We start from the raw sequence: 69,156 nt of genomic DNA on the forward strand, positions 1-69,156 counted from the left end.
GTCAGTTTTACCTATCCTAATCATGATTGCATAGGAGTATATCCGATTCAACCCAATAATCATACAAATGATCAGACCTGCCTTTTCCCTCCTTCCCCTTTCCTCTCCCTTTGTCCTCCCCTCTTCCTTCTTCCGCCTTCCCTGCCCACTCCAGCCCTCCGTCCCTCCCCCCCCCCGGTCAGTTTTATCTATCCTAAGCATGATTGCACGGGAGTAAATTTAATAAACATGCAAATGATCAATCCATTCTCAGCAAACTTGCACAGGATCCCATTTCTTACCTCCCGGATTTAAAAGCAGGGAAATTCACTAATAGGCAAAAAACCTTGCGGTTTAAGAATGTACCTATAGCCCACAGATATTTCTACCAAACTTTAAAAAGCAGGGAAATTGGGCAGCTATAGTGAATGCACCAGGGGAGCAGGAGACCTGAACTCCTCTCTGAGATATTGTACTGCCCTACAAAGTTGTCAAAATGCAAACACAATTTGGGTTGGTCTTTCACAGTCCAATCCACTTGCTGTGTAGCTTGGAAGAATTTGGTAACGTGCCTCTGAGTATATGGTGATTAAATATTAAAAACAAAGCTTGCTTCATAATTACAGCTTCCTATCTGCCACAGCAAGCTCAGATACCTTGGAATTTGTATTATCCGGAATCTCAATAAATTATATCAAACAAACTATGGTAGCATGTGGCAACAAATTAATAGTAATGTTGCCAGGTGGAGGAAAATTAACCTCAACATTATGGACTGGTTAATAGCCATTAAAATGCAGGCGTTACCAAAACGTTTATACTTATTCCAATCCCTACTATTTTAGATTCCTATAAAGCAACTCCACCTCTGGTAAAAAGAATTAACCAAATCATTTTTGGCACTAACATGCCTAGAATTAAAGTCATTACTCTATACTATGCAAGACAAAGGGTGGATAGTCCCAAATCTTGAATTGTACTTCGATGCAAATCAGATCAGAAATATTCCCTGCATTTTGAATGACTCCACAAAGCAATGGGTCCAACTGTGTACCTTTCTGTACAAGCGGCTCTGATTACAGCTCTTCCATTTTGGAAGCATAAATTCTGATCCTTGACATGAGTCAAGAATAGATTACGGTCAAGTATTGGGCTTGGAAAAAAATATTTTGGTATTTACCTTCTGGCATAGCTAAGATGCCACAGGGATTCTATCCCTTTTTCTAAACAGGTTTATGCAAACAAAGGTGGAGGCTTCATGAGCCAAAGGGCTTTATTGCCCTGGTGACTTTTATAAAAACAAAACTGTTGTCAGAAGAAGCCTTGAGGGGAATGCTAGATGGAATAGCATTTTCACAGCTCCTTTGGGCCCAGATCCGATAGTTCCTTTCATCCCCTGCAATGTGGGATAGTGCCGCTCGCCCACTCACCCCTTTGGAAATGGAGTTGACAGGGGGTCCAGTCGCAATTAAAGGTATTATTTCTTATATATATATAACTGGATATTAGAACCAACAATGTGAAGTGCTTTTCTCAAAACTTTGTGGGAACAGGACCTTAATATATCTGTTGAAGGTGAAGCATGGAACACAATTTGTACCAAACCCTCTTTTAAGTCCATTTCTGCTAGTGTCAGAGAGGCCACTCTGAAACCACTGCATGGATGGTACTCGCCCCTGAGAAGGCTTTCTTATATTTCCCCCAGGATCATCTCCAATATGTTGGAGGGGGTGCCTGGTACTTGGTACATATTTGTGCATGAGGTTGAATTGCAGTAAGGTAAAGCAGTTCAGGAAATTAGCTCCATAACTAGACAATGGATTCATCCCACCCCGCGCTTTGCATTAGTGAACCATTGGGTCTTACCTAGTCCTGCAACAGGAAGACTTAATTAACCACTTGGTGGGGGATGCAAGATATATTATTGCTAAACACTGGAAGGATTGTCCTGAATTTACCATTTCAAATGTGCTGTCAGAAAGTGTAGCAATTGGCCCTCCTGGAAAAGCCTACCCAAAAGGTTAAAATAGTCTGATGCCAAAAATAAAGACACCTTTACAATGGTCTGGTTTGATTTTATTAGTTTTGCTAACATTGTTGACCATTGTTGCACCCCACCAGTGGCATATGCCCAACTCTGGGCCTCATAATTTAGGTGGGGCCCATCCGTGGTGGTCTTGTGTGCATACTGTAGACACCACCTCATCTTACCTGCAACAGAACAATGGAAAATTATTCAAATTCTCAGAGCATTATGACTACAGCATTGCTAATCTGCCACACTCATCTTATTTTACTCTCATTTTACATCACTACCCCCCCCCAAAAAAAAGTCTGGAGGGGGCCCTTGTCGTGTGGGTAGGCTATTGCAGTTCTGCTTCTAATTTTCAGCAGAAGAACAATGATTTGCTAGTGCATGGAGCGTTCTGTCCAGAAGCACCCAAATACCCCATGATGTGTCATGATACCTGCTCTGACTGAATGACTAGGGGTCTACTCTGTGAAGCTTGCTGTGGAGATTGGAGTCTTGAGAGCTTCCTCACTTTTGACACAGACATTACTCTCCCCCCACCCTCAAGCATACAAAATGCCTTCCCCTTGTAATGAGGTTCAAATTCCCACCTCCTGCTTCCCAGCTGAAGCCCTATGCAGTGTGTCACTCGTGGTTATCATGTCTGCTTTGCATGCAAAAGGCCCCAGCTTCAGTCCTTGACATCTCTAGGGTGAGCTGGGGGACAATCCTGCTGGAAACCCCGGACAGCCGCTCTCGGTTAATGTAGACAATACACAGCTAGATCGACTAATGATCTGACTCTCCAAACTGAGTGAATGGGCGGAAAAATGGCAAATGCAATTCAATATAAACAAGTGTAAAATTATGCATATTGGAGCAAAAAATCTTAATTTCACATATACGCTCATGGGGTCTGAACTGGCGGTGACCGACCAGGAGAGAGACCTCGGGGTTGTAGTGGACAGCACGATGAAAATGTCGACCCAGTGTGCGGCAGCTGTGAAAAAGGCAAATTCCATGCTAGCAATAATTAGGAAAGGTATTGAAAATAAAACAGCCGATATCATAATGCCGTTGTATAAATCTATGGTGCGGCCGCATTTGGAATACTGTGTACAGTTCTGGTCACCTCATCTCAAAAGGATATTATAGAGTTGGAAAAGGTTCAGAAGAGGGCAACCAGAATGATCAAGGGGATGGAGCGACTCCCTTACGAGGAAAGGTTGCAGCATTTGGGGCTTTTTAGTTTAGAGAAAAGGCGGGTCAGAGGAGACATGATAGAAGTGTATAAAATTATGCATGGCATTGAGAAAGTGGATAGAGAAAAGTTCTTCTCCCTCTCTCATAATACTAGAACTCGTGGACATTCAAAGAAGCTGAATGTTGGAAGATTCAGGACAGACAAAAGGAAGTACTTCTTTACTCAGCGCATAGTTAAACTATGGAATTTACTCCCACAAGATGCAGTAATGGCCACCAGCTTGGATGGCTTTAAAAGAAGATTAGACAAATTCATGGAGGACAGGGCTATCAATGGCTACTAGCCATGATGGCTGTGCTGTGCCACCCTAGTCAGAGGCAGCATGCTTCTGAAAACCAGTTGCCGGAAGCCTCAGGAGGGGAGAGTGTTCTTGCACTCGGGTCCTGCTCGCGGGCTTCCCCCAGGCACCTGGTTGGCCACTGTGAGAACAGGATGCTGGACTAGATGGGCCACTGGCCTGATCCAGCAGGCTCTTCTTATGTTCTTATGACTCAGTATAAGGCAGTGTCCTATATTTCAGGCCCTTTCTTTCCGCTCCTTTTCCTTTTCCTTCCGAGGGCAGGTCTCGAACCCTTGTCTTAGGACGACTGCGGGTTTTCTCTGCATCGTCCTGCCCAAGGGGCTATGTGGGTGCCACATTGTGTGGGTGCTTTTCCCCCTCCACTTTGTGGGTGGTGCTCATTAAGCAGCGGTGTGAGGAGCATAAGAGTGGTTTGAACTCATTGCCTAGGAGGATGCTTAGGGCCATGCTATAGCAAAGTCATTGCTAGGTGAGCTACGTTGTGCTCCCACCTGCTGTCACTCTGCCTTTAGCAGGGGGAGATGCATTTTATCAGCCACACACTCTACAGCAATGCTGCTGTTAGGGACTTTGCCTTATTCCCCCCAGCCTTTGCTAACAAACGTCCAGGTATACAAGCCTCAATGGCCCCGTGTATCTCTGTGTCTCGAAAAGATCACAGCCCTGGGTTGATCCCCTGCAACCTGGTACAGTTACTCTCTAGGGCAGTGGTTCCCAACCTGGGGGCCGGGACCCCCAGGGGGGCCGCGAAGTAATCCAGAGGGTACCGTGAACAGTAAAGAAATGAATTATTTATTAATGTTTTTAAAAAGTCTTCACTCCCTCTACACTGTCTGCTTTCCACTGCCGCTGCAGATGACACCTCTCCCTTGCTCCAACAAGAGGGGAGACCTTTTCTGAAGCTCCAGAGCGTCTTTCAGGCGCACTAAGGGCAGGCATCTGCCTGTAAAATACATGGCGGATGCCAAAGGAGGCTGAGGTGGAGCAACCAGGAAGAAGAGGGGATTACTATCACTGATTCCCGTCTCGCAACGCCCTTGCTTAGAATGAGAGGAGAGGGCTTCTTGTGAAGCAAAAAGAAGCAAGGCTGCAAAGAAGGGCTGCTTTCCCCCTTCCTTCCTGGCAGCCAGCCTGCCTCCCTGGGGGGAGGGGGTCGCAATTCCCCCCCCCCCAGCTTATAAAGGAGGTCCTGTGCTCATAAAGGTTGGGAACCACTGCTCTAGGGTAAACTCCACTGCCACCATTTGATACTGTTTCCACCTTTGTTTATGTTTTGCCAGCACTTGTATTCTTTGTGCTAGCTGGCCAAGAACCAGGCGTGTTTTAAACCCCAAACAGATTTTACTTGACAAAAGATATAAATAAAAGAATAATACTTTTAGTTCAGTTTTTCAAGTGTGTGGTTACATTTTTTTTTATCATTAATTTTATTCAAATTTTCAAACACAAAACAAAACAAAACAAAAAAAACAAATTGAACAATAAAATAAAATGTTGACTTCCGATTTGTCGCAGATCAGTTATAGGTCTATGATATATAACAAACCTGTCTCTTAATATATTACAAAATCACTTTCCTCCAGTAGTTATCTTAATTAATCATCAAATCTCATTAACATCACTTTATTCTTTCTGCAAAAAGTCAAAGAGAGGTTTCCACTCCTTGAGAAATATATCCCTCGATTTTTCTTCAAATAAACACGTCAATTAATCCATCTCATCAAGTCTACTAGGACCAATAATTTCAATAGCCATTTTTCCATTATCAGTGTTAATTCCATCTTCCAACTTCCATCCTTGCACCCATAATAATCTTGCTGTCATAGTCATATAGTAAGAGTCTAATGGGAATTTCGTTCATCACAAATATTTCATTGCCATCAATTCTGAATGTGTTGCTGAAATATTGTTGTAAAGTCATATCTCTGTTCCTCTTTTTTACGAAATGCACTAGCACATCTCTTGAGAGTTTTTCCATTGTCACATATCTGGAATTAATTCTATAAATTTTCTCTATTTCAAGTTCCATCAAATCATTCCAGTCCAGAAATTCCATCGAAACATTGATAGCTTTATCTCTGATATCTTCATCAATTTCTCCAGGGACAACGCCGAATTCCAAACAGTAATCTTTATCTCCAGGATCCACAAACTCCAAATATTTTTCCAGTTCCACACTTGATAAATCTGTTCCAATCTCCAGGACTTGCTCCTTCCCTTTAATTTCTTTTTCATATTCTATTGCTTGTCCATCTGCTTCTTTTCTCATATAATCCTTTATTTCTTTCAACTCCTGTTTCACTTTATCAAATTCAGTTGCCATCTCTTGTCTACTCTGTCCCAGTTCTTGTTTCATTATCTTAATCTCATCCATTATCTTCTGAAACATATCCAGAGGGGAAAACCCTTCCAGGGGTACATCCAGGGTCTCTGCCACTTCTTTGATTGTCATTCTTAAAGCCGAAAAAAAAACCCTTCAAATTTCCAATATAGCCACAATTCCCAAGCAAAGAGTAATTTGCTTCTTTTTCCAGCAATAAGGGAGTTAATATTCCAGGCCTGTTGACATCTGGCCAGCACAGTTCTTATCTCCCGCACGTCCAAGAATGCAAAACAAATTTGGTTCACAGCGCCGAACAATTAGTAACATACACGAACAGCAGATTCGTCTAAAGAAAGTAGTCCAAGAAAAAGTAGTCCCAGACATATATCAATCAAATAATCATCTAAATCAGATTTTCTCTTCGGATAAGTTGCTCCTCATCCGTTTTAATCTTTATAGTTTCCAAATTCAGGCCTGCTTTTTGCCATAAAAAATAAGATAAGCTTTTTAAATTTTCTTTCCTCCTCCTTAATTCCTTGTATAAAAGAGAGAAGTGTAACTCACCCAGGTATCTTAATTGCTGATTCTAAAACAAATCTCTTTTACTGTAGTAATTTAAGCCAAATGATAAGATTAGACAGAAGAAAGCTCGCCCATTGTGGATCGTTTAAAAGAAAAAACGTCTCACTTTTTTTCAGCCCAGCTTGCTGGAAGTCCTAACTCCGTCCTCGGCTGCTAGGTATGCCTTCCTTTCCCAGGGAATTCCTGATCAATTCCAGCCACCGACAGCCCAACGAAGTTTCTGTGGATAATCCAGTCGGTTCACCTTTGCCTGGGAGAACATTTACACCAGTCAAAGTTCCCTTTTGACTGATTTTAAACTGAAAAAAGCTTCCTCTGAGACAGAGCTCTCTCAGAGGCAGCCACAGGCGGAGCAATTTTCCGGGAAGTCCCTCAAGTGTGTGGTTACAGATTGTTGTTCTTCAGTTCCTGTTACTCATTAAGTTCCTTTATTACTGAAGATAATCCTGCCTCACTACTCACTACTTAAATACCCACCCAACCCTAGCCCTCTCAAAAACTCTTCCCTATTTCTTCAAATGTCAAGCCCTATCTGTCAGCTGTCATTCTCAAAAAGCCCCACCCCATTCACTCAGCCAATCACAAACAGCTTTTGCCAACATTCTATCTCACTCATTTCCCGCTCCCAACACTCACCACTTACCTCATTCATTCTAATATACTAACTCACCATATATAACATAATACCAACACATACAACATTTTAACATACAAATGCAGAACATCACTGATGGACTTGGTGGTGTTATGGTGTTGTTTTGTAATGCAGGGGTGTGTGTAAGAAAGCATTGGTTTCCATTCCAACTTGTGTTTGTTGTATGCAGTGCTGTTTCCATTCTGCTGCAACTCGGCTTCTGACAAAAACTACGTTATTTATCTTGTTGTCCACTGTGATGGAATTTTGCGTAATTAATTACATAATTGTTACATTATTCCAAACCATTTGTTTCAGTGCAAAACCCATTTGTTTCAATGCAAAGTAAATGCAATACAAATGCGGGGGGGGGGACTCATAATCAACGATGTATCATTTGTGGACTGAAAACATCTTATTTGTTAGTTTGCTTTCTGATCTGCACACGAGATGAAAAAGCGAAAGTTGGCAATTTCTGCTGCCTTTTTCATCTGAATTCTGCAGTGTTCTTAGTGCTCATTGTGAGTTTACTGGCTCAGTTCATTGGGAAGGGCCATAGTTCATTGACGTAGCATCTGCTTTGCATGGAAGTGGTCTCTGGCATCTACATGAAGGGTTGGGAAAGACTCCTACCTGAAACCCTGGACAGCTACTGCCAGTCAGTGTAGACAGTACTGAGTAAGATGGACAAAATGTCTGCCTCAGTACAAGTGAGCTTCCTATGTTCTTCTGTATGTGGGCAGCATGTGGGCATCATTCCTGGCATCCCTGGTACCTGATTGGTGGCAGTGTTTCCAAGGATGTTGTTGGCATGTATGTCAATGTTACTCCATTTTTGTATATTCTCGTTGTGTGTTTTTCTCCTCACAGGCTGAGCACTCATTGGATATGGTGGACATTCCAGTCCTGGCATAACAATGAGTATAGGATTGCTCTGCTAAATAGCTGAAAAACATGTAAAACACAGAAGCAGAATCAAATCTGCTTGTGTTTTAAGCACAGTGCTATTCTGAACTTTTGTGCTGATGTAATCCCTTGCAGGTTCTTACAAGCCAAAAATGAAATGAATTTGCAAAGATTCCACGAATAACTTGTGAACTTTTTTTTCCATAAAGAAAACATAACATTAAATATAACACAGTTTTATATGGTTCTCAGTTTCCAAATACTTAAAAGATCCTTGTCCATGTGTCTCTTTTTTGGCAAAATATCTTTGCAATCAACTTGGTCCAATCATCTTAAATTTTATTTCAATTATTTTATCACCTGATAGCAGGCTTGGGTAAAATGTATTTTATATGTCTGTATTTATATTTGTGTCAAAACTACTGGTCTTGGACCGAATTAAATAAATTCAATTCAATAATGAGCTTTTACTATGCAATGCCAGCTGTTTATTGGGCATTCATTCTAATTTGTTAGTGTGTTAGTGTCAAGCAACTGTTATCACACACTTTCTCTTTGACTTTCCTTACTGCAAAAAGTCCCTTTTTGGTAGGAGGGATGTGAGTTTGTTCCACAAGAGTGCCAAATCCTCTTTAATTGCACAACCTAAATTTGCTGGTACTGTATATGACTGAATCCCACTTGCAATATAGCAGCTGTCTGAACATAAGAACATAAGAACATAAGAAGAGCCTGCTGGATCAGGCCAGTGGCCCATCTAGTCCAGCATCCTGTTCTCACAGTGGCCAACCAGGTGCCTGGGGGAAGCCTGCAAGCAGGACCCGAGTGCAAGAACACTCTCCCCTCCTGAGGCTTCCGGCAACTGGTTTTCAGAAGCATGCTGCCTCTGCCTAGGGTGGCACAGCACAGCCATCACGGCTAGTAGCCATTGATAACCCTGTCCTCCATGAATTTGTCTAATCTTCTTTTAAAGCCGTCCAAGCTGGTGGCCATTACTGCATCTTGTGGGAGCAAATTCCATAGTTTAACTATGCGCTGAGTAAAGAAGTACTTCCTTTTGTCTGTCCTGAATCTTCCAACATTCAGCTTCTTTGAATGTCCACGAGTTCTAGTATTATGAGAGAGGGAGAAGAACTTTTCTCTATCCACTTTCTCAATGCCATGCATAATTTTATACACTTCTATCATGTCTCCTCTGACCCGCCTTTTCTCTAAATTAAAAAGCCCCAAATGCTGCAACCTTTCCTCGTAAGGGAGTCGCTCCATCCCCTTGATCATTCTGGTTGCCCTCTTCTGAACCTTTTCCAACTCTATAATATCCTTTTTGAGATGAGGCGACCAGAACTGTACACAGTATTCCAAATGCGGCCGCACCATAGATTTATACAGGCATTATGATATCGGCTGTTTTATTTTCAATACCTTTCCTAATTATTGCTAGCATGGAATTTGCCTTTTTCACAGCTGCCGCACACTGGGTCGACATTTTCATCGTGCTGTCCACTACAACCCCGAGGTCTCTCTCCTGGTCGGTCACCGCCAGTTCAGACCCCATGAGCGTATATGTGAAATTAAGATTTTTGCTCCAATATGCATAATTTTACACTTGTTTATATTGAATTGCATTTGCCATTTTTCCGCCCAGTCACTCAGTTTGGAGAGATCTTTTTGGAGCTCTTCGAAATCCCTTTTTGTTTTAACAACCCTGAACAATTTAGTGTCGTCAGCAAACTTGGCCACTTCACTGCTCACTCCTAATTCTAGGTCATTAATGAACAAGTTGAAAAGTACAGGTCCCAATACCGATCCTTGAGGGACTCCACTTTCTATAGCCCTCCATTGGGAGAACTGTCCGTTTATTCCTACTCTCTGCTTTCTGCTTCTTAACCAATTCCTTATCCACAAGAGGACCTCTCCTCTTATTCCATGACTGCTAAGCTTCCTCAGAAGTCTTTGGTGAGGTACCTTGTCAAACGCTTTTTGAAAGTCTAAGTACACTATGTCCACTGGATCACCTCTATCTATATGCTTGTTGACACTCTCAAAGAATTCTAGTAGGTTACTGAGACAGGACTTTCCCTTGCAGAAGCCATGCTGGCTCTGCTTCAGCAAGGCTTGTTCTTCTATGTGCTTAGTTAATCTAGCTTTAATAATACTTTCTACCAGTTTTCCAGGGACAGAAGTTAAGCTAACTGGCCTGTAATTTCCGGGATCCCCTCTGGATCCCTTTTTGAAGATTGGCGTTACATTTGCCACTTTCCAGTCCTCAGGCACGGAGGAGGACCCGAGGGACAAGTTACATATTTTAGTTAGCAGATCAGCAATTTCACATTTGAGTTCTTTGAGAACTCTCGGGTGGATGCCATCCGGGCCCGGTGATATGTCAGTTTTTATATTGTCCATTAAGCCTAGAACTTCCTCTCTCGTTACCACTATTTGTCTTAGTTCCTCAGAATCCCTTCCTGCAAATGTTAGTTCAGGTTCAGGGATCTGCCCTATATCTTCCACTGTGAAGACAGATGCAAAGAATTCATTTAGCTTCTCTGCAATCTCCTTATCGTTCTTTAGTACCAATCGCCTCCCTAGATGGTCTGGAAGCAGTCTGTTTAATTTGTAATGTTGTAGGTAATGATTAGCAGGTTTTGTTAGTGGGATCCACCCTTTCTTCCTGTGCTTTGCAAACAGATGAAGATATTTCTTACAATGACCTCTGTACTAACAATAAGGGGATCTGCCAAACCACAATTAGTGATTAGGCTTTTCAGTTTGCAGAAAATATTGTGAGCGAATTTGTTATGTCTGCCTGAACAAGTGAGGAGGGCTGCCTTGATCAGGCATATTTTGTGTGTGGCTCTAGGGAACTTTGCTGTCCTCTGTTGGATTCAGAATTTGGGGCTGGATGGAAGTATGATTGGACCTGGCCATACGGTTCTTGGGAATAACACTAAAGGGTTGATCTGGTTTTGGGGTAATAAAACTTGTGTCCATTGTGTGCAGCAGTGCATTTCTGAAAGGCATGACATTCCCTGCGGGCAAATTAGCGGTTACAGGAAAGAACAGTGAATGTGAAGTGTGGCTGCCTTTTTGAGGCAGATGTCTTGAGCTAGCTCAGGTATGATTGATGCTGTTCGGGGTCAATTTCGGTGGTAGCTGTACAGGACACACCTGAAGAAACCACGAAGCCCAGAAGAACTGGACTGTGCGACTTGACTCCAGTTTTCTGTGCCATGTCCTTCAACTTGCAGCTTGGGAAACAGAACTTTGCACTGGGCCTCTGTGTAGTTTTCCTCATCAGCCTCACTCTTTCGCTGTTACAGAGAGCAGCCAGGTGAGTAAGACCTCTTTCTTGGGGGGGGGGTGATCGTGGGCTAGGAACGGCATGGCCATGAGGCTTGAAAGCCTGCTCTCAGATGTAGTCAAAATTAAATAACAAAAGATGCCGTTCTTATGAACAGCCTTCCCCATGCCTGCTTTAAATAGCTTCCAGAGTATGGGGTTAGAAAAAGGGAGGACAAGATGAGTTTTGGAAAAGCTATGAAAGAGAGTACAAATTAGAAGTGGAGGTCCACTACAATAAAGTGGGACCTTGGGATCCAGGGCAGAATTCAGAAGAAGCAGATTCTGCAAGCAATGCATCCCTAGTTTTATTTCTTTGCAGGGGAAAACCTGTAGACTAGAGGCAGCTCTGAGAATCCTTTTATTTATTTATTTATTTATCATTTGATTTCTATCTTGCCCTCCTTCCAGCAGGAGCCCAGGACGGCAAACAGAAACACTAAAAACACTTTAAAACATCATAAAAACAGACCTTGAAATACATTAAAACAAAGCAACATTTAAAACATTTTTTAAAAAAAGCTTTAAAACAATCTTTTAAAAAAGGGTTAAAAACATATTTAAAAAACACATAAACAAGCAATTCTAACACAGACACAGACTGGGATAGGTCTCAACTGAAAAGGCTTTTTAAAAAATGTAGACACTTTAAACAACAGCATGTACAAGGGGGAAGGCGTAGGGACGGGGTTCCGTGGAGTGTGCAATGGCTAGGAGCTCTGAAATTAATCCCGGTGCTATGCGTGATGTTAGGTCCAAACCCAACACGCAAGCCGTCCTGTCTCCCCAACTCTCTTATTACACCCGGGAAGAGTGCGGAGCTGGGTGCAAATGAACCCACCGCCAGAGACCAAGTAACACACGAAAAAAGCCTTTGCAAAGGGGACCCAATACTTACACGCCAAAGCCTGCGAGCATGGGAACTCCGTTTATTTGGAAGTCAGGGAATATATAGGCTTACCCCAAAGTTTACAATATCGGGTTCACGTCATAATAACAAAAGAAGCAGTTGTCCATAATTACAGTTTCAGGAGCATATGAAAGGAGGTAAAGGGGTACAGGAAAGGGGCACAATTGGAAACATCAAAACTATCTTCCAGACTTTGTGTCTGCCTATTTCACATGTCCTTGAGATAAGCACTATGCAGGAACAGACAAAGACAGTTATGGAGGGGAGGCCCAGCTGCAACCGGGCGCCCCCTATAAACTAGAGACAGCCATGATATTGCTTTGCTTGCATATCAAAGGAGTAGAACAAGTCAAGGATATGAGGGGCATAGGAACAGCATTTGACATTTTTGTGTAAGGCACATTAGCAACAATAAGCGAGGTTACATGATCGTGATTAAGAAATGCATAGCAGGGAAGTTTCCAGCTTAAACCGGCTTTTATTATGCGAGCCGCTGGAATGTAGGTAAGGGTCAGGTCACCAGGAAATAAACCGACATTTTATATCAAAGTCAAATAAAGGCCACTTTGGTTCTATTTCCCATAAAGCCCAAGCTGATGTTGGCCTAGGTGAACTGTAGTACCAAAAGGGAACAGAAGATCATGATTATCCTTAACAATTCCCCCCTTTCAGCCCTGAGAGACTAACTAGTCTCTCAGGCAGCTGTATTCTCTTACTTGGGCTGCCAGATCGGTCTTAACGCCATTTCCACATAGGTTGGTTGTGCCTTTTGAGAATAGGCCAGAGCCAATTTGCTCACACAGGCTGAACCCAACTGTACCAGGTTGGGGATACATTGTAAGCAACAACACACCGTCACTAACAGGGCAATCACCATGCCTATATACAGTAAAATTTTATGCCAATCGGGCCATGCAGAAAACCAATCAGAAAATCCTGAGAACAAAGAATAATTCCCAATACGTTCCACCTCCTGGTAAATATTTCCGATGTCATTAATATGTTTAATTACATCGGCCTTACTATCAGTGATGTGAGTACAACATTCGCTCCCTATCAGCGAACAAACCCCCCCGTGAGAGCTTAATAAAAAGTCCAGGGCAAGCCGGTTTTGCAAGACCACAGTTCTAATTTGGCCTTGTTCGTTTGTGAGGTCTGCAAATGAAATGGCTGAATCGTTCATAAAACGCTCAAAAGCTTGAGACAATTCTATGAGTTCTTGATAAGTTTTGGCTGCTCCGTACATGGGAAAAAAACCTCTCAGTACTGCCTCTCCTGCGCTTCTTTTGTTACGACGGCGCAGGGTGGGCAAAGTGGGGGAAACCCGAAGCCCTGGGACCACCCTTCCCAATGTACAGGTCCAGGAGCCCGAAATTGGCAATTTCCTTACCGCTGAGTGTCCACAAAGCCACCAGAGTCCAGCTGGGGTTTGATGATCCACTAAATCCGTAAGGAAGGGCACTAAATGGTGATCTGCAAAAGTCAACTGCAACAGAAGTTGCCAAATGGACAGCCAGGTCAGGCCTTCTACCCTACGCGTTCCATTTATGAAAGTCCAATTGCCCGGGTGTGTTGAATAAATCAAGCCATCGCATAGCATTCCCCCTGTTGGTTGGCTTCCACTGCTTACACAAATGGATTTGGCGATGGGTCCGCTTAGAACTAGCCCTCCCTCTAGTTCCTGTGAACTAGAATGCGAGGCGAAGGAGAGATACTCTTTCAACGGCAAAGGGGCCCCTGTTAAGGGGACTCCAGCCTGTCCATGCGGTGGTGTGTGTGCGCATACATAACAGGTGCCCTTTTTTGGGGCTGTTTCTTCCATCAATGCTACAAAGGTGTTACCATCCCACCCATCGCCTATTTTGGTGTTTCTTTGTTTGAACCCACCCATCTTTTTCTCTTTAGGTGGGGCTAGAGTTGCCTGTTCTTTTTCGGATTTTTGAGTATTCAACCTGTCTGTTAACCAAGCATAACAGGATGGCATACCAATGCCTACACAAAACTTTGGTCTTACCGATGACTTGGGTTGGACCTTGTTGTTCTGTACCTGAAAAGTAATCATATTATACTCTGTTCTGATGGTATTCACATCTAAATTCGAGGGGCAGCCATGGTTAGGCATGGGGCGGTATTGTCTGCACCGGAGCGCCAGTCTGATAGGCCACTCAATTTCCACCCGGATGCATTGTGTTACCCAATTGCCTGTGTAATTGTGTTGCAATACAACGGCCGCTTTGTGACACAAACGTCCAGCAATGTCGGCCTTCACTGTTCCATCTTCAATGCCTTCCACAGCGTATAAGAAAGGGTCCGGACAGTCCCGTGTATTAGGTATGGTTCGCCCAAAGTCTTTCAAATAGGTATAGTCTTTTTCGCTGCAGATTTTCACCTCGGGCGGGCAACATATGAGCCAGGCTGGGTGGAACAGAGCACAAACGGCCCATATGAAAACCCACAGCTTTTCTTTCTGCTGGAACATTTCTTACTCAATTTCTGTGCCCTGGAAGGGAAATTGAGTCGCCTGCCACTGCCCTGTGTTCTCGTTCTTCTGCAAACGTAGTTTCGGAACCTGGGGAGGAGGAGGCGCCGTTATCACCGCGGGCTTTACGTGGGAATGGTGTATCCACGATTTCCGTCCTTCCAGGAAAACAGCGGCTTGTGTAGTTAAAAGCACTTGATGTGGTCCTGTGTATCTCGGCTGCAAAGAGTCGCCCCTCACGAATTTCTTTGCCCAGACAAAATCCCCTGGAGCATATGGGTGCACTTGCTCCTCGAGTGGCACTGTTTTAGTGGACCCTGCGATTTTCCACAATTCACGGAGTCGGTTCTGTAAAGAAAGATACTGGGATACAGTTATGTGATCCCCCCCCAATAGTGAAACATCCACATTTGGCAGGGTCCCCCCTTTTGTGGGAGGCCTGCCATACATTAGCTCGTATGGGGAAAGCCCGAGGGCTTGGGTTGGGCGAGTTCGCAAGTGAAAAAGAACGAGAGGAAGTACCTGAGGCCACCTTAAGCCTGTTTCCTGAGTATACTTAGCCAATGCCGTTTTAATTTCCCTGTTCTGTCTTTCCGTGGCTCCAGATGATTGCGGATGGTAAACTGTGTGAAATAAATGCTTGATTCCCAAGCCTTCTTCTATTTTGGTCAGAATCTGTCCTGTAAAATGTGTGCCGCGGTCCGAGTCGATTATCTCTGGGACTCCAAACCGCGGTATAATCTCTTTCAACAGTAATTTTGCTACTGTTGTAGCGGTGGCGTTTGTGGTCGGGAAAGCCTCTATCCATGCTGTCAGGGGGCATACCATGACTAGAAGATGTTTCTTCCCTTCTGCTTTTGGGAGATCAACAAAGTCAATTTGTACATGCTGAAAAGGTGCAGCTGGTACAGGTCTACCCCCTTGCGGAGCCCTATTTGGTAGGGCTGGCCCATTTGCTTGACAAATGTGGCATGCTTTCACTATTGCTCCGCACACTGGCTGGATTCCAGGGGCATACCAAAAGCGTGTAATCGAGTCCACCAGCGCGTGTGTACCGTAATGGCCTCCGTGATCATGAAACCACTTAGCCGCTGTGTGATATACTGCTCTGGGTAAGCAGGCTCGACCATCAGGCATAACCCAGAGTTGTTGTTTCAGGATCGCTCCCAGCTCCGTCCATTTCTTCAACTCCTGTGGGGGTATTGAAACAGATACCGGGGGAAGAAAAGCAGTGGTTGCTAAGGCTAATGTTGGCATGCTTATTGGGAGCAATGCCGCCTGGCGTGCGGTTAAGTCTGCCAGTGCGTTTCCCAATGTCACAGGGTCCTGTTCTTTAGTATGTGCCTTGCAGTGTACTACTGCTAACTGTGAAGGCTCAAGTATAGTCTGTAATAGTTTCTGCACAAGTTCCAGGTGTTGTATTGGCTTGCCCCCTGCAGTTGTAAACCCCCGGTATTTCCATAAATGGATGTGGCAGTGTATAACCCCAAAAGCATACCTGCTGTCCGTGAAGATGGTCACCTTTTTCCCTGTTGATATCTGGCATGCTCTAGCCAAAGCATAGATCTCTGCTGCTTGTGCACCCCATCGTCCCGGGAGCGCTGCCGCCTCCACCACCTCCCATTGTGTCGTTATTGCAAAACCCGTGTATCTTACCCCATTCTGATAATAGGAACTACCGTCCGTGAAGAGAATGACATCTGATTCCGGTAGCGGTTCATCAGACAGATCTGGCCTGATCTGCAGGGTAGATTGCAAAACTTCCACACAATCATGATCCGGGAGGGGTGGAGGTAGCTCAGGCAAGAGAGTAGCCGGGTTCAGTGGTCCACAACGTTCAAACCGCACATTGGGGTCCTCCAAAAGTTCCGCCTCCAGTTGTTGCTGTCTCTGGGCTGAAAACACCTGCGTGGTACCTTTGCGTAACAAGGCGGATAATGCATGCGAAGTCCAGACAGTAGTGGAGTGTCCCAGGGTCAGCCCTTTTACCTTGGTTAGAAGCAGGGCCGCCGCGGTCAGCGTACGGGTGCAAGTGGGGGTTCCGCGGGCTACATTGTCGATCTGTTGCGAGTAAAATGCCACTGGGAAGTGGCTGGGGCCATACATCTGTGTCAGGACCCCGCTAGCCACCCCCGACCTCTCGTGGACAAACAAATGAAAAGGTTTACTGTAATTCGGTGGTTTCAGAGACATTGATGTGGCCACACTCTGTTTCAATAGTTCAAATGCCTTTTCATTGTCCCGGCTCCACTGTATCTGATCTGGAGCTTTACTCGCAGTGAGCGCATGTAGCGGTTTGCTCAATTCGCCGCAAGACGGCAGCCATGGTCTGCAAAACCCAATCAAGCCCAGGAACCCTCTTAACTGTCTCTTGTTTTTAGGAAGTGGGCAATTCTGTATGGTGGTAACACGCCCCGGGTCCATTTGCCGTCCCTCCGATGTCAAAATGAACCCCAAGTATTTCACTTTTTCTGACAGCCACTGGATTTTCTTCGGGTCTATTTTATGACCCCTTGAGTGCAAATATAGCAAAAAGGCCTTACTGTCTTCTCGCAGCGCCCCCTGGTGTTCGTTAGCAATCAGGATGTCATCAACGTACAACACCAACACGGAACCTCTTTTTGGGGTGAACCCTTCGAGGTCGTCTCTCAAACATTGACTAAACACCCCGGGACTATCACAGTATCCCTGTGGGATTCTTGTCCACACGAAAGAGCGTTGGTCCCATTCGAACCCGAACAAATGCTGCGAATCTGGGTGGAGAGGAATGCTAAAAAAGGCATTTTTTAAATCAATGACGGTAAACCACTTAGCATCCCACGGAATCTGACTAATGATCGTCACTGGGTCTGGAACAACAGTATGCAAAGGAACCACATACCTGTTCACTGCCCTTAAGTCTTGGCAAAATCTCCATCGAATGGGATCCCCTGGTTTCTTGGGTGGTTTCTTTATTGGTAGAATGGGCGTGTTGCAGGGGGTTCGCTGTGGCCGGATGACTCCCTTGGCGATGAACCCTTCGATTATAGGGCGTATGCCTTCTCGGGCTTCTAGAGACAAGGGGTACTGAGCGACATTTGGCGGAGGGAGGAACGGTTTTACCTGGATTCTAACAGGGCTCACTGATCGCAACAATCCTACATCCGTATCCTCTGTGCCCCATAGATCCGGCGGCAAGTCGGCAAGATCCTCTGGCAGATGATAACCTAGGTGTTTGTGTTTAATTGTATTCCCTTCTGGTACCCCCAAAACACTCATCAGTAAGCCCACCCCTTCAGGGGTGCAGGTTAAGGTAGCCTCCAGTTTACACAACATATCGCGACCCATCAAAGAAATAGGGCATGAAGCAGAATAGAGAAAGACATGGTTAAACATCTTATCATTGTATTTCACTTGCAATGGTAACGTGACGCACATGGGTGTGGGGTTTCCGTCTACCCCCATTGTCATTTTTACTTCTCTACTTAACCAAGTTTCAGAAATAACATTTATCAGAGAATATGTAGCTCCTGTGTCTACTAAAAAGGTCACCGCTTGCCCTTGTATGTCCAAGGCAAGCCTGGGTTCCTGGGTTGGGAGAGAGAGAGAGAGGAAAAGACCTGCCAAAGACATAAGATTCATTAACCCTGCTCCCAGTCCCTCCCTCCCTATGGGTAGTCATTGTTGATTTTGCTGCGGTATTTGCCGCCCGCCGTACTGGTCCCATGAAGCCGGTGTTTGCTGAGCAGCGACGGGCGGAGGCGGGGGTGGGAACCCTGCGTTCGCATCTGTACCTACGAAATCTGGGTAAAAGGGGTTGTTAGTATTTTGTTGCAAATCCCCTGTCCTCCACGGACAGTCCTTCTTGAAATGAGTGTATTCACCACACTGGAAGCAAGCTCTATCTCCTTGCCAAGAATTCCTCATTTGTCCCCTTCCTCTCTGCATTCCGGCTCTCGGCCCCCTCGGAAAGCCTCTACCCCTACCTCGAAATCCTCTATTTGGTGGCTGGCCTCTTATAGCAAGAGCCAACATTTCAAAGTCCTCTTTCTTTTCCTTTTTTCTCGTTTTCTCCTTATCCTTATCCCAAACAAAGTCCGCCACTTCCAAAATCACAGTCACAGCCTCCCCCCCCCCATCCAGGTCTAAAATTCAAAAAGAAGTCCCTCACCGCTGGTTGCGCTTGGTGAACGAAATTAGCAATGAGGGTCGGGTGGTCCAGCACGTTTTCGGGGTCCAGATTAGTATAACTGCGTGCTCCCTCTAGCAAGCGCGACCAGAATTTCCTGGGAGGTTCGCCGGCCTCTTGTTTGATTGCCATAAATTTAGCTTGGTTGGGGGGCTTCTGTGACATCCGCTCTAAGTGCCTCAAAATCCTATCTCTATCGGTCTGCAACTGAGCGCGGCGAGGCTGCGTCCAGTCTCCCGCTGCCCAGGCTGCAGCCGTCTGAGCTCGTTCCGGCCAAGCCCTGTTTACCGCCGCCTCCGCGGCCCAAGCAGTCTCCAACGTCCACAACCTGCTACGTTCTTCACCTGTCAAAACTCTCCTCAGCAAATGCTCCACATCCGAGTACGTCGGATTGTGGCTTTCAAACAGTCTGGCTAGCAATTCCCTGATTTTTCTCGGCTGTTCCCCAAAGGTTCCAGCCATAGTGCTCCATTCCTTCAAGTCCCATTCTAGCCAACTTTTCAACTCCACTACTTCTGTACGCTGGATGCCCCCACGGCCATCCACGTACGGTTGGTCATGTATAACAAGAGGCATCTCCAACGCCTCTGCCTCCTTCCTTTTCTTATCCTTGTTTCGCTGGCGCGTGTCCACACCCCCTGAGGCCCCCTTCTCTTTTCCTTTTTCATCTGTCTCCTGTTCTGAGATAGTTGAAAAACCCTTCTCCTCCAAATTGGGATACCCGCCTCCGGGAGCTGGTGGCGGATCTGGAGCGGAAGGTATTATAGAACGGGTAAGGACCGTTCTTTTAAATGACGTATCATCATTAAAATACTGAGGAGGGGGTTCCTCAATGGACAAAGTTCTAACTGCCATCAAAGTAAGACTATCCCATTTTTGCGACCCTATTTTCCATAGGAGCCAAAATTCCAATTGATCCGGGTGGGTATCCCCAATCCGCCTCCGCACTCCCAGCAACGGAGCGGTTTCAAAGGACCCACCCCTCGGCCACCGTTCACCCGGTGCCGACACTGCAGTCATCCGTGGCCACTCTTCCTCACAGAGCTCTATCATCTTTTTCTTTTTTAGGCCTCTTCTTCTAACCGGCAATTCCTCTTCTTGCCACAGCATGCACATGATTCCCAAGGGGCTGTCCTTTACCGGCACGCTCCCTTTATTTCCCATGGCGTCTGGCAGCGGGTTTCTTTCCTCAGCTATGCTTTATCCCCAAAATGTCAAAGCCGTCCGCCTTTATTGATAACCGAGAAAAAAAAAAATTCTCGTGGCGCCTGTTATCAAATAAAGGGGTGCAATGGCAAAAAGGGGGTCCGCACAAGGGATCCCGGACGAGCCCCCAATTGTTAGGTCCAAACCCAACACGCAAGCCGTCCTGTCTCCCCAACTCTCTTATTACACCCGGGAAGAGTGCGGAGCTGGGTGCAAATGAACCCACCGCCAGAGACCAAGTAACACACGAAAAAAGCCTTTGCAAAGGGGACCCAATACTTACACGCCAAAGCCTGCGAGCATGGGAACCCCGTTTATTTGGAAGTCAGGGAATATATAGGCTTACCCCAAAGTTTACAATATCGGGTTCACGTCATAATAACAAAAGAAGCAGTTGTCCATAATTACAGTTTCAGGAGCATATGAAAGGAGGTAAAGGGGTACAGGAAAGGGGCACAATTGGAAACATCAAAACTATCTTCCAGACTTTGTGTCTGCCTATTTCACATGTCCTTGAGATAAGCACTATGCAGGAACAGACAAAGACAGTTATGGAGGGGAGGCCCAGCTGCAACCGGGCGCCCCCTATAAACTAGAGACAGCCATGATATTGCTTTGCTTGCATATCAAAGGAGTAGAACAAGTCAAGGATATGAGGGGCATAGGAACAGCATTTGACATTTTTGTGTAAGGCACATTAGCAACAATAAGCGAGGTTACATGATCGTGATTAAGAAATGCATAGCAGGGAAGTTTCCAGCTTAAACCGGCTTTTATTATGCGAGCCGCTGGAATGTAGGTAAGGGTCAGGTCACCAGGAAATAAACCGACATTTTATATCAAAGTCAAATAAAGGCCACTTTGGTTCTATTTCCCATAAAGCCCAAGCTGATGTTGGCCTAGGTGAACTGTAGTACCAAAAGGGAACAGAAGATCATGATTATCCTTAACAGTGATCTTTTTTTTTCTCCCAGAGAGAAGACTACATTACAACAGTTAGGAAAATGCCGGGAATTTCAATTATGGGATTTCTCTCAAAGGTAAGTACTGCTGGTTGGCAGGTCTGGCTCTCCAGGTGTGGGGAACTTTGGGCCATATGGTGCTGAACTACAGCTCCCATCATCACAGGCCATTGGGCATGCTTGCTGGAGCTGATGGAAATTGTAGTTCCCTATCCCTGCATTAGGCAGAGAGAGACTGCTGATTTTGAGTATTGTGGAAGGGCAACAAATTGTTAAACTGTTTTTGTTGTTGTTATATGCCTTCAAGTCGATTACGACGTACGGCGACCCTATGAATCAGCGACCTCCAAGAGCTTCGGTTATAAACCACCCTGTTCAGACCTTGTAAGTTCAGGTCTGTGGCTTCCTGTATGGAATCAATCCATCTCTTGTTTGGCCTTCCTCTTTTTCTACTCCCTTCTGTTTTTGCCAGCATTATTGTCTTTTCTAGTGAATCCTGTCTTCTCATTATGTGTCCAAAGTATTGTTATGAGCATGGGAGGGGGGCTGGAATGGATGATTTCTGTCGGTCACCTTTCCAGCCTCTGATTTGGAATCCTATGCCTGGGAGGCTGGCTCTGCTAGCCAGATGAATCTCCTTTGTTAATCAAGTAGAGTGGCTAGGTAGTTAATGGTCCTATTTAGTTGCCCCGGCAACTGGTGAAAGGGGCTAGGAAGATCCTTTTGTCATTTTAAACGCTACAGGAGAGCCTTCCCCCCACTCCTGGCAGCTAGTAGAGGTGTGGGCTGGTAGTTTCGGGTGTGTTCTAGAGGATGGCTGGGGCTGCAGGCATGAAGAGAGGCTGGCTCCCTGCATCGTGGCGATAGGATGCCCCTGCACCCGGATGGAAAAGCTGGATATTAGATTGCTGATGCCTTGAACCCCTCCATCCTAAGCTCAGGTTGCAATGTGTGTAAATAAATAAACCATATTCCATAAAGACACCGCAGTCTCCACTGACCTTCTTTCCAAAGGAAACCAAACCCTGGATGGGCGCAGGAACCCCCCAGAATCTCACCGCTCGGAGATTGAGGAGGTGCGCAACAGTATGATAACCTCAGTTTCATCATTTTAGCTTCTAGCGATAGTTCTGGTTTAATTTGTTCTAACACCCAATTATTTGTCTTTTTCACACTCCATGGTATATGCAAAACTCTCCTCCAACACCACATTTCAAATGAGTTGATTTTTCTCTTATCCGCTTTTTTCACTGTTTAATTTATTATTGGATTTTTGCTTCTAGGAAATTCCTCCCACTTGTGAATTTTCACCCTATTTTCTCCCCTCCCATCCATCGTTTGACGCTAACTTGCTATTATTTAATGTAATGGTAATGTGAAAAGTGGGAGAACAAGGAGGCCATAAGAGCTAGCTAGAAGCTTGCTTTATGTTTGGGGCTTTTGACGTTTAGAGAAAAGGTGAGTAAGAGGAGACATGATAGAGGTTTATAAAATAATGCATGGTGTGGAGAAAGTGGATACAGAAAAGCTTTTCTCCTTCTCTCATATCACTAGAACTTGGGGTCATCCGATGAAGCTGAATGCTGTAAGATTTAAGACAGCCAAAAGAAAGTCCTTCACAGAGCACAGAGTGAAACTGGAATTCGCTCCCGCAGGTAGTGGTGATGGCTACCAAAGAGGATGGCTTTAAGAGAGGATTAGACAAATTCATGGAGGATAAGGCTATCAACGGCTACTAGCCACAACGGTTATGCTCTGCCTTCAGGCTATCATAGGCAATATGTCCCGGAATACCAGTTGCTGGGAATCACGAGCCGGGAGAGTGCTATTCTGCTCAGCTCTTGCCTTCAGGCTTCCCATAGGCACCTGGTTGGCCACTGTGAGAACAGCAGGAATAGATGGACCGTTGCCCTGATCCAGGACACTCTTATGCTTAAACAGGGCTGGGGAACCTGTGGCCTCCAGATGTTGGACTACAACTCCTTTCGTCCCTGACCATTTGGCATGCTTGTGGAGGCTGATGGGAGTCAGATTCCAGCAACTGCAGGGCCACAGGTTCCTTCCTTTAAACATATGAATGGTTGGGATTCCACATTCTTATTTTAAACATATGAATGGCCGGGATTCCACATTCTTATTTTAAACATATGAATGGTCGGGATTCCACATTCTTATTTTAAACATATGAATGGTCGGGATTCCACATTCTTATTTTAAACATAGTGTTGCGCGCATCCCCCAATCTCCGAGCGGTGAGATTTCGGGGGTCCTGTGCCTCTCCAGGGTTTGGTTTCCTTGGGAGAAAGGTCAGGGGAGACTGCGGTGTCTTTATGAAATATGGTTTATTTATTTACACATATTCCAACCTGGGCTCAAGGATGGAGGGGTTCAATGCATCAGCAGTCCAATACCCAGCTTTTCCATCTGGGTTGCAAGAGGCATCCTAAAGCCATGGTGCAAAGGGATAGCCTCTCTGCGGGGCTGCAGCCCCAGCCATTCTCTAGCCACACTAAAAACTACAAGCACAACTCTGCTAGCTGCCAGGAGTGGGGGAGAGCTTCTCCATGAGAGTTTCAATCACAAAAGGGGTCTTCCTAGCCCATTCTCCATTGCTAGGCAACTGATCGGCCCATTATCTTACCTGGCCAATCTATTTGGTTAACAAAAGACTCATTTGACCAGCAGAGAGTTCCTCATTCCAAGGCACAGGATTCCAAATCAGAGGCTGGAAAGGGGACCCACAGGAATCATCCATCCTAACCCCCATGCTCATAGCAATATGAATGGTCAGGATTCCACATTCTGTTCAGAGGTACTAGATTCCGAGTTGCAAGGACACACAGGTGTGTTCAAAAAGCTAAATCCAATTGGATGGATGCTAGGTAGCCTTTAACATGACTCTCTCTCTCTCTCTCTCTCTCTCTCTCTCTCTCTCTCCCCTTCTCCCTCCCCCCCCCGGCAGTGCTCAGTTTAACAGAACAGCCAGTGATGAGGAGCAGCTTCGTGTGATCCAAACATGGAATTTCAAAAAAGAGGATAAGAAGATTCTGGAGCATCTGCTGCTTACTCAGACATGCCATTGGGAACCCAATGCAGCAGTGCTGGCCCAATACAGGTAATGGAAGACAGCGGGCATGGCCAGAGGCAAAAAAGTGGGTAGAACAAAGGACAAGATCCATGCATTTGTATAGTAAGTATCCTAACTCTTGTCCAGAGAAGCAGACTCAGGACTTGAAAACTGGGTTTTTTATGAAGCCTTATTGCAGAAGTCGGTACAGGAACACAGATCAAATATTGTGGGCATGAATCAGGATACAGAGCGCTGGCAGGTGTAAACAAGGCATGGAAGCAGCAACAGAGAGTTGTCACAACAAGGATCCCCCCTGACACTCCTTATGAAAAAGAGGAGGGTGGGCACACTACTCTCACTGGCTCACTCTAGCATTTTCCAGCCTTTGTGGCAAGGCGGGGGCTCCTCCTAGGAGCAGAGAAGAATTTATCTACCTGTAACTACCTTGTGGCTCCTTCTAGAAGCAGAGGAGAATTTATCTAACTACCTTTTGGCTTTTCTATGTGACCTCAGGGAAATTGCCAGCTCTCTTTCTGGGAGAGAATCCTCCTTATTGGCCTTCTTAAGGGGCGTGGCCAAGGGACAGTTCCAAGGGCTACAGCTCAGTGACAGAGCATCTGCTTTGCAGGCGGAAAGGCATCTCCAGTTAGGGCTGGGAAAGAACCGTGCCTAAAACCCTGAAGAGATGTTGCCAGTCAGTGCATCCAATACTGGGCTAGTAGGGCTAATTCGTTTCACTCAGGGTGAGGCAGCTTCCTATGCTCCTAAGGGCCAGACAAAGAGGACTGGAGGGCCACACTCATCCTCTGGGCCTGAAGTTCCTCACCCCTAATGAATAGCTTTCCCTTTTGAAACTGTCTGGTGTGGATGTCCCCTGGTTATGTTCATTTTTCTATTTAACCAAAATGTCTGTTCTGCTCAAAATATAAAAACTTATATAAAACAGGTTGTATAGCACAGTGGGGAGGAGAGCCTGGCTGGGAGTCCAGAGTCTGTGAGTTCAAATCCCCGCTCGTGTCTCCTGGGTGTCAAGGCCAGCTAAAGATCATCCCCAGTGAGTGGCTCAGGGGTTACGTGCCCTGCCACCTGTGCAGCCGTGGGCAAGCTGTATAGTCCCAAGGAGCCCAGTTGCCCCCCAGCTGGCAGTTGTGGAGAAGGAAGGGGCTGGCTTGTGCAGCCGTGGCAAGCTGAGCAGGCCCTAGCCATCTGGTGAGGACTAGCCTCAGAGGGAGGCAATGGTAAACCCCCTCTGAATACCGCTTACCATGAAAACCCTATTCATAGGGTACCCATAAGTTGGGATCGACTTGAAGGCAGTCCATAAAAACATATGCAGTATACAGTTTAAAAATGTAGCACTCAGTGGCCCAGTTCAGATGTAACTCTCAACTAAACCATGGCTAAGCATGAAAGCACAAATATGCACGTGCTCACGGTATAGTGACTCTCTCACTCCTTCCTTGGTTCCTGCTGCTGCTGCAGTGATGCCCAGAGCTAAGCCATGGTTTGGCTTAGCATTAGGTGTGAACTCAGGCTCATGGTTTGTCTCATTCCAGACAAACCATGAGCAGTAACCCAAGAACAAATCTTGGTGCAGCAGCACAAAAGGCCCTATGATCACGGCACAGATCTTGGGAGCATATCCTGTGGTGAAAGTGCCTCTTCCAAGGACCGCAGTGTTTGGGCGAGTGAGTAGGGAATAAAGCGGTCCATCAAGTAGGCTGGTCCCAAGTTGTTTAGGGCTTTATATACAACCAGCAAGACCTTGGCCCAGTAATAGAATGGTAGCAAGTGTGGTTCCTTCAGCCACGGTGGTCATATCTACACCCTACATTTAAAACACGTGGCTTCTCCCAATGAATCCTGAGTTTGTTAAGGGTGCTGGGAATGGTACCTCTGTGAGGAGTAAACTACAGTTCGCAGGATTCTTTGGGGAAATCCATGACTATTAAATTGCTATAAATCTGCTTGTTATACACTGATGGTAGGCTGCTCCAGTCAGGAGCCTGCATGCTGCATTCTGCACTAGCTTCCAGACCTACCGTAAGGGAGCCCCAAACAGTACAGTAATCCAGTCTCGAGAATCACCAGTGCCTAGACTACTGCTGTAGCTGTAGTACCAGCTGAAGTTGGTAAAAGGCACTCCTAGCCACTAAGGATGCACGTCTCGGGCGTTAAGAACATCAGAAGGGGCCTTCTTGATAGTTGCACCATCCTCAGGGCATTCTCTATGGCAGCCCCTAAGTTGTGGAATTCCCTCCCCACTGAGGTGCACCTGGCATCTTCGCTGTACAGTTTTCGGTAAATACTAAAGATGTGCCTCTTGACCCTGGTCTTTGGCACTTGAGATGTATGTTTTCAGGACCCACCTTCTTCGTCTGACTGTAACGTGTGAATGTAATTTGTTTTAATTGCTATTAATACTGAATTTTAGACTGCTGTAACTCACCCTGGGACCTGCTGGTGAAGGGTGGACAATAAATAAATGTTATCGCTATATAACATCAGAAGAGCCCTGCTGGATCAGGTCAAAGGCTCATCTAGTTCAGGGCCCTGCTGTCTCACACTGGCCAATCGGATGCCTATGGGAAGCCCGCAGGATGGCCCAGAGTGCAATAGCACTCTCCCCACATGCGATTTCCAGCAATTGGGATTCAGAGCCATGGGCCTCCAGTGACAAGGATGGATCTTGGAGTGCCCTCAGGCTACACACCTGCTCCTCCGAAGAGTGTGCAATGCTATCTAGAGCACTCATAGATTTTGAGGAAGAGTCCACAAAAGATCTCTTCCAAGACTCTCCCAGGTTGTCAGAGTTGGGGTTGACTAGATTTATTTGTGTGTCTCCACAAATGGGCTCAAAGGAGAATAGGCTGTCTCTTTCCCAGGGTAACCCTCATCCAGCTCTCTTCCCCTTGCAGGGCAGAGCTGGGGCAATGTTGTAATGCTTCCTTCCAGCTAGTCCTCACTAAGGAAAACACACCGCTGGGATCAAACATCAGCTTTGACGGGCATAAAGACAAGAAGATGCTGGTGAATGCTGAGCTGGTGGACTTGTTGCCAGAGGTGGGGGAATTTATTTGCCTTAAGTGGTGGAAAACTAGATAGGGGAGGAATAAGGGATAGGCCAAGGGGGCTATATCTTGATGGTAGAGCACAGGCCTTGTGTACAGAGGGTCCCAGGTTCAATCCTTGGCATCTCCAGTTAAAACGGGTGGGGATACTGCAGCCCATGGGCCTAATCTGGCCTGTCAGGCCTTCCCATTTGGCCCATGAGGCCATTTCGGCAAGCCGCACCCACATACATAACATCAGGTGTGAGACACGTAAAGGCTGATTGGCAGTGCCTGCAAAGCCCTGTTGCGCAACACTTCCCAAGTGCCCAGCAACCAGCTGGCAAGGGACTTGACAGGTGTCAATCACCTGTCATTGTTGCGATGTCAAATGATTGACACTTGGGATGCCCCACCCACCTGTCAACGTTGGCCTGGCCCACAGGAGCGGGGTAAGATAAGAACAGGAACATAGGAAGCTATTTTATACCGAGTTAGACCACTGGTCCATCTAGCTGAGTACCGTCTACACTGATTGGCAGCAGCTCTCCAGGGTGTCAGGCAGGGAATCTTTCCCAGCTCCTCCCTGGAGATGCTGGGGATTGATCCTGGGATCTTCTGCACGCAAAGCAAATGCTCTACCACTGAGCTGTGGCCTTTCCCTAATGAATTTTCCTGATTTCTCTGGCATGACTCCGGAGGTGGAGGCAGAGGGGACTGTAGGAGGTGGAGAAGCCAGAAAAGCCTTGCAGCGTTAGCAGAATTCTGCTTATCTATCTGGATCCAACCCAAATTTTATTTTCTTTCTGTGTGTATATAATTATAATTTAATATTGTTTCTCCCTCTGCAAAAACCATCTAGAGATCACCCTTCCCAGACTCCCAGTATGGGCACTGTGCAATGGTAGGCAATGGTGGGATCCTGCGAAACAGCCAGTGTGGTCAGGAGATCGACCAGGCAGATCTTGTAGTCAGGTAAGTATTACTTTTTTTCCCCCATGGGGAACTGGTGGCACTTCAAATGGGTGGGAATCATAGATAACACTGGGTCTTTTGCAATGTTCACCCCTAAACCTTTGTTGTTGTTATGTGCCTTCCAGTCGATTATGACTTATGGCGACCCTATGAATCAGCAACCTCCAATAGCATCTGTTATAAACCACCCTGTTCAGACCTTGTAAGTTCAGGTCTGTGGCTTCCTTTATGGAATCAATCCATCTCTTGTTTGGCCTTCCTCTTTTTCTACTCCCTTCTGTTTTTCCCAGCATTATTGTCTTTTCTAGTGAATCATGTCTTTTCATTATGTGTCCAAAGTATGATAACCTCAGTTTCATGATTTTAGCTTCTAGTGATAGTTCTAATGGGTTGTATTCACAGTAAACCCATTGAGGTTATTAGACATGGCTGACGTAGGTTCATTAATTTCAGTGGGACTGGTCTGAGCAGGACTTAGTTGCATACAGCCCAATATTTTTACTGAGAAGGAAGTGACATTCTGCAAAGGTCCTGCATCTCGTTGCAAATGGCCCGTTAATTAGCAGTTTCCTCTTTGCCTCTTTGTTTTAAAACAGCATTTGGGCTCAGCACTTGCTCATTTTAATATATATTGTTTTTAAGATGGCAATTAATGAGCAACTGCTCTCCCTATAAAGAGGAAAGCAATGATGCACAGAGAGACACACAGGGAGAAACATGTTGGAAGTGCTTGTTGCCTGTTAGGGCAATGCGTGTGCCAGTTTGTCCCAGTAGAAACCCAGCCCGAAAAGATTAGAGACAACACAGTTGGAGTCTTGTATGATGAATCCTTTTACTGATTCAATAGCTCACAGTAGTTACACAAGTTTCTCTCTCCTTCACTTTCGATAATGCACCCCCCACACTCAGAGATATTTTCCAAGTAACTATATAGCCTTGGCAATCCTGCCAGCTGCAGTCTCCGCTTGCTGCATGGCCTTGGGCTCTAGTGTGTGCTATTAACCCTATCCATGTCTGTTTGGAATAGTGGCTCATCATAGCTTCCAACAAAACATATCTCAGACAACAAGCACTGGCTATTTAGCAGCTGATTTAGGAATGCTGCAATCATGCAAGTGAACAGGAAGCAGCCAAGTAAAAGGGTAGAAGCCACATTAAAAGGGGAAGGAGGAAGCTATTAGTTAAAGAGGTGGTAGCTTGGGAAAGAGTCACTCATGCTTTGTGAGTCTGCATTGGACAGCCTGCTATTGTGTTTTAAGAAAAGAACAGAAGAGACAAGAAATCACAAATCAGACCTGAAAAAGGATACAAGAACAGCATGAAAAACCCTGGAAGGCAATGTGTTGGCAATGATATTTTCTGCATTCTCCATGAAGCGTGGGTGAATGAGAGCTCTCCAGTGTTTGCCTGAGACCTGATTCTGACTTTGATGTCCATTCTCCACCTTCACTCCCCAATCCAGGTTCAATCTGCCTCCCATGAATTTCTCTGAAGATGTGGGAACCAAGGCAAGCCTGGTAACCTTAAATCCCAGCATCCTTCATGCCAAGTAAGGGAAAGAGGGAAACATGCAGAAATGTAGGCTGTGACCTCATTTAGTCAATAGGAGGTGGTAACAATCCTGTACTGTATGGCTGTCTCGCCCAATTGGCTTGTTTGGGTGTCAGTGTGATGACATGTGGTTAATTCACTAGCCAAGAAATATGGCAGATTCAAACCTACATAAAAGCGGCAATTAGGGATGGAAGGATCTGTCTGTTTCGGTTCCCTCAGTTTCTCATTTTTCCAGTGTTAAATTCTGTTCTCTACATTTCTACAGCGATCTGCAATTTTTTAAAAAAAGAATCCTCATGAAAATTCTCCCAGGCTGTGGTCTGAAGGCACATGAGGCCAGCTCCCTCCTGAAGCTAAGCAGGGTCAGGTCTGGTCAGCGCCTGGATGGGAGACTGCCTGGGAACCATATGTAAGCCGCCTTGGGTTTCAATCATGAAAAGAAAGGCGGGGTAGAAATGTAATAGATAAATAAATAATAAAATTCACCATTTTAGTGCAAATTTCTCCAAATAAACTCATTTTTGTACGCAGTTTTGATAAAGATACACATTTTGCAAGCCATTTCTCATCATTTCATGCCTTTTTGCATGTTATCTTCACTCATGTATTCATTTTTATGCACACTTTCCCCTAATGTATGCATTGTTGTAAATGTTGTTTAGTTGGCGAACTGTATCCCAGAATTCCAATAAATGTGAATTTCGAAGGATGGCTCTCGTATTGTTTCGGTTCTCATATTGTTTCAGAAATTGCAAATTTGATAAATTTGCTTGCAATGTGAACTGAATCGAAATTCTTACCCATTCCTAGTGGCAATGCACCACTGAAAAGCAGGCACACATAGGTCTCCCCTGCCCGCTGCACCTTGCAGACGTCCTTTCTCTCAGATACGACAGACATGGGGTGCCTCCAGCCCATGAGTCATTTTAGGCCTGGCATGGTTTCCAGTTTGTCCCAGTTTTCTCCAAACTACACCCGTTGGGCAAGGCCATGCCTACTGATAGAACGCCTGCTTGACATGCAGACCGTCCCAGGTTCAATGCCTGGCATCTCCAAGCAGGGCTAGTATAGACATTGGGTTGAAATTCTAGTGAGCCGCTGCCATTCGGTATGGACAACACTGGATTAGATGGAGCAGTGATCGGACATGGTCTAAGTCACTGTCCTATGTTTCTATGTGATGTCAGGTGTGGGGCAGGTGGAGCCACAGTTGCCAAGGAACCATCAGGAGCCTTAAAGTGCATTCTCAATTCATCTTTGGCAAGCAAGGCTCGCTGGCACTGATCAGCTGAATGGCAGTGGGATCCACTGCGCTATAGATGCCCCCATGGGGAACTTCATAGCGTAGCTGATCCTTGCCCAAAGTTGATCAGCTGACTGGTGTTACAGTGAGCAACACTGTATATTTAGGCCATCCCAGTCTGTGGCTCATGGGACACAGTAGGGAATTGGTTCCACTCTGAAGCCACCATATGGCATCTGACTCGACCCCAAAAAAACATTGTTTGCCCCTGCTTCCAGTTAGCAAACCTTGAACCTTTAGCAAAAACAAAGTAAATCCTATAAGCCTGAAGTCTGCCCACATAGGAAACCCCACCCCCATTTCTTATTTTGTCAACGTGGTAGGATGGACAGATCAATCTATTTCCAGTCTGTATCACTATGGCATGTGTTCATCCATATGTCTGTCCCATTCAATTTCCGTATTAATCAGAATTATGTTTTCTAATGTACGAACATTCATATTTAAAATTTAAATATATAGTTTATCTCAGTGTCAGCATTTCAACACTTATATTACCCTAATATACATAAAAAATTTAAAATGCTCTTTTTTAAAGAACCGTATCACAAAATTTGGAGAAGTATGAAATCTGGATAATTATAATCACATCCATGCCATACATTGAAATTTTAAGCATGTTCTTCCACCCCTGAGAATCCTGGGAACTGTAGTTTGTTAAGGGTGCTGGGAATTGTAGCTCTCTGAAGGGTAAACTACAGTTCCCAGGATTCTTAGGGGAAAGCTATGTGGTTTAAATGTATTATTTGGATGTGACCAAAGTTGTGATCTGTGTACTAGTCTGGGAGGTGCAGATGAGACCAGGTTGCTTAAAAATGCAGATACAATGCAGTTCTCTATCTTAAGAAGAGTACAGCTTGCTTGTTTCCTTTTTCTCTTCGTGCAGATTCCAAAAACTTGAAGACCGGCGGAAGCCTTTTGCAGATGCTTTGCGCCCTTACAGGGATGCCCTCTTCCTCATCCCCGCCTTCTCCTTCATAGGAAACCATGATGTCAGCTACCGTGCTCTGTATACCATGGAGGACTTTGGTTTGGCTCAGCAAGCTGTCTTCCTGAACCCAAATTACCTGGCCCACATGGGTAACTACTGGAGGACGAAGGGTTTACGGCCATACCGTCTCTCGTCTGGCTTCATGTTTGTCAATGTCGCTTTGGAGCTCTGTAAGCACATTACCCTTTATGGATTCTGGCCCTTTCAGCATGACCTTGCCAACCAGCGCATCCTCCACCACTACTAGGATAACACTCTGCCTAAGCGCGGTGTGCATGCCATGCCGAGCGAGTTTTCACAATACCTAAGGATGTACTCCCAGGGAGTGCTGCGCTTACGTCTTGGCAAATGTCAGTGAGAGGGATGCTTGTGTGTGTGTGTGTGTCACCTGAACCATGGAAAAAAAGCTCAGCAAAACCTAAAGGTGGCAACACAGAAATTGTTCCAGCATGGACACAGGCTTTTAGGAAGGTTTGCCCAGAGGGAGTGTTTTTGCACAAGCGATCCCCTTCTTTCAGAGGCTGTTCATACAAATCAGAAGGTCTTTTTTTCCTCAGGATACATTAAGGAACATAAATGAAATTCCTCTGTAAGATCCAAGGAGGCGGCTTCTCTTACATCCTGAGATTGATCCAAACATGTGTTTTAAGTTTAGTATGATGGGAACTGGGAACTCCCAAGAGTATGGTGCAAGCTTGAGAGGGGACTTTTCTTTTGGTGGGTGAGAAATATAAGTGTTCCCTCCTCATTTTTTGGATTGTCAGAGAACTGAAAACATGAGTAGAGCTGCCAACCTCTTGGGAGGCACAGTGCATTCTGGAAGACAGTCTTGGAGAGCTGTAGCACTGGAAAAGGAGGTGACTGGTTAAACCTTGGGAAAGTTAAGACTGATGTAATACGGCATTGTTTTCAGCTCCACCCTGTATTTATCCCCTGCAACACTGTTTCTGTTCTGCTGCAGTTAATCTTCCTCCCAAAACTCTGTTATTCGTCTCACTCCTCACTATGGTGAAATCATGTAACTTACGTAATTAAGTGCTCATCTACATGCTAGCATTTCTTCGTAGCAAATACACTTCTTTTATCTTCCTTATGGATTTGCAACATCCACAGTTCCTTCTCAAATGGTAGCTGCCAATCCGTTTTTCCCATTCACACCAGTAGGCATTCCTGGGGGGAAAACTTCATGATAGCTTCTGTTTGCCAGTAACGTCATCGTGAGCCATGCAAATTTAAAGGAGATTAGTCTTGCTGTTTCCTTGTGGCCCCATCCTCTAATTGTACATTTCCACTCCCTCTGGTTGCTAGGTGACTGAAGATGCTCAGTCTGTTCTACCAACTGCAGTAGGTTCCTTTAAAAAAAACCTGGAAGTGTGAATATCTGTGTTTTCTGCCTATGGTTGGTAGGATACAACTGAAATACAAATCTTTGTTTGAGCCATGTTACGCCTTTGTGCAGAAGTTATGGGAAAAGGGAAAGGAAGGCCCTGTTTGCAGCAACATAAAAAAGGCCAGCAGAATGGAGGAGAGCAGCAGGATTTTGCTTGTCAGCCCACAGAAAACAAATAAAAGAAGATAGGAGGAGATAGTAGGTGTGGAGAGGGGAACGATTGACACATTCACCTAAAAGCATTGGGTTAGAGTTAGGGTTTTCACCATACAGTCAAATTGCTCTGCTACCAACATGAGATGATTCAGAGGCTATTTTCTAGCTGGACAGATGACATTACTCATATTAAAACATTCCTTTCAAAATGCAAGGCGATCCTCCAAATTATAGTAGACCTGGTAGTACGTCAATCAAAATGAACAGTTAACTACCCTAATGAGAATTCTGCTCACCAAGTCCATCAAGCACGGCAAGCCAGGTCTCTACCAATCACCTCTAATGACACCGAATCAGCCCCCTCACTCATAAGTTCACCTCCAAACTTCAGGGGCGAGTCTCAAGTCACCCAGTCACCCAGAAAACTCAGCCCAAACGATCAGCAACAACATTGGAGGGCAAGGGACAAACAAGAACAAATAAAAACAGTGTTAAGGCGGAAAAGAAACCAACAAAAAAACCCCAAAACATAAAAAATCTAGTAAAGAAAAAAAAACTCAATTGGGATGAACTTTAACAGACTGTTCAAAATTCTGAAACGAAAAGAAAAGAAACAGCATTCGAGTTCCCGCACTGAAAAATGTAACAAAGTCCGACAGGATGGCCTATTGCCTCCAAAAGATTCCCTACTGAAGTTGGCCCAGCCTACCATCTACTTACATCCTGAAAGCCAAAAGACCACACAGGACCTTTGGATGAGAAGACAACCTAATAACAACAATAGACTTACGACTCCCCTTAAAAGGGATTTGAAATGGATGGAATCTCACCACCGGCCAGGGATATTCTCTTACCGGAAGTTATAGCTACAAAGGTTAAATCTTGTTTTTTCTGGATACCCCAAACCCAAGGGTCTTCAATCACAACCTGATCGCATAGAGCACTTTGTACAATTGACAAGAGATTATAGCATTACCTTTCTCCAAACAAAAGCGATACAGAAAATTGAATACCTTTATTACAATTACCATTCAGCCCGTGCCATCATAACATTCACCTCCTTGGAAACAGCAGCCAGAGTATACCAATTAAAACATCTTTTTCAAACAAGGGGTATGAAAGTCTGGAGGCACTTCCACGATATATCCCCTATGTCAACTCTAGGCCTCCCGTGGATTAAGAAGACTCCAATTTTTACTCCTCCGATTAAACCTCTCCTTCTTGGAAACTTGATAGATCTGGAGTCTCTGGAGTACTCCTCCCCGGCATCATCCCGACAGATACCAGAATCTACTTACCCTCAAACTATGAGGAAGATCACAGACCTAGACAAGAAGGCAATAACATTTGAATCATGGACTGGCCCGGTGACATTTACGCCGGAGGAACTGTTACTCATTGACAGCTTTGGATCCTTACCCTTCCAAGAACGAAACGAGATTATGACACGACTTGATACCCTGGGTTTGGTATTAAGGAAAAACCTTCGCCAACAATGCCTGAATGATTCCAAAAATTTAACTGGCAATACATCTCTTCTTAAGGAGAAGAAGGACAACACCTCAAGGGCAGAAATGCTGATACCAAATCTCTCTAAATATCCTGATCTTCCTGAACCAACAAACGGTGATAATTTAACAAATTTTAGAGCTGTAAATAATAACAGCTCTAATATTGAGTTAGAACCAAAAGCTCTCACAATTAAATATAAATCACGAAATTACAGCCCAAGTGAGTGGCTTGCCTTCCAATATTTAGAGCCTTATGAACTTGGGGCCCAACCAATCAACATCCAAGCTCAGAGCACGGAAGAACAAAATAATCTTCCCAGAATTACATCTAATGGTTGTGTCTTATCCTCGGACCAAGAGGGCATACACGCAATAGAGGAACTGGACTGACTAGATTCATTTGACATATTAGAAGAGACAGTACAGCTCAACTCTCGCCGCTATGAAAAGACTTCAAGGACTCTCCTTGCCCGAGAACCTATGCAACATCCTCGTGTAAAACTGCTTTCATGGAATGTTGCGGGATGGGCATCAAAAAAAGTAGATCCTGAATTTATAGAATATCTGTCCCTTTTTGATCTAATTCTTTTACAAGAGACTTGGGCATGGAAACCAGTCGAACTGGATGGTTATACCTCAGCTAATCTTGAAGCCTCCATCGGGGAACACAAGGGGAGACCTAAAGGGGGTCTCGCCCTGTTAATGACTACAAAATGTAAAGTTACAATCACAGAACTAGAGCCGTTTGATCGATGGGCCTTGGCTGTTATTATTAATTTTAATTCTTATTGTATTTTAATTATGTTTATTTCCCCCCCTCCTTGGAATCACATTTTAAAATGAACAGCTTGTGGCCCTCTTTCGAATAATATCTGACTAAACTTCATGATATGTTCCCTAAGGCACATGTGGTAATGGCGGGAGACTTTAACGCTAGAATTGGACCATCAGATGACATTCTATATGCCCATTATGATATGATTCCTCCATCACAGGAAATTGGGCTTCAATCTTTTCCCCGGCACTCTAAACATAATAAGTTAAATCGACGAGGCCTCCGTTTAGTTCAACTAGCCCATAGGCTTGACTTTTCTATTTTAAATAGAGCACTACAGGGTGACATCCCAGGAGAGCACACCTTCTGGTCCGAACGTGGTTCCAGCACAGTTGATTATGTGCTGGTCTCGCGGAATCTCCAGGAGAGCCTGACCTCTTTAAAAGTCGAAACCCGCCAAGAAAGCGATCACTTCCCTATTGTGCTGGAACTTAATGATAAGGCGTCTTCTATACAGCTAATGGATAAGTTTGAAACTGACCTTACACCTGAGACTAATTATAGGAGAGTGAGATGGTCAGTTAAATTAGCGGAATGTACTTCACTCTTTCTCAGATCTGGAAAGGTCCTTGAACTTTCTAGGGAAATTATTACCGCAGAATCACCAACTAAGGCAATAATGACTTACCAAAATTTGGTCCATGAACTATCATAGGTTATATCAAGAAAACCTTGTCCCCTGACTGTCTGTAGTGTAACAATCAACTCAAAATCTTGGTTTGACTTAGAGTGTGTGAAAGCCAAGAAATTGCTGGCAGCATCCTATCAACATCATAAGCAAAGTGAAGCAATTCTAATTCCAAATTCTTTACGCTTTTAAAAAAAGCAATATAAGGAATTACTTAAAAGGAAAAAAAAGAGTCGGTAGCTAAAGCCTGGGAACAGCTGAGACAGGCAATTAAAACCAATGATTCCATCCTTTTCTGGCGAACGGTACAAAGCGGTCTCCACCACGTTGAAATTACCATACAGGGTACAAAAATTTTGATAGTGGGCATTTATGCCCCTAATGAAGATAAAACAAGGTTTTATACAGGACTTATGGAAAAATTATCAGAGTTTGCATATGATCATTGGTGTGTCGTGGGTGATTGGAATGGGGTAATCTCACCAAAAATGGATAGACTTTCTGAGAAAAATATTAAAGATACACAGGGCAAATTGCCGAAGATCTGCTTCGAATTGATGGAAAATTTAGAATTGGTGGATGCTTGGAGATATATAAATGACAATGCAAAGGAATTTACTTACTTTTCAGAAAGACATAAAACATTTTCGAGGATTGATATGATTTGGATGTCTAAAAATTTAGTGAAAGACATTTCCAAGATGGATGTATTACCAAAAACTTTTTTGGATCATAACCCTGTGATATTGACTTTTAAAAAAAAAATCTTGGATTTAGATGGAGACTAAATGAATCTTTATTACAGAATGATAAAGTAGTGCAAGAATGTAAGAAGAAATTAAAAGAGTTTTTTGAACATAATTTATACAAAGGAACAGATGAAAATATTGTTTGGGATACAAGTAAAGCATTTATGAGGGGATATTTTATTAAATGTAATTCTGAACTAAAAAAGAAGAAACAACAGAAAATGCAATTAATTTTGGAAGAAATAAAACAGAAAGAGGAAGAATTGAAAAAGAATCCAACTAAAGTTTTCATTATAAATCAAATTAAAATGTTACAGAAACAAGTGTCAATGTTGACAGAGAAATTGAAAGGAAATTAAATTTTGCTAAACAAAGGACTTTTGAATTTGCAAATAAACCGGGGAAATGGTTAGCATATAAATTAAGAAAAGAACGACAAAAAAATCTCATTTTAAAGATACAAGAAGGAGAAGAGATGTTGACAGATAATGTAAAAATCCAAAAAGCTTTTCATCAATATTATTCAATGTTGTACAAATGTCAGGAAATTCCTTCTGAAAAAATAGAAGAGTATATATCTAAACAGAATTTGCCTAAAATTACAGATTTTCAGAGACAAGCTATTAATGGTCCTATTACGTTAAGAGAAATATCTGATGCAATAAGTAAAATTAAACTAGGAAAGGCACCAGGACCGGATGGATAATCGGCAGCGTATTACAAATGTTTGGAGGAGGAACTCTTGTTACCTTTACAATGTACAATGAATTTAATTTTGCAAGAGGGGAAGATAACGGATAGTTGGAAAAATGCTAATATAACATTAATACCGAAAGAGGAGCAGGACCTAACTAAAACAAAAAATTATCGGCCAATATCTTTATTGAATAATGACTATAAAATTTTTACAATGATTTTGGCAGAAAGAATGAAAATAATATTGCAACAATTTATTCAGGAAGATCAAGCAGGGTTTTTACCTAAAAGACAACTACGTGATAACGTCAGGAATGTTTTGAATGTGTTGGAATATCTAGAACAACGAAATGACATACAAGCAGCTTTGATTTTCTTGGATGCTGAGAAAGCATTTGATAATTTGAATTGGAAATTTATCTTTAAGGTTCTAGAGCAAATGGATTTTGGAGATAATTTTATAAAATGGATCAGATCGATTTATACATCACAGAAGGCACAGATAATTGTCAATGGGATTTAACGGACTCATGTGAAATACAAATGGGTACAAGACAGGGATGTCCACTGTCCCCTCTTTTATTTATTTTGGTTCTAGAAGTGCTGCTTAGAGACATAAGGCAAGGCAAAAGGATTTCGGGAATAAAGATAAAAAAAGAGGAATATAAACTGAGAGCATTTGCTGACGACTTGATAATTGTATTAGAAAATCCCTTGGAAGGAATCAAAGTATTGATGGATAAACTAAAAGAATTTGGACCATTAGCAGGATTTAAGATCAACAACCAAAAAACAAAGATGTTGGTGAAAAATTTATCTTTAAGGGATCAAAAAGAGTTAATGGAGAAGACAGATTTTAAAATAGAAGAAAAGGTGAAATATTTAGGTATTATTATGACAAATAAAAATTCAAAGTTGTTTCATAATAATTATGAAAAATTATGGACAGAGATTAAGAAAGATTTGTTAAGATGGGATACATTACAGTTGTCATTAATGGGTAGAATATCTGTAATAAAAATGAATGTATTGCCGAGAATGATGTTTCTATTTCAAACAATACCTGTAATATCCTCTGATTTACCTTTTAAACAATGGCAAAAAGATATTTCTAAATTTGTTTGGCAGGGGAAAAAACCAAGAGTTAAATTTAAATTATTACAAGACGCCAAAGAAAGAGGAGGACTGGGATTACCAAATTTGAGACTTTATTTTGCTGCTTGTTGCTTAGTCTGGATAAAGGAATGGATTGTATTGAGGAACAAAATATTATTGGATTTGGAGGGTCACAACCTGAAGTGGGGATGGCATGGATATCTATGGTATGATAAAGTAAAAGTTAATGTGGATTTTAATAATCATTTTATAAGACGTCCTTTGTTGAAAATATGGAATAAATACAAAACAGGGTTTTTTTCGAAAATACCACTATGTGTTTCAAGTCAAGAAGCATTTTATAGAAGAGAAATGGCTGGAAAAGAGAAATGGTTAACTTATCAAGAACTATTAGAAAATGTGCATGGAGAATATATAATGAAAGAGAGAGAACAACTAATAAAGGAAGGATATAGTTCTCAATGGTTTGCCTATTTACAATTGTTAGAAAGATACAAAATGGATAAGAAAATGTATGGGTTTGAAATAAATAAATCTGATTTTGAAATAGGTTTGTGTACAAATGATGAATGTATAATTGCAAAAATGTATAAATTTTTATTGAAAATGGACATGGAAGAAGAACAAGTAAAAGAGTGTATGGTCAAGTGGGCAAAAAAAATTGGTTATAATATACAAATGGATCAATGGGAAAATATGTGGAAAAAAGGTGTGAAATTTACATTATGCTATAATCTTAAAGAAAATTTTTATAAAATGATGTATCGTTGGTACATGACTCCAGAAAAGTTGTCAAAAATGTATAGCAATGTTTCTAATGTATGTTGGAAATGTAAACAACAAGAAGGATCTTTTTATCATATGTGGTGGTCGTGTAAACAGGCAAAATTATTTTGGGCACAGATAGGTAGGATGATGCAAAAAATCTTAAAGATATTCAGTCAAAGCCAGAATTTTTTTTATTGGGTTTTATGGATAAACAAAAGGAAAAGAAATATGGAAGAATAATATTATATATGATTACGGCAGCAAGATTATTATATGCACAAAAGTGGAAAATGGAATCAATACCAACAATGGAAGAATGGCTATTGAAATTAATGGATTTAGTTGAGATGGACAAATTGACATGCCTTCTCAGAAAAAAAACGACAGATACATTTCTTAAGGAATGGAAGCCTCTTTTGGACTTTTTGTTGAAAGAAAAAAATGAAATGATGATAATGGGATTTGACGATTAATTAACATAGACTATGGAAAAAAGTGAATTTCGTATGTTTTAGGGGACAGGTTTGATATATATTATATACTTATAGCTGATCTGTAACAAATCGGAAGTCAAGTTTTTCTTTTTATTTTTGTTGTATTGTTTTTGTTGTATTGTTTTTGTTGTATTGTTTTTGTTGTGTTTGTTTTATGAAAATTTGAATAATAAAAATTATTACACACACAAAAAAAGCGGTCTCCACCACGAGCCTTCAAGGCTGACATGCATGGTTCCATCTAAGTTATGGGAATCTTACTTCTGTGCATTATATGCTAACGATTTAGATCCTCCAGCAACTATAGCCATCTCCTTAACGGATACTCCTTCTTGGCCACCAGTCTCGGTAGCGGAAGTTAAAAAACTAATAACATCCCTTAAAATAGGAAAAGCGCCTGGGTTTGATGGTATTCCCCCAGAATTAATTAAAGAAAATATAGATTGGTGGGCCCCCTTACTGGCTTCACTTTTCACATACATCGATAAGACAGCTCAGATCCCAAAAGATTGGGGACTAGCAGTCATTGTCCCAATTTACAAAAAGGGCCGAAAAGACGTACCTTCCAGCTACCGCCCAATTAGCTTACTGAGTATAGTAAGTAAGCTTTATGCGAGGCATCTTTCATGGAAACTTTGGGACTGGGTAGATAGGGAACACATACTTGTTGAGGAACAAGCGGGATTTAGATCGGGTCATTCTACGATTGATCAATGTCTAATCCTGCACCATCTGATTAGGAAATACACCCGTAGACCAAGAGGAGCACTATATGCAGCATTTGTGGATTTTAAATCCGCTTTTGATAGTATCCCACAGAACAAACTATGGCAAAAGCTGCAAACCTCCTCTCTGGACCACAGATTACTTTTATTAATTCAAGCCTTATACGACCAGAATCAGCTGAGAATAAGATGTAACCCACAGGGTCATCTCTCCGCCTCTGTCCCACAAAACAAGGGAGTAAAACAGGGCTGAATTCTAGCACCCCTTCTTTTTAATCTTTATATTAATGCCTTAGTCCCTACACTTTTGAAAATTAACTCCCAGCCTCCCAATCTAACGAACAGACCGATCCCCACACTGTTATATGCGGATGATACGGTAATATTATCGTATTCGGAGGTGGGTCTTAGAAGAGCTCTTGTTGCTTTCATGGCATACTGCAAGGAGGAGCGACTCCAAATTAACTATGAAAAGACCAAAATTCTGGTCTTTTCAAAAAAGTACATCAAACGCAGATGGACCATAAATGGGTTTGATATAGAGCAAGTCAAGAGCTATAAGTACTTGGGCATAGTCTTTGCCTCTACTGGTATTTGGAAAGCCCAATTCATTCACTTAGTAGATAACTCCCGTAAAGTGGTCACAGCTATACTTAGATTCTTCTATATGAAGGGAGGTGCCTACATACCATCGGCTATTAAAGTCTTCCAAGGCAAAGTGATCGCCCAACTGTGATATGGCTCCCAAGTTTGTATCTATAAAGATGTACGCCCTCTTGAGGCAATACAATCAAAATGTGTACGTTCTATCCTTGGCGCCCCTCGTGGTATCCCCAATGCTATCCTTAGATTAGAAGTCAGGCTTATTCCCCTTGAATCTCGAATGTGGATAAACATATTTAATTACTGGATCAAATTAAATGCCAATCCACCGGGAATAACTTCGTTAACTCTTTTAGATCGTCAGACTCACGGGTGGGTGACCCAAGTTGAAGAAAAACTACATTATTATGGGTTTTCCCCTACAGTTTTGATACAGCTGGGCCCTATTAAAGCCAAAGAAGTAATTCAAAATAGGGTAAAAGATGTTGCCTTACAAAACGATGGAGATCGGATGGCAAACTACAGATTCCTTATAAATCACGACGACAACTTTGCCCCGGAATCCTACCTTTATGATTTGGACATCCATAGATTATGAAGAGCTTTTACTTTGGCACGCCTAAATGCTCTACCCTCAACCATTTTGGAGGGTAGACATTTGAAAATACCATACCCTCAACGTTGCTGTCCATGTGAGCTGGGGGGGGATCGAAACTTCCGCTCATGTACTTCTCCATTGCCCATTTTATAAAGATATTCGTATGCTATATATTCTTCCCATGATGCAATCCTTGCCTTTTAATTCTGATCTGCAACTTGCTTCCTTCCTCTTATCAGACTGTAGGAGGGAAATTACACTAGCAGTTGCAAAATTTTGTGCAAGAGCATGTGACATAAGGAAGCAGTTGGTAAAGACATCCCCCCTTTTATAAGCCTTATGTTGTATTTGTATTGTGTATACTTGTTTGAATACTGTCTCTCTGTTTTTATGTATTTTCTTTGACTGGTCATTGACCGTAAATAAACAAAGTAAGTAAGTAAGTAAAAGCATTGGACCAAAATGTCTACAACCACTAGAGAAATGGAGGGGAGACTTTTTTCTCCCCTTTTCATATTATCAGGCGATTGGGTTAGTCCAGATTTACAGGGGGAACTGCATCATAGCTTCTGTTTGCCAGTAATGTCATGTGAACCATGCAAATTTAAAGGAGATGTGAGTAGCACCAACATAAGAAAATCCACGCAACCTGAACAGTGGCGCTATGTTCCCACCGACCAGAATCCAGCAGATCATGCCACATGCTCAATCCCAGCAACACAGCTCCCAGTGTCAACATGGCTAAAAGGTCCAGAGTTCTTCTTAAACTCGGAAGCTACATTTCCAGAGGAAGGGGAGTGCTATAAGCTCTTCGCTCCAGACCAGGATGTAGAAATCCATCCAGAAGTTACCAGCATGAAGACAGAAGGCATACCAGAGAATCATCTGGGAACACAGCGCTTTGAACGCTATTCTAACTGGACAGCGCTTTCCCAAGGAGTAGCATGCCTTATTCACTATGCACGTTCCTTCCACCAATCCCGTGAGAACTCATCCATCAGCTGCTGGCATTGGCACCAGTGCCGCAAGCCGAGGACTCCAGAAGAGTTGCTCCAAGCAGAGAAGGTAGTCCTGTGTAGTGTCCAACAAGAGAAGTACTCAGTTGAAATTCAGTTTGCCAGGGAAGGAAAGAACATTCCCAACAGCAGCACCCTGATAAAACTAAACCCTCACATTAGCAAAGATGGACTGCTCAGGGTAGGAGGCCATCTGAATCAAGCCAAAATGGATCCAGCAGTGAGTAACCCAATCATCCTTCAAGAGCATCATCATATCACCACCCTGCTGATGCGTTACTACCATAAACGCGTTCAGCACCAAGGACTCCACTTTACTGAAGGTGCCATCAGGGCTGCGGGTCTGTGGATTGTGGGAGCCAAGAGATGTATTGCCTCCATGATTCACTTCTGTGTAAAGTGCCGCAAGTTGAGAGGTCGACTTCAGCCATAAAAGATGGCACACCTGCCACCAGACCGACTCGGCAGTGAGCCTCCCTTTACCTATGTAGGTCTCGATGTTTTTGGGCCTTGGGAAGTAACAGTGCGCAGGACCAGAGGAGGGCAGGCCAACAGCAAGAGATGGGCTGTGCTCTTTACCTGCTTGAGCATCCGTGCCATTCACATAGAAGTGATCGAGTCCATGGACACTTCAAGTTTCATAAACGCCCTCCGTAGGTTCCTTGCGATACGAGGCCCAGCCAAGTAGTTGAGGTCTGACTATGGGACCAATTTCATAGGAGCCTGTCGACAACTAGGGATCAAAGACAATAATGAGCTTGATCCAGCTCTCAGTCATTACCTGACCACTCAGGGTTGTATCTGGGTGTTTAACCCTCCTCATGCCTCTCATATGGGTGGAGCGTGGGAAAGAATGTTTGGACTTGCACGTAGAATATTGGATTCCATGTTAGGAGGAACTCATTTCCTCACCCATGAAACTTTAAGCACTCTCCTAGCAGAGGTATCAGCCATCATCAGTGAAGAACCACTGGTTCCTGGTTCCTCTGATCCAGAGAACCCAACTATACTGACACCTGCCACTTTACTGACCCAAAAAACAGGTGATTGACCAGCTCCACAAGGAGAGTTGGTAACTAAAGATTTATACAGAAGACAATGGAGACATGTACAGATTCTTGCCAACACCTTCTGGAAGCGATGGAAGCAAGAATGCCTAGCAACATTGCAAGCCCGCCATAAATGGCAGAATCCTGAACCCAGCTTGAAAGAAGGCAATGTTGTTCTATTGAAAGACAAGGAAACGCCACGGAATGAGTGGTCTGTAGGGGTCATCAAAAAAGTCATCCCTAGCATAGATGGAAAGGTCCGCAAGGTCCAGACCAGAATCGTCAAGCAAGGTACCTAAAAGACCGTCACCCGACCAATCACTGAAGTACTCCTTGTATCCAAGGAAGAAGCTCAAACTTAGTGAACATGCCCTTTATTCAGTATTGAAGCTGTATAATATGTTTGTTAGCAATGTTGATTCCCATCATCACAGTATATAGGTGATGGAATCCATAGAATTCCAGACAGGGAGTGTGCTGCCTCCACAGGGTTTAGAATTGTATGTAGAGAGACTCCTTTCTGTTGTGCTAAACAAGGCATTTATTAGGTTAGAGTTATGGAACTCTTGTGGTCTGTCTCTATGCTCCCTTACCCTTACAGTAACTTCCTGTCAGGTGACATCACTCCTCTCCTTAATTGGTTAGTTAGTTTCCCCTCCAAAACCTGCCTCAGGTTGTTTCAGTCATCAGTGAAGTTAGCGGCAGGCCTAGAAGCTCCAGAGCACAACACTCCTTTTTTACTTATCTTTCTCTCTCAGAAGTTATTTCTCTGCCAGAATTGCCTCTTCCAGAAGCTCCTCTCTCAGAAGGTACCTCCCCTCCACTGAATCTACCTTTTCAACAATCCTACAATATCCTACCTGCTTTCAACCTTCATCATCATCACCATCCTTCAGATCACATCCCCAGAGACTGTAAGCTTTCTTTGAAGTTTCTGTATACCTTTGAGTTTTCTGGTTTAATAAAATAGTTCTGATTAAAAGAGAGAGATTGAGTTGACAGTCTGGCAAAGTGGCTTTCAGAACCACGGGCTCAGAACAATGAGTATGTGCGTTCTTACTTTCCTGTAATGGAGAATTACCTGGTGAATCACGCAGCCAGGTGGAAGCGGGAAACAGGTAAAGCCCCTTATTGGGTACCTTGGGACACATGACTGTACCTTGTACAAACCTATAAAAGACCCTTGATGTGGGGAAGAAGGCAGTCTCCCGCCATAGCGCACGCTAGCAGGGACTCCTTACAATTGTAAGCATAATAAACAGCGGTTAGCTTCAACCTGCCTCATTGTCATTTCCTGGACAAGGACTACATTGTTAGTGGGATCCACCCTTCCTTCCTGTTCAGTTTGCAGATAATATTGTGAGCGAATTTATTTATTTATTTATTTATTATTATTAAACTTGTATACCGCCCCATAGCCGAAGCTCTCTGGGCGGTTTACAATAACTAAAAACAAATACAATTTAAAATACATCTTTTAAAAAACAATTTAAAACACAATTTAAAAATTTAAAACAATATAGAACACATGCTAAAATGCCTGGGAATTTGTTATGTCTGCCTGAACAAGTGAGCAGGGCTGCCTTGATCAGGCATATTTTGTGTGTGGCTGTAGGGAACTTTGCTGTCCTCTGTTGGAGACAGAATTTTGGGCTGGATGGAAGTATGATTGGACCTGGCCATACGGTTCTTGGGAATAACACTAAAGGGTTGATCTGGTTTTGGGGTAATAAAACTTGTGTCCATTGTGTGCAGCGGTGCATTTCTGAAAGGCATGACATTCCCTGTGGGCAAATTAGCGGTTACAGGAAAGAACAGTGAATGTGAGGTGTGGCTGCCTTTTTGAGGCAGATGTCTTGAGCTAGCTCAGGTATGATTGATGCTGTTCGGGGTCAATTTCGGTGGTAGCTGTACAGGACACACCTGAAGAAACCACGAACCCAGAAGAACCAGGGCGATAACTGGACTGCGCGACTTGACTCCAGTTTTCTGTGCCATGTCCTTCAACTTGCAGCTTGGGAAACAGAACTTTGCACTGGGCCTCTGTGTGGTTTTCCTCATCAGCCTCACTCTTTCGCTGTTACAGAGAGCAGCCAGGTGAGTAAGACCTCTTTCTTGGGGGGGGGTGACCGTGGGCTAGGAACGGCATGGCCATGAGGCTTGAAAGCCTGCTCTCAGATGTAGTCAAAATTAAATAACAAAAGATGCCGTTCTTATGAACAGCCTTCCCCATGCCTGCTTTAAATAGCTTCCAGAGTATGGGGTTAGAAAAAGGGAGGACAAGATGAGTTTTGGAAAAGCCATGAAAGAGAGTACAAATTAGAAGTGGGGGTCCACTACAATAAAGTGGGACCTTGGGATCCAGGGCAGAATTCAGAAGAAGCAGATTCTACAAGCAGTGCATCCCTAGTTTTATTTCTTTGCAGGGGAAAACCTGTAGACTAGAGGCAGCTCTGAGAATCCTTTTATTTATTTATTTATCATTTGATTTCTATCCCGCCCTTCCTTCCAGCAGGAGCCCAGGGTGGCAAACAGAAACGCTAAAAACACTTTAAAACATCATAAAAACAGACCTTGAAATACATTAAAACAAAGCAACGTTTAAAACATTTTTTTAAAAAGCTTTAACAACATCTTTTTAAAAAGGGTTAAAACATATTAAAAAAACACATAAACAAGCAATTCTAACACAGACACAGACTGGGATAGGTCTCAACTGAAAAGGCTTTTTAAAAAAATGTAGACACTTTAAACAACAGCATGTACAAGGGGGAAGGCGTGGGGATGGGGTTCCGTGGAGTGTGCAATGGCTAGGAGCTCTGAAATTAATCCCGGTGCCATGCGTGATCTTTTTTTTCCTCCCAGAGAGAAGACTACATTACGACAGTTAGGAAAATGCCAGGAATTAAATTGTTTGTTTGAATTACGGGATTTCTCTCAAAGGTAAGTACTGCTGGTTGGCAGGTCTGGCTCTCCAGGTATGGGGAACTTTGGGCCATACAGTGCTGAACTACAGCTCCCATCGTCACAGACCATTGGGCATGCTTGCTGGAGCTGATGGAAATTGTAGTTCCCTATCCCTGCATTAGGCAGGGAGAGACTGCTGATTTTGAGTATTGTGGAAGGGCAACAAATTGTTAAACTGTTTTTGTTGTTGTTATATACCTTCAAGTCGATTACGATGTACGGCGACCCTATGAATCAGCGACCTCCAATAGCATCTGTTATAAACCATCCTGTTCAGATGTTGTAAGTTCAGGTCTATGGCTTCCTGTATGGAATCAATCCATCTCTTGTTTGGCCTTCCTCTTTCTCTACTCCCTTCTGTTTTTGCCAGCATTATTGTCTTTTCTAGTGAATCCTGTCTTCTCATTACGTGTCCAAAGTATGATAACCTCAGTTTCATCATTTTAGCTTCTAGCGATAGTTCTGGTTTAATTTGTTCTAACACCCAATTATTTGTCTTTTTCACACTCCATGGTATATGCAAAACTCTCCTCCAACACCACATTTCAAATGAGTTGATTTTTCTCTTATCCGCTTTTTTTACTGTTTAATTTATTATTGGATTTTTGCTTCTAGGAAATTCCTCCCACTTGTGAATTTTCACCCTATTTTCTCCCCTCCCACCCATCGTTTGATGCTAACTTGGTATTATTTAATGTAATGGTAATGTGAAAAGTGGTAGAACAAGGAGGCCATAAGAGCTAGCTAGAAGCTTGCTTTATGTTTGGGGCTTTTGACGTTTAGAGAAAAGGTGAGTAAGAGGAGACATGATAGAGGTTTATAAAATAATGCATGGTGTGGAGAAAGTGGATACAGAAAAGCTTTTCTCCTTCTCTCATATCACTAGAACTTGGGGTCATCCGATGAAGCTGAATGCTGTAAGATTTAAGACAGCCAAAAGAAAGTCCTTCACAGAGCACAGAGTGAAACTGGAATTCGCTCCCACAGGTAGTGGTGATGGCTACCAAAGAGGATGGCTTGAAGAGAGGATTAGACAAATTCATGGAGGATAAGGCTATCAACGGCTACTAGCCACAACGGTTATGCTCTGCCTTCAGGCTATCATAGGCAATATGTCCCGGAATACCAGTTGCTGGGAATCACGAGCCGGGAGAGTGCTATTCTGCTCAGCTCTTGCCTTCAGGCTTCCCATAGGCACCTGGTTGGCCACTGTGAGAACAGCAGGAATAGATGGACCGTTGCCCTGATCCAGGAGACTCTTATGCTTAAACAGGGCTGGGGAACCTGTGGCCTTCAGATGTTGGACTACAACTCCTTTCGTCCCTGACCATTTGGCATGCTTGTGGAGGCTGATGGGAGTCAGATTCCAACAACTGCAGGGCCACAGGTTCTTTGCTTTAAACATATGAATGATTCCACATTCTTACCTTAAACATATGAATGGTCAGGATTCCACATTCTTTTCAGAGGTACTAGTTTCCGTGTTGCAAGGCCAGATAGGGGTATTCAGAAAGCTAAATGCAATTGGATGGATGCCAGGTGGCCTTTAACATATCTCTCCACTCTCCTCTCTCTCTCTCTGGCAGTGCTCGGTTTAACAGAACAGCCAGTGATGATCTCTCTGGCAGTGCTCAGTTTAACAGAACAGCCAGCGATGATCTCTCTGGCAGTGCTCAGTTTAGCAGAACAGCCAGTGATGAGGAGCAGCTTCGTGTGATCCAAACATGGAATTTCAAGAAAGAGGATAAGAAGATTCTGGAGCATCTGCTGCTTACTCAGACATGCCATTGGGAACCCAATGCAGCAGTGCTGGCCCAATACAGGTAATGGAAGACAGCGGGCATGGCCAGAGGCAAAAAAGTGGGTAGAACAAAGGACAAGATCCATGCATTTGTATAGTAAGTATCCTGACTCTTGTCCAGAGAAGCAGACTCAGGACTTGAAAACTGGGTTTTTTATGAAGCCTTATTGCAGAAGTCGGTACAGGAACACAGATCAAATATTGTGGGCATGAATCAGGATACAGAGCGCTGGCAGGTGTAAACAAGGCATGGAAGCAGCAACAGAGAGTTGTCACAACAAGGATCCCCCCTGACACTCTTTATGAAAAAGAGGAGGGTGGGCACACTACTCTCACTGGCTCACTCTAGCATTTTCCAGCCTTTGTGGCAAGGCGGGGGCTCCTCCTAGGAGCAGAGAAGAATTTATCTACCTGTAACTACCTTGTGGCTCCTTCTAGAAGCAGAGGAGAATTTATCTAACTACCTTTTGGCTTTTCTATGTGACCTCAGGGAAATTGCCAGCTCTCTTTCTGGGAGAGAATCCTCCTTATTGGCCTTCTTAAGGGGCGTGGCCAAGGGACAGTTCCGAGGGCTACAGCTCAGTGACAGAGCATCTGCTTTGCAGGCGGAAAGGCATCTCCAGTTAGGGCTGGGAAAGAACCGTGCCTAAAACCCTGAAGAGATGTTGCCAGTCAGTGCATCCAATACTGGGCTAGTTGGGCTAATTCGTTTCACTCAGGGTGAGGCAGCTTCCTATGCTCCTAAGTGCCAGAGAGAGAGGACTGGAGGGCCACATTCAGCCTTTGGGCCTGACGTTCCTCACCCCTAACATATAGCTTTCCCTTTTGGAACTGTCTGGTGTGGATGTCCCCTGGTTATGTTCATTTTTCTATTTAACCAAAACGTCTATTCTGCTCAACATATAAAAATTTATATAAAACAGGTTGTATAGAACAGTGGGGAGGAGAGCCTGGCTGGGAGTCCAGAGTCTGTGAGTTCAAATCCCCGCTCGTGTCTCCTGGGTGTCAAGGGCCAGCTAAAGATCACCCCCAGGGTGAGTGGCTCAGGGGTTACGTGCCCTGCCACCTGTGCAGCCGTGGGCAAGCTGCATAGTCCCAAGGAGCCCAGTTGCCCCCCAGCTGGCAGTTGTGGACAAGGAAGGGGCTGGCTTGTGCAGCCATGGCAAACTGATAGTTCCACCATCCTCAGGGCATTCTCTATGGCAGCCCCTAAGTTGTGGAATTCCCTTCCAACTGAGGTGCACCTGTCATCTTCGCTGTACTGTATAGTTTTCTGCAAATACCAAAGATGTACCTCTTGACCCTGGTCTTTGGCACTTGAGATGTATGTTTTCAGGACCCACCTTCTTTGTCTGACTGTAACTTGTGAATGTAATTTGTGTTAATTGCTATTAATACTGAATTTTAGACTGCTGTAACTCACCCTGGGACCTGCTGGTGAAGGGTGGACAATAAATAAATGTTATCACTATATAGCATCAGAAGAGCCCTGCTGGATCAGGTCAAAGGCTCATCTAGTTCAGGGCCCTGCTGTCTCACACTGGCCAATCGGATGCCTATGGGAAGCCCGCAGGATGGACCAGACTGCAATAGCACTCTCCCCACATGCGATTTCCAGCAATTGGGATTCAGAGCCATGGGCCTCCAGTGACAAGGATGGATCTTGGAGTGCCCTCAGGCTACACACCTGCTCCTCCGAAGAGTGTGCAATGCTATCTAGAGCACTCATAGATTTTGAGGAAGAGTCCACAAAAGATCTCTTCCAAGACTCTCCCAGGTTGTCAGAGTTGGGGTTGACTAGATTTATTTGTGTGTCTCCACAAATGGGCTCAAAGGAGAATAGGCTGTCTCTTTCCCAGGGTAACCCTAATCCAGCTCTCTTCCCCTTGCAGGGCAGAGCTGGGGCAGTGTTGTAATGCTTCCTTCCAGCTAGTCCTCACTAAGGAAAACACACCGCTGGGATCAAACATCAGCTTTGACGGGCATAAAGACAAGAAGATGCTGGTGAATGCTGAGCTGGTGGACTTGTTGCCGGAGGTGGGGGAATTTATTTGCCTTAAGTGGTGGAAAACTAGATAGGGGAGGAATAAGGGATGGGCCAAGGGGGCTATATCTCGATGGTAGAGCACAGGCCTTGTGTACAGAGGGTCCCAGGTTCAATTGTTGATATCTCTGGTTAAAACAAGGGTGGGGATACTGCAGCCCGTGGCCTTCCCATTTGGCCCATGAGGCCATTTCGGCAAGCCGCACCCACATACATAACATCAGGTGTGAGACACGTAAAGGCTGATTGGCAGTGCCTGCAAAGCCCTGTTGCGCAACACTTCTCAAGTGCCCAGCAACCAGCTGGCAAGGGACTTGACAGGTGTCAATCACCTGTCATTGTTGCGATCCCAAATGATTGACACTTGGGATGCCCCACCCACCTGTCAACGTTGGCCTGGCCCACAGGAGCGGGGTAAGATAAGAACAGGAACATAGGAAGCTATTTTATACCGAGTTAGACCACTGGTCCATCTAGCTGAGTACCGTCTACACTGACTGGCAGCAGCTCTCCAGGGTGTCAGGCAGGGAATCTTTCCCAGCTCCTCCCTGGACATGCTGGGGATTGATCCTGGGATCTTCTGCACGCAAAGCAAATGCTCTACCACTGAGCTATAGCCCTTCCCCTAATGAATTTTCCTGATTTCTCTGGCGTGACTCTGGAGGTGGAGCCAGAAAAGCTTTGTAGTGTTCGCAGAATTCTGCCCATCTATCTGGATCCAACCCAAATTTTATTTTCTGTCTGTGTGTATATAATTATAATTTAATTTTGTTTCTCCCTCTGCAAAAACCATCTAGAGATCACCCTTCCCAGACTCCCAGTATGGGCACTGTGCAGTGGTAGGCAATAGTGGGATCCTGCGAAACAGCCAGTGTGGTCAGGAGATAGACCAAGCAGATCTTGTAGTCAGGTAAGTATTATTCCCCCCCCCCATGGGGAACTGGTGTCGCTTCAGGTGGGTGGGAATCATAGATAACACTGGGTCTTTTGCAATATTCACCCCCATATGGACCTAAACCTTTGTTGTTATGTGCCTTCCAGTCGATTATGACTTATGACGACCCTATGAATCAGCAACCTCCAATAGCATCTGTTATAAACCACCCTGTTCAGATCTTGTAAGTTCAGGTCTGTGGCTTCCTTTATGGAATCAATCCATCTCTTGTTTGGCCTTCCTCTTTTTCTACTCCCTTCTGTTTTCCCCAGCATTACAGGAATACCCTGCATTAACATATGCAATGGGTCCAGAGCGAGTACGTAAACCGAAAATGTACTTAAAGTGAAGCGCTACCTTTACTGTATGCAAGTTTGTAGTTGGAAACTGATCAGGCGGTGGCATCATGCCATTAAATGTCTGTTCTTGTGAAGCGAGCAGAGCTTGGAAAAGTTACTTTTTTGAACTACAACTCCCATCAGCCCTAGGCAACATGGCCACTGGATTAGGCTGATGGGAGCTGTGGTTCAAAAAAGTAACTTTTCCAAGCTCTGGAAGCGAGCGTACGTAAACGGGAATGGTGCTACTGTAAATATGTCCATACTCGCAAGTGTCCGTAAAGTGAAGGTCCGTATAGCGGAGTATTCCTGTATTCTCTTTTCTAGTGAATCATGTCTTCTCATTATGTGTCCAAAGTATGATAACCTCAGTTTCATGATTTTAGCTTCTAGTGATAGTTCTAATGGGTTGTATTCGCAGTAAACCCATTGAAGTTATTAGACATGGCTGACGTAGGTTCATTAATTTCAGTGGGACTGGTCTGAGCAGGACTTAGTTGCATACAGCCCAATATTTTTACTGAGAAGGAAGTGACATTCTGCAAAGGTCCTGCATCTCGTTGCAAATGGCCCGTTAATTAGCAGTTTCCTCTTTGCCTCTTTGTTTTAAAACAGCATTTGGGCTCAGCACTTGCTCATTTTAATATATATCATTTTTAAGATGGCAATTAATGAGCAACTGCTCTCCCTATAAAGAGGAAAGCAATGATGCACAGAGAGACACACAGAGAGAAACATATCTCAGACAACAAGCACTGGCTATTTAGCAGCTGATTTAGGAATGCTGCAATCATGCAAGTGAACAGGAAGCAGCCAAGTAAAAGGGTAGAAGCCACATTAAAAGGGGAAGGAGGAAGCTATTAGTTAAAGAGGTGGTAGCTTGGGAAAGAGTCACTCATGCTTTGTGAGTCCGCATTGGACAGCCTGCTGTTGTGTTTTAAGAAAAGAACAGAAGAGACAAGAAATCACAAATCAGACCTGAAAAAGGATACAAGAACAGCATGAAAAACCCTGGAAGGCAATGTGTTGGCAATGATATTTTCTGCATTCTCCATGCAGCGTGGGTGAATGAGAGCTCTCCAGTGTTTGCCTGAGACCTGATTCTGACTTTGATGTCCATTCTCCACCTTCTCTCCCCAATCCAGGTTCAATCTGCCTCCCATGAATTTCTCTGAAGATGTGGGAACCAAGGCAAGCCTGGTAACCTTAAATCCCAGCATCCTTCATGCCAAGTAAGGGAAAGAGGGAAACATGCAGAAACGTAGGCTGTGACCTCATTTAGTCAATAGGAGGTGGTAACAATCCTGTATGGCTGTCTCGCCCAATTGGCTTGTTTGGGTGTCTGTGTGATGACATGTGGTTAATTCACTAGCCAAGAAATATGGCAAATTCAAACCTACATAAAAGTGGCAATTAGGGATGGAAGGATCTGTCTGTTTCGGTTCCCTCCGTTTCTCGTTTTCCCAGTGTTAAATTCTGTTCTCTACATTTCTACAGCGATCTGCAATTTTTAAAAAAAAGAATCCTCATGAAAATTCTCCCAGGCTGTGGTCTGAAGGCACATGAGGCCAGCTCCCTCCTGAAGCTAAGCAGGGTCAGGTCTGGTCAGTGCCTGGATGGGAGACTGCTTGGGAACCATATGTAAGCCGCCTTGGGTTTCAATCATGAAAAGAAAGGCGGGGTAGAAATGTAATAGATAAATAAATAATAAAATTCACCATTTTAGTGCAAATTTCTCCAAATAAACTCATTTTTGTACGCAGTTTTGATAAAGATACACATTTTGCAAGCCATTTCTCATCATTTCATGCCTTTTTGCATGTTATCTTTACTCATGTATTCATTTTTATGCACACTTTCCCCTAATGTATGCATTGTTGTAAATGTTGTTTAGTTGGCGAACTGTATCCCAGAATTCCATTAAATGTGAATTTCGAAGGATGGCTCTCGTATTGTTTCGGTTCTCATATTGTTTCAGAAATTGCAAATTTGATAAATTTGCTTGCAATGCGAACTGAATCGAAATTCTTACCCATTCCTAGTGGCAATGCACCACTGAAAAGCAGGCACACATAGGTCTCCCCTGCCCGCTGCACCTTGCAGACGACCTTTCTCTCAGATACGACAGACATGGGGTGCCTCCAGCCCATGAGTCATTTTAGGCCTGGCATGGTTTCCAGTTTGTCCCAGTTTTCTCCAAACTACACCCGTTGGGCAAGGGCCATGCCTACTGATAGAACGCCTGCTTGACATGCAGACCGTCCCAGGTTCAATGCCTGGCATCTCCAAGCAGGGCTAGTATAGACATTGGGTTGAAATTCTAGAGAGCCGCTGCCATTCGGTATGGACAACACTGGATTAGATGGAGCAGTGATCGGACATGGTCTAAGTCACTGTCCTATGTTTCTATGTGATGTCAGGTGTGCGGCAGGTGGAGCCGCAGTTGCCAAGGAACCATCAGGAGCCTTAAAGTGCATTCTCAATTCATCTTTGGCAAGCAAGGCTTGCTGGCACTGATCAGCTGAATGGCAGTGGGATCCACTGCGCTGTAGATGCCCACATGGGGAACTTCATAGCATAGCTGATCCTTGCCCAAAGTTGATCAGCCAACTGGTGTTACAGTGAGCAACACTGTATATTTAGGCCATCCCAGTCTGTGGCTCACGGGACACAGTAGGGAATTGGTTCCACTCTGAAGCCGCCATTTTGCATCTGGCTCCACCCCCCAAAAACATTATTTGCCCCTGCTTCCAGTTAGCAAACCTTGAACCTCTACCAAAAACAAAGTAGATCCTATGAGCCTGAAGTCTGCCCACCCCTAATCTACATAGGAAACCCCACCCCCATTTCTTATTTTGTCAGTGTGGTAGGATGGACAGATCAATCTATTTCCAGTCTTATCAATCTATTTCCAGTCTGTATCACTATGGCATGTGTTCATTCATATTTAAAATTTAAATATATAGTTTATCTCAGTGTCAGCATTTCAACATATTACGCTAATATACATAACATAATTTAAATGCTCTTTTTCAAAGAACTGTATCACAAAATTTGGAGAAGTATGAAATCTGAAGGATAATTATAATCACATCCATGCCATCCATTTAAAGCACATTCCTCCTCCCCTGAGAATCCTGGGAACTGTAGTTTGTTACGGGTGCTGGGAATTGTAGCTCTCTGAAGGGTAAGCTACAGTTCTCAGGATTCTTTGGGGGAAGCTATGTGGTTTAAATTTATTATATGGATGTGACCAAAGTTGTGATCTGTGTACTAGTCTGGGAGGTGCAGATGAGACCAGGTTGCTTAAAAATGCAGATACAATGCAGTTCTCCTCTATCTTAAGAAGAGTACAGCTTGCTTGTTTCCTTTTTCTCTTCGTGCAGATTCCAAAAACTTGAAGACCGGCGGAAGCCTTTTGCAGATGCTTTGCGCCCTTACAGGGATGCCCTCTTCCTCATCCCCGCCTTCTCCTTCATAGGAAACCATGATGTCAGCTACCGTGCTCTGTATACCATGGAGGACTTTGGTTTGGCTCAGCAAGCTGTCTTCCTGAACCCAAATTACCTGGCCCACATGGGTAACTACTGGAGGACGAAGGGTTTAAGGCCATACCGTCTCTCGTCTGGCTTCATGTTTGTCAATGTCGCTTTGGAGCTCTGTAAGCACATTACCCTTTATGGATTCTGGCCCTTTCAGCATGACCTTGCCAACCAGCGCATCCTCCACCACTACTATGATAACACTCTGCCTAAGCGCGGTGTGCATGCCATGCCGAGCGAGTTTTCACAATACCTAAGGATGTACTCCCAGGGAGTGCTGCGCTTACGTCTTGGCAAATGTCAGTGAGAGGGATGCTTGTGTGTGTGTGTGTGTCACCTGAACCATGGAAAAAAAGCTCAGCAAAACCTAAAGGTGGCAACACAGAAATTGTTCCAGCATGGACACAGGCTTTTAGGAAGGTTTGCCCAGAGGGAGTGTTTTTGCACAAGCGATCCCCTTCTTTCAGAGGCTGTTCATACAAATCAGAAGGTCTTTTTTTCCTCAGGATACATTAAGGAACATAAATGAAATTCCTCTGTAAGATCCAAGGAGGCGGCTTCTCTTACATCCTGAGATTGATCCAAACATGTGTTTTAAGTTTAATATGATGGGAACTGGGAACTCCCAAGAGTATGGTGCAAGCTTGAGAGGGGACTTTTCTTTTGGTGGGTGAGAAATATAAGTGTTCCCTCCTCATTTTTTGGATTGTCAGAGAACTGAAAACATGAGTAGAGCTGCCAACCTCTTGGGAGGCACAGTGCATTCTGGAAGACAGTCTTGGAGAGCTGTAGCACTGGAAAAGGAGGTGACTGGTTAAACCTTGGGAAAGTTAAGACTGATGTAATACGGCATTGTTTTCAGCTCCACCCTGTATTTATCCCCTGCAACACTGTTTCTGTTCTACTGCAATTCATCTTCCTCCCAAAACTCTGTTATTCGTCTCACTCCTCATTGTGGCGAAATCATGTAACTTACGTAATTAAGTGCTCATCTACATGCTAGCATTTCTTCATAGCAAATACACTTTTACCTTCCTTATGGATTTGCAACATCCACAGTTCCTTCTCAAATGGTAGCTGCCAATCCGTTTTTCCCATTCACACCAGTAGGCATTCCTGGAAGGAAGACTTTGTGATAGCTTCTGTTTGCCAGTAACGTCATTGTGAACCATGCGAATTTAAAGGAGATTAGTCTTGCTGTTCCTTGTGGCCCCATCCTCTAAGTGTACATTTCCACTCCCTCTGGTTGCTAGGTGACTGAAGATGCTCAGTCTGTTCTACCAACTGCAGTAGGTTCCTTTAAAAAAACCCTGGAAGTGTGAATATTTGTGTTTTCTGCCTATGGTTGGTAGGATACAACTGAAATACAAATCTTTGAGCCATGTTATGCTTTTGTGCACAAGTTAGGGGAAAAGGGAAAGGAAGGCCCTGTTTGCAGCAACATAAAAAAGGCCAGCAGAATGGAGGAGAGCAGCAGGATTTTGCTTGTCAGCCCACAGGAAACAAAATAAAAGAAGATAGGAGGAGATAGTAGGTGTGGAGCAAAATGTCTACAACCACTAGAGAAATGGAGGGGAGACTTTTTTCTCCTCTTTTCATATTATCAGGCGATTGGGTTAGTCCGGATTTACAGGGGGAACTGCGTCATAGCTTTTGTTTGCCAGTAATGTCATGTGAACCATGCAAATTTAAAGGAGATGTGAGTAGCACCAAACACACAGTGAACCACCGTGTAGATGAGCCCTAAGTTACATTATTGGTATGTCATTACATCCCATTTATTTCAATGTAAAGGAAATGCAATGCAAATGGGAAACAAGTATATTATGTATCATTTGCGGACTGAAAGCAACAACCAAGTGAATACCTGTCATATTTACCTTTCTCATTTCCCCCCACCTGCATTCAGCTTCCATTTTTCTTCCTAGCTCAAACAAATCCGACTTTTTAAACTTTATGGAATAACGGTGCACTTTCCCTAGGTGTATATAATCCATCACATTTCTAGATTGTGCTCTGACCATTTCCTTCTCTATGGGCCATCTGTACTCTCTAGGGGTCAACTCTATCAGTGTAATCCAGGGATGGGAAACTTGTGGCCCTCCAGACTGCAATTCCCATCATCCCTGACTATTGGCCACACTGCCTGAGGCTGATGGGAACTGGAGTTCAACAACACATAGGAGGACACGGGTTCCCCACCCCTGCTTTAACCATTCTCTTTCCAAACAGCATTGCCTTTATATCTGTTTTCCCCCTCCTTCTGTAAACCTCAGTACAGTGGGGGAAGGGATTGGGCAAGGGTTGTTGGTGTAGGGTGGGACGGAGGGGATATTTAACCCTTTCCAAATGCAGTGGAGCCAGTGTGGTGTAGTGGTTAAGGTGTTGGACTACGACCTGGGAGGCCAGGGTTTGAATCCGCACATAGCCATGAAGCTCACTGGGTAACCTTGGGCCAGTCACTGCCTCTCAGCCTCATGAAAATCCTATTTATAGGGTCACCATAAGTCGGAATCGACTTGAAGGCAGTACAATTGCATTGCAAATGCAGTGGTCCCAATGCAAATTGTCTTCCTAGCATTTGGGGCTGAGGAAAGGGGGGCTGCCCCACGTTTCTCTGGAGTGTTAGAAGGCTGAAGGCAGAATTGCTTTTCAATGACCAGCTGAAATCAGGACAGCAATGACTAGATGTTGCTCAATTGTTTTCTGTCTCTGGACTGGAAGTATCTGCCCTGCTCTGCAGTGGGACAAAGCTCAACTAGGGTGTAGGATGGGATGGTACAGTTCAGGCTGGACACAGGGCAGGGTCCAGGCTGGGCTCTGGGAAACACAGAGGTCTGGAGTTGCTCCAGGAGGAAGCCAAATCCCATTTAAACCAGGAGCCCCAGATGGCACCTAATTGTTAGCACCACCTGTGCTGAAAGATGCTGTTGTACTTCAAAGGGCCCAGCCTTCTCTAGTAACCTCAGGTCTTCCACCGTGGAGTCCTTGGAGCCACAGGGTGGCAGTGCCACATCCTCAGCTGGAGGAGGTTAGGTTTAGGGTAGGCACTGGCCCCACAGGGTCATCTGGTGATAGCATCTCTGAGGCTAACCCCGTGTGCCTTTCCCCTCTAGGTTCAGAGTCTTTGCCCCCACCACCTGATGATGGCGGGTCGGCTTCAGAAGGGGGTGCTTGGGGAACATTGCTCGGCCCCGTGGATTCCCCTGTATGGGGTTCTGCAGGGGTCACTTCTGTCCCCCATGCTGTTCAACATCTACATGAAACTGTTGGGTGCAGTCATCCGGAGTTTTGGAGTGCGTTGCCATCAGTATGCTGATGACACACAGCTCTGTTTCTCCTTTTCATCTTCTTCAGGTGAGGCTGTCAATGTGCTGAACTGGTGCCTGGCTGCGACAATGGATTGGATGAGGGATAATAAACTGAGGCTCAATCCAGACAAGACTGAGATGCTGTTAGTGGGTGATTCTTCTGACTGGATGGTGGATGTCCAACCTGTCCTGGATGGGGTTGCAGTCCCCCTGAACGAACAGGTTTGTAGCTTGGGGGTTCTCCTAGAACCATCTCTGTCTATTGAGGCTCAGGTAGCCTCGGTGGCACGGAGTGCCTTCTACCAACTTTGGTTCGTGGCCCAGCTACCCCACTATCTGGACAGGGATAACCTGACTCAGTTGTCCATGCTCTGGTAACCTCTAAATTAGATTACTGCAATGCACTCTATGTGGGGCTGCCTTTGAAGGCGGTTCGGAAACTGCAGCTTGTGCAAAATGCAGCAGCCAGATTGGTAACAGGGACCAGACAGTTCGAACATATAAAACTAATTCTGGCCCACTTGCATTGGCTGCCTGTATGTCTCCGAGCTTGATTCTTTTTTTTTTTTTTTACAATAATTTTTATTCAAATTTTCATAAAACATACAAAACAAAATCATAAAACATTCAAAGACAAAAAACAAAACAAAACAAAAATGATTAAACAAAAAAATAAAATGTTGACTTCCCATTTGTCGCAGATCAAATCAGTTATAGGTCTACAACATATAACAATCCTGTCTCTTAAATTATATTATAAAATCACTTTCCTCCAGTAGTTATCTTAATTAATCATCAAATCTCATAAACATTACTTTATTCTTTCCACAAAAAGTCAAAGAGAGGTTTCAATTCTTTAAGAAATATATCTATCAATTTTTCTCCTAATAAACATGTCAATTAATCCATCTCGTTAATAATAATAATAAACTTATTGTCATAACCATAGTCCAAATAAACATATCGATTAATCCATCTCATCAAAATCTGTTAAGTCCAATAATTTCAATAGCCATTATTCCATTATCCATATTAATTCCATCTTCCATCTTCAATAGTCCTGTTAAGTCCAGTAATTTCAGTGTCCAATCTTCCATTATCAGTATTCCATAATAATCTTGCTGTCATAACCATAGTCATATAATAAGAGTCTGATGGGAATTTCCTCTATCCCAAATATTTTCTTGCCATCCATTCTGAATAAGTTGCTGAAATATTGTTGTAAAGTCATATCTCTGTTCTTTTTTACAAAATGCACTGGCTCATCTCTTGAGAGTTTTTCCATTGTCACATGGCTGCAGTTAATTCCATAGATTTTCTCTATATCAAGCTCCATCACGTCATTCCAGTCCAGAAGATTATCCAAGCCATTGATAACTTTATCTCTAATATCTTCATTAATTTCTTCAGAGATAACGTTAAATTCCAAACAGTAGATTTTATTTCTAATATCCATAAACTCCAGATCTTTTTCCAATTCCACATTTGTTCCAATCTCCAGGGCTTGTATCTTCCCTTTATTTTTTCTTTTCTCATCTCTGATCTCATTCTCCTCTCTCACAGGATCCCCTATTTCTTTAAGCTCCTGCGTCATTTTGCTCAGTTCAATTTTCAGCTCCTTACTGCCCTGTCGCAGGGTTTGTTTCGTTATCTCAATCTCATCCATTATTTTCTGAAACATAATTACTTCCAGATTCTCAGCCACTTTCTTGATTGCCATTTTTAAAACCACGAAAACAAAACAAAACAAAAATAAAGAAGAACCACTTCTTATTTCAGCAACAATTGGGTTAATATTCCAGGCTTGATGACATCACAGTATAAACAGAGCAGCCTGCCTTATCTCTCTATGTTCAAAAATACAAAACAAATTTAGTTCCCAGCATCAAAACAGTTAGTGGCGTCGTGAAGAAGCAGATTCGTCAAAATAAAATAGACCAAAAAGAGAATAGTCCCAGACAATATAATGTTCCTCGGAATAGAAATCCCTCTTCTGTTTATATCTTTAGAATGCACTTCCAGGACAGCTTTTTGCAATAGAAACAGAGATAAGCTGTTAATTTCGTGAATAACAGAGAAGAGTTATAGCTCATCCAGAAGTTCTTTAAAGCTGATTCATTTGACAAATCTCTTTTTGCTGCAACAATTTAAACCAAGTAAAAAAAATAATAGAAAGAAGGGTGCTTGCCTGTTAGTCTGTTTTCTCTTTGAAGAAAAGATAAACGTATCGCATTAAACAGATAGAGCTTGTTCGAAAGTCCGTCCGGCATTGCTGGCTGGACCTTTTCTCATAAATTAATGAAATCCAGTCCTCCCAACAAAAACAGGCTTTTGAGGTTGATCTCTACGTTTCTCCCTGCCCGGGAGAAATTTCATCAGTCAAAAAGAAAATGTTCTGACTGATTTATATCTGAATAAGCTTCTTTTGAGGCGGGAGCCCGTCTCAAAAGCAGGCACAAGCGAAGTCACCCTTCCCAGAAGTCTGTCTCCGAGCTTGATTCAAGGTGCTGGTTCTAACCTATAAAGCCTTACGCGGCTTGGGACCACAATACCTGATGGAACGCCTCACACGACATGAACCCATCTGTACACTATGCTCAACATCCAAGGCCCACCTCCGGGTGCCTACTCTGAGGGAAGCTGGGAGGCTGGCGACAAGGGAGAGGACCTTTTCAGTGGTGGCCCCCAAATTATGGAATGACCTTCCTGGTGAGGTATGCCTGGCGCCAACACTGTTGTCTTTTTGGTGCCAGTCAAGACTTTCCTCTTCTCCCAGGCATTTTAGCATGTGTTTTAATTGGCTTTTAAATTTGTATATTTGTTTTTAATGTTTTAATTGTAAACCGCCCAGAGAGCTTTGGCTATGGGGAGGTATACAAATGTAATGAATGAATGAATGAAGAGGAATCTGATTCCTGGCCACTGACAGCACCCCCACCGTCTGGTAAAGAAGTGCCAGGATTGCAGAAACTTCATGTGTGGCTGTTTCTTATTTCCTTTTCCGTAACTCTCCCTTGTGACTCTAATGGGGAAGCTGAACATAGACCCCTTGCAGACCCTTGACCTATGTGAAACTAATAGTAAGAACAAGGTCCCTCTGAGCTTATGCAAAAAGTCTCTCTCACCAATGAGCAATTGCCAATCACAGCTTAGATCGACAGCATGGGTGACTCCTCCTCCTCCCACCAAGCCTCTTCTCTATAATCATAGCAGTTGATTTATGTTTTTGTAGTGTATAATATATGCCATGGTTAAATTACTGCTTTTCCGAGGCTGAATTCCCCTGTGGGGGAAAAAAACATCCACCTTGATTTCTACCAAAGATCCAACTCTGCCATAGAAACATATGCACCCTTCCTCCTCACATGTACCTGGACTTTTAAAAAAAGAAAGAAAAGACTGCAGAGAAGCATATACTAATATGTCTAATAGCTGTTGCCGAGAGTCCACAAAAAGTTGCTATACATTTTCCTCACATGGTTGTTTTGCCCCTTGATATCATGTGCCAAATTATCCTCTCTTTTTTAATTAATTAAATCTATATTTGGGACACACCCCTACCCTGCAGTTTTGCATCGCAATCATTTAATTTTTGCTGCTGTTAAACTGCAATTCATAATCCTGTTTTTTAACGTCTCACTGCAATACAAATCGAAAAGGTCCCATTCTCGGAGAGAAGAGAACATTGTATTATAATCTTTATTCTGTGTCCACTTTTCATGATTGCCCCACCCTCAGATGGGAGAAGGAAAAGTGACTTCTTCCCACACCTCTGCTTAACTTTTGTATAGAACAATTCTCCCCACTAAACACCTGGTCCCTCCCAGCAACAAGGTCCAGAGCAGTGATTCTAAACCTGGGGGCCGTGAAGTAATCCAGAGGGGGCCGCAAACAGTAAAGAAATAATTCCCCCCCCCCAAAAGTCTTCACTGTCTGGATGCTGTCTGCTCCCCACTGCCGCTGCAGGTGACACCTTCCCTTGCTCCAATGAGAGGAGAGGACTTTTGCTGAAGTGTCAGAATGTCTTTGAGGTGTGCCGAGGGCAGATAAAACATGTGGCAGACACCAAAGAAGGCTGAGGATAGAACTACCAGGAAGAAGAGGGATTAGTATCACTGACTCCCGTCTCCTCACACTGCCGTTTCTGATGACGTCCTTACTCAGAATGAGGGGAGAGGGCTTTTCATGAAGCACAAATAAGCAAGGCGGCAAGGAAAGGCTGCTTTCTCCCTTCTTTCCTGATAGCCTGCCTGCCTGCCTTTCTTGGCTCCTGCTTCACTGCCACTTCCTTTTAAAAATTATTCTTATTTGCAAGGCCATTTAGATCTTGCTTTTGATCCAGACGGAGTCAAGGAGCAGTGAGGAAGCTCAGGACTTCCTCGCTGCCCATCTCTGAGGCTGTGTGCCAGCATCCCCCCTTTCTTCCACCTACATTCTACCCCCCCCGTCACTGTCTCCAAGATGCTGCGGCAGTTGAGGGTTCTCTCCTCCCATGTGCCCAAATGCATGCACGCCTGCAGATGCTTGCGGAAAGGGCAGGTGTGTTTGTGTGTATGTGTGCTGATCTGTCTTCTGCTCCACTCTCATTCCCCAAGTGCATGCTAACCAAGTCGTTAGTTCTGATGATCATTCCAAGGCCTAAAAGCACTAACCTCAATCTATCCACCCTTTTGTCTTCACAATCTAGCATCCCCACCACTACTTATTTATTGTTGTTATTCTTAAAAAGCTGAGCAGTTTGGCTGAGGCTGGGACCCACATACTGCAACTGAAATGTGTTTATTTATGTAGTTATTATTGCATTTATATCCCATCTTTCCTCCAAATTCCCCCCTTTCCATTCTATCCTTACACCAACCCTGTGAGATAGGTTAGGCTGGGAGACTGTGCCTGGTCCAAGGTCCAAGTAGGCCTCATGCCTGGGCAGGGATTTGAACCTGGATCTTAGTCCAATACTGTAACTCACTGGTGTTGGGAGACAGGACTGTACATCTTCAGACTATGTGTGTGTGAGGGGAGCGGGATACCAATTTGATAAACCTTTGCATTAAGAAAGGAAAGCAACACCTCCCTATCTGCAGGGAGCTTTTTATGGAAAAGTATATTTGGAGTTGTCATTTTGCCACACACCATTTTTCAATTAGCAGAGATTAAAATTACAATTAGAGTGTGTGTGGGGTGTGTGTCACAAAATGTTTTGAACTTACAAAGGGGGTCCTGTACTCGTAAAGGTTGGGAATCACTGGTCTAGAGTGCAGGAGCAAAGCCAAACAGCAACTCAGACTACAGGATTTTTTTCTATAAACAGATTTATTATTTGCTGAGTATTTCGTGCAAACTTTCAATGAGGTCAAGGTCAGCTGTTGCCAAGATCTTTCATCAAAGGCCTCTTCTAGTGCCCCACCAACCTCAGTCTGCCCCCATCTCTGTTTCCACCTACTGCTGGTCTCCCTGCCTACTGGCTCCCACCCTACCAGTCCCCACGGCAACCAGTCACCACTGGCATTCCCCTCTCCCTTGCTTTTCTTGACATGGAGATCAGGGCAAGCTCCAGGTTTAAGGGGGCTTTGGATAAATTTATATTTATTATTCATTTATTACATTTACTTATCTAAAGTTCCCAATTCCCCCCCTAAATGAAACCACTTGAAAATTGCCAGTGGTCTTGGTAGACCACTTTATTATTATTATTATTATTATTATTATTATTATTATTATTATTATTATTATTATTATTATTAACCAGCCTTTCATCATAAGGTCCCAGGCTGGGTTGCAACATAAAAATACAGTTTCTTGGATATTAAAGGTTGGGGGTAAAGAGGTATGTCTTCGGCATATGATGGAAACTATGGACTACAACCTGGGAGACCAGGGTTCGAATCCCCACACAGCCAAGAAGCTCCCTTGGTGACCTTGGGCCAGTCACTGCCTCTCAGCCTCAGAGGGAGGCAATGGTAAACCCCCTCTGAATACCGCTTACCATGAAATCCCTATTCATAGAGTCGCCCATAAGTCAGAATTGACTGGAAGGCAGTCCAACAGAACAACAACATATTTATTTATAAAAGTATTTATATATTGCCCCCGCGCAAAACATCAGGGTGGTGTAGAACAACATAAAAACAATTAAAAACAATCCAAAACAAAAGCTATACAATGAAGCCTCCAGACACACCTCTGTGAAGAGGCAATTCCATAGCTTGGGGGCTGCCACGGAGAATTCCCTCTCCCCGGGTGCCACCCCTCAAACCTCAGACTGGTAGAACAGAAGACAGGGAGTCCAACAGTAGGGGGAGCCAGAGCCCATGACAGGCACAGCCAACTAATTCTAGTTTGTCCCCACCTTCCTCCCTGCTGAGGTCAGCAAGGGCAATACTGGCATTAAAGAGGAGGAAGCTGGCAGCAAGGACTGCCCTCTGAACTAGCTGTAGGTATGAAGACAGCTGGGCTTGGAGGATACAAGACTTAGATTGGTGGCACAGTACCCCATTTGCCCCAATGGACCAGCCTCCACTGCTACAGAGCCAGCATGCTGTAGTGATCAGAATGTTAGGGCTCATCCACACGGCGATTTACTGTGTCTCTGGTGCTACTTGCATCTCCTTACAATTCACATAATTCACATGACACTGCAGGAAAGCAGAAGCTATCGCGCAGTTTCCCCCTTTAAATCCATATTAACTCAATATGCGACTAATGAGAGAAGGAAGGGAAAACCCATCTCAGCTGTGCTGCGCTCCTCCTTGTAGGCACTTTGCTTCAATGCTTTTTTAGTGGGGGGCTCTCTTTTGCCCCATCACCCACACTCTCTCTCGCTCTCTGCCGCCCGCAAAAGCTGCTGCAGTCACTGGCTAGTTTGCCTTTCACTCACTCCACCCCCCATCCACCTTTCACTCAGGATTGGACAATGGAGCAGGGGGTTTAGTCAGTTTCATATTTTCTTGCCAATTTCACACCAAGGTGCTCTCCTGGCTTCAGCCTTGAACTGGAGGGAGTAAACATGTAAAATTAGAGGGCGGGGCCACAAGGAAACAGCAACACCAATTCTTCCCAGAAGAACGCCTACTAGTGTGAATGGAAAACTGGATTTGAAGCTACCAAGTGTGAACCTTGCAAATCTATCATGACAGTAAAAGCAGTGTCTTTAGTATGAAGATATGCTCCCACGTGGATAAGCTTTTAGTCTAGGATCTGGGAGACCAGGGTTCAAATTCCCACTCAGCCATGAAGCTTGCCATGTGACCTTGGGCCAGCCACTGTTTCTCAGCCTAAGCAACCTCACTGGGTTGTTGTGAGGATAATGAGGCTGGTAGAGCCATGTATGCCACCTTGATTCCTTGGAGGAAAGGTGGGATATAAGTGTCATAAGAATAATTTAAAAATACCAAGAGGGCCCGCTGTGGTGATCTGAACACCAAAGACGGCGTGTAGAAAAAGAGGTGCTCTTTCAGATATTTGTAAGTTTATTTACAAAGGATACTTCATGCTGGATGCTCATAATCCAATAAACCAGTTGATTTGCCATGTTACCTGATACTGGGCAAGGGAACTGCAACAAAAGGCCTCAGAGATTATCCCCCCTTTCTGCGACTGTATTCCCACTTACCGTTTGCCCCTGCCTGGATCGAAGTATATAGCAAACACAGCTGCTCCTCGTGTATAAATACAGCCTGTCTCCCAGGCAGAGACTGTTCCCTGAAAAACCATCCAGCTAAAAAGCATCTGCTTAGCTCATCAGGTAAACAGCTTGGGGTGGCGGCAGTGGCAGGAGGGAGGGGAGATCGGAACTTTCCTAGCTATTTAAAGGACTCAGAATGCAGGCCCATGGCACAAATCTGCATATGCTAATTTGTATGTGATGTGCGAATTGAAGCCTCATCTGCACTATACATTTAATGCACTATTAGACCATGTTAAACACTCCTGGCTACAGTTCTCAGAGTGGTTTAACAATCTTCAACACCCCTTCCCAGGGAGGTCTGGAAATTGTACCTCTGTGATAGAGATGGGGTTTGCTGCCTAGTTCCAATCTGCTTGTATTCCGATAGTCTGTTGTTCCATCCCGATACTCCCTCTTTTGTTCCTGCTTGCTTTGGCACTTGCCAATTCGATTTTTCGCAACCAAAAACAATTGTGTAATTTTTAACATAGATGCTTATGGGAATGGTGATGGTGGTTTATTTTTTCCTATTTATTACCCCTACATACTGTTACAAATGCATCAGCTTAGATGAAATGACAAAGATAATTACATAAAATTGTGTGTGTGTGTGTGTGGGGAAATTGGGAAAAAAATCTGTGCCGATCACAGCTGCCGCCTGCCACAAAAAATCCATGCCGATTGCAGCCACAGCCTGCCACAAGAAATCAGTGCACATCCGAAAAGATAGCAGGCTGTCGAATTCAGTCAGAATCTGGTACTAAGTCCGATTTAGTGGATATTATATCGCTACTCTGTGAGGGGAATAGGGTTTTTTTCCTAACAACTCTTAGCTATCTTCACAAATGACACTTCCCAGGATGCTTTGCGGGAAGAGACAATGGCTATGTTCTTCTTCCAGTGTTGGTGGCAATATACTTCTGAATGCCATTTGCTGGGAATCACAAGTGGGGAGAGTGGTCTTGCACTCAGGTCCTGCCTTCAGGCTTCCCACAGGCATCTGCTTGGCTGCTGTGAGAACTAAATGCTGGACTAGATGGACCTTTGTTGGCCTGATCCAGCAGCCAAATTCTTCTCATGTTATGTACCTGGGGAGCGGTGTGTGCTTGGACTGCTAGCATGGATTCCTAGGGTTACCTTGCAAAGGTGTGGCCCTTGGGGATGCACTGCCATCTTGAAAACCAATGCAAAATCTTTGGTGGGACTGGCCATTAACAGCAGCTGCCTCCAGCCCAATAATCCTCTGGGTGTTTGCAGTGCTGCCGGTTCCACAGGGCTTGTTATCCCCTCTCCTCAACTGCAAACTTGCCTGCCACATTTCCCTTCCTCTGGTAGCCTTCAGTTGCCGTTTTGCAGCTCCCTTCCAAGGAAAGGAATGCTGCACAACAAGCAGAAAATCAAACAGCCATCCCTGTTCCCTGGTACCTGTCACTGATAAAGCCCTGCGCTGATTTTATCTCTCCCTTTTGCCCTTTGTGGGATGTCTCATCAAAAGTCATGCTGGTGTGAGCTGTGACAGCTGATGTTCTTAAGGGTTCATTTTCCTCCCCAGCATTGTTGCTGTGATGGTATTATCTGCAACAAAATGTTGCAGGGGGGAGGGCTCCTGCTCAGTGTTTCAGCTAGCCACCTAGCCATGCCCTCCTCCATGATACTCTGTTCCATCTCCTCAAGACCACAACAGAGACTTAGCATTCTGCACCTAGTAGGGTTGCCAGGTTCAGGGCCTGAGACTGATCCTGTATCTTTGAATGGAATTGGACTGCCTTCAAGTCGATCCCGACTTATGGCGACCCTATTAATAGGGTTTTCATGGTAAGCGGTATTCAGAGGTGGTTTACCATTGCCTCCCTCTGAGAATGAGAGGCAGTGACTGGCCCAACGTCACCCAGTGAGCTTCAGTGTGGGCATTCGAACCCTGGTCTCCCAGCTCGTAGTCCAGCACCTTAACCACTACACCACACTGGAAAGGCAGCCGAGGCCAACCAAGAGGTCTTCTGTATCTTTAAAAGTTGTGCAGGGGAAAGGGAAAATTCCACCTTGTGGTTTTTCCCATTACAATGTTGCAAGAACACCTGCCCTTGGCTGACTTTCTCTTCTCCTAAAGATACAGGATCAGTCTCAGGCCCTAAGCCTGGCAACCCTAGCACCTAGTGAGCATTCTCAGTCCTCTTTGGGCTGGTTTTTTGGGGGGGTTGGCGGCCTACCCTCTTAAGCT

General features: G+C 44.1%; 2 protein-coding genes across 4 annotated transcripts; both read left to right on the top strand.

Moving 5' to 3' along the window:
- The first annotated feature begins 10,698 nt into the window (after positions 1–10,698).
- On the top strand, positions 10,699–32,350 carry LOC133366589 (alpha-2,8-sialyltransferase 8F-like). Its single transcript, XM_061589844.1, has 7 exons — positions 10,699–11,328; positions 21,074–21,139; positions 24,024–24,176; positions 27,050–27,194; positions 28,044–28,156; positions 29,619–29,705; positions 31,900–32,350. Exons 1-7 carry the CDS (start codon positions 11,228–11,230, stop codon positions 32,249–32,251), a joined length of 1,017 nt encoding a protein of 338 aa, XP_061445828.1. The 5' UTR covers positions 10,699–11,227; the 3' UTR covers positions 32,252–32,350.
- A 12,678-nt stretch (positions 32,351–45,028) lies between these two features.
- On the top strand, positions 45,029–56,900 carry LOC133366203 (alpha-N-acetylneuraminide alpha-2,8-sialyltransferase-like). 3 transcript variants are annotated; one of them, XM_061589056.1, is made up of 8 exons: positions 45,029–45,252; positions 46,247–46,435; positions 47,204–47,281; positions 48,892–49,128; positions 50,999–51,143; positions 51,948–52,060; positions 53,568–53,654; positions 55,809–56,900. In XM_061589056.1, exons 2-8 carry the CDS (start codon positions 46,335–46,337, stop codon positions 56,269–56,271), a joined length of 1,224 nt encoding a protein of 407 aa, XP_061445040.1. In that variant the 5' UTR covers positions 45,029–45,252; positions 46,247–46,334; the 3' UTR covers positions 56,272–56,900. The 3 variants fall into 3 exon arrangements, with proteins under 3 accessions (XP_061445040.1, XP_061445043.1, XP_061445042.1); XM_061589059.1 differs by having other exon boundaries at positions 50,999–51,110; XM_061589058.1 differs by having other exon boundaries at positions 45,029–45,147.
- The last annotated feature ends 12,256 nt before the right edge of the window (positions 56,901–69,156 follow it).

This window comes from Rhineura floridana, chromosome 11 (genome assembly GCF_030035675.1).
Source record: "Rhineura floridana isolate rRhiFlo1 chromosome 11, rRhiFlo1.hap2, whole genome shotgun sequence".
In the NCBI taxonomy this organism is placed as follows: Eukaryota; Metazoa; Chordata; class Lepidosauria; order Squamata; family Rhineuridae; genus Rhineura; species Rhineura floridana.

Excerpts from the sequence above, each read along its gene's own strand:
- LOC133366589 (XM_061589844.1), top strand. The coding sequence starts at position 11,228 with ATGTCCTTCAACTTGCAGCTTGGGAAACAGAACTTTGCACTGGGCCTC. Across the intron at positions 27,195-28,043 it reads TGGTGGACTTGTTGCCAGAG|AGATCACCCTTCCCAGACTC; the intron begins GTGGGGGAATTT and ends AAAACCATCTAG. Across the intron at positions 29,706-31,899 it reads CCCAGCATCCTTCATGCCAA|ATTCCAAAAACTTGAAGACC; the intron begins GTAAGGGAAAGA and ends CTCTTCGTGCAG.
- LOC133366203 (XM_061589056.1), top strand. The coding sequence starts at position 46,335 with ATGTCCTTCAACTTGCAGCTTGGGAAACAGAACTTTGCACTGGGCCTC. Across the intron at positions 51,144-51,947 it reads TGGTGGACTTGTTGCCGGAG|AGATCACCCTTCCCAGACTC; the intron begins GTGGGGGAATTT and ends AAAACCATCTAG. Across the intron at positions 53,655-55,808 it reads CCCAGCATCCTTCATGCCAA|ATTCCAAAAACTTGAAGACC; the intron begins GTAAGGGAAAGA and ends CTCTTCGTGCAG.